Source organism: Bombina bombina, chromosome 12, assembly GCF_027579735.1.
Source record: "Bombina bombina isolate aBomBom1 chromosome 12, aBomBom1.pri, whole genome shotgun sequence".
NCBI classification, from domain to species: domain Eukaryota; kingdom Metazoa; phylum Chordata; class Amphibia; order Anura; family Bombinatoridae; genus Bombina; species Bombina bombina.
Window position 1 is genome coordinate 52,241,782 of NC_069510.1, and position 72,089 is coordinate 52,313,870.

A 72,089-nucleotide genomic window follows, 5' to 3' on the forward strand; every position below is an offset into this window, starting at 1 on the left:
CATTCGAAAATATTTGTTTGAATAATAGAATGTTTAGCTATGTATTTTATATCACATTCAAATTCGAAATAGTATTTCTAGTCTACAACTGTGTTTAATAAATGTAATATTCAAATTCAAAATAGTATTTCTAGTCTACAACTGTTTCATAAAAGTAATATTTGAATTTGAATGCTACATTCAAATTCAAATGTAACATTCAAAGTCGAAACAGTATTTATAATCTAATACTGTGTTTTATAAATGTAACATTCGAAGTCGAAATAGTATTTCTAGTCTACAACTGTGATATATAAATGTAATATGTATTCAAATTTGAATGCTTCATTCAAATGTGACATTCAAATTCTAAATAGTATTTCTAGTCTACAACTTTGTTTTATAAATGTAATATTCAAATTCGAATGTCACATTCAAATTCGAATGTCACATTCGAATTTGAAAGTGACATTTGAATTCGAAAGTGACATTCGAAAACTGTAAATAACATTCGATACTAGAATTTTTAAGAATATTCGTTCTTATCAACATTCTATTATGTAAATCAAATTTCTACAATAAAATTTTCTCTAACATTCGAATTCGAATATAAACACATCCGCCCATCCCTAGACATAATACTCATATGCTAAATCACTTGAAAGATGATGCAGCAAAACTGTAAAAAGTTGACAAGAAAATATCACCTTAACATCTCTATGTAAAAAGGGAAGATATTTTACCTCACAATTCTTTATCTCACCAGAGTAAGTGCTCTGGTAACAGTTATACTTCAGCTGCTGGTCAGCTGCAAGTTGAAAAAACTGGAAAAAAGTTTCATAGTAAACTTCCTTAAACTGAATAAGAAAATATCATGACACATGCCATTTGCACACTCCCTTATAAGTCATGGGACTAGCATTCTGACTGGCTGCTTAAATTCTCTTTACATGGGGTGTGAATATATTTTCTACACAGAAATGTTCAGGTGATATTTTCTAGTTAGCTTTTTACAGTTATGCTGCATCACTTTCAAGTGCTTCAAAATTTGGGTAATATGTCCCTTTAATTCAATAATTAAAATATTTATTTGGAGGAGGTAAAAACAAGAATACGTATTTATAAATTATTTCATTTTATTTATGATTTAGCCTTAGTGGCACATAATTTTGAACGGTACAATTGGGTGATGGTAGTGAAATCAGTTCTGGATTGGTTATTTACTTCTATTATCAAATTTACATTATTCTCTGGGTGTCCTTTGTTGAAAAGCATACCTAAGTAGGCTCAGGAGCAGCAATACACTACTGGGTTGCTAGCTGGTGATCGAGGGCTATGCACATATGCTCTTGTATTTGGGTTATTAGATGTGTTTAGAAGCATTGCTGCTCTAGAACCAATTTTAACTATGTGTATAACCCATTTGCAGCCTGATCATCAAAAACTCGTGGTCATGGATGTTTCCCTTTCTAAAATTCTTTTAAAGGGACACTGAACCCAAATTTGTGATTCAGATAGAGCATGCAATTTTAAGCAACTTTCTAATTTACTCCTATTAGCAAATGGTCTTCATTCTCTTGGTATCTTTATTTGAAAAGCAAGAATGTAAGTTAATTACAATTACAAAAATGGGCCGGCATTAATGTAATGCCGGCTCATTTTTGGTGAACAACCTGGGTTGTTCTTGCTGATTGGTGGATAAATTAATCCACCAATAAACAAGTGCTGTCCAGTGTACTTGACTTTCTTTTTCAAATAAAGATAGCAAGAGAATGAAGAAAAAATTATAATAGGAGTAAAATAGAAAGTTGCTTAAAAATGCATGCTCTATCTGAATCACAAAAGAAAAAAAATGGGTTCAGTGTCCCTTTAAGTCACTTAAAACACATAAGAACATTTTATTTTTGCCCCTTTCGTCCCTTGAAAATAGGAGAATCTTTTAGATATCACATGATGAATGCAAAAAAAGAATGCAATTCCTTAACCCATTATATACCAGCTTTGGGGCAATAAAATACGAAGGGCCCCATAAAAATCTTGATGAGTTGACTTGTTTATATGTGTAGAGTTAATGGTTAAAGCTAGAAGAAATCCAATTCATCTGGACTCTAACCTTCATTATGGTCACAGTAACTCGTTTTTAGTCTGCTTGTTGTATAAGATAAAGCTGCACGTATACAACCATTATCTCACTGATCCACCTCTAATAGTGCAGCTGGGTGTATTACATAGTTTTGAATAACTTGTTTTGCTATTTTTAAGCATTTATTTTCTAAAAAAAATATACTTCATGTTGTGCAAAGAATGGTAAAGTCTGAAATGCCTCTAAGGGAAGTGGCAACGCTTGTTTTTTTATGTTTATGTGTATTGAGTCAGTCACTCTTAGAAAACAAATAATTGCATTGCATATAGGGTCGCCACCTCAGCCATGTTTTGCTGGACACTTATAAGTTACACATGCTGCAGGGAGGAATATGAATAGTGCTGTTCAGAAACACAATACATGTTCCTCCCTGCTTACCTTGCAGCATGAGTAACTCATAAGTGTCTAAGAAAACATGACTGAGGTGGCAACCCTAATTGCATATCATAAAGGCCAATAGCCTCTATCAGTGTCTCGATGCCTCATAAACATTGTGCAATGTTAAATACCGACAGCGCATGCTGTTGGCATTCAGCGATGTCTGACGGACATGATACGCTACAGCGTATCATGTCCGCCAGAAATTGATAAATCGGCCCCTTGGTGTCTATAAAATAATGGTAGCGGCCATGTTGTAACTTAGGTTAACTTCTCTGCTAGGGACAGTTATAAATAGATCACCAATTTACACTACAGGACCACCAACTCAGAACCAAACTTAACTAAGAAAGAGTATCAGGCAGTCAAGTTGTTAACGAGTAACAACACCATAGTTTTACGTCAGTCTGATAAAGGTGGGAGTGTAGCTGTCATGAATCGTCTTGACTATATAAATGAGGCCCATCGCCAAGTAACTGACAGTATTGAGTAGGAATCCAGGAAGGTTATTTTATACTAAACTCAGATCATTAGTGGATGATGGAGTATGTTTGGGAATCATACATAGAAACACAGCCAAGTTTCTTTTGGTAGAGAACCCTGTGATCCCCATATTCCATCACCTACCGAAGGTTCACAAGAGTTTAGACTGTGTTAAGGGAAGGCCAACAGTTTCTGGAATTGGGTCTTTATTTGGCCCTCTGTCCGAATGGTTGGATTCTATTCTACAAAAGATTGTATTAAAATTGTACAGCTACACAATAGACACTACACACATTTTGAGTCTCTTAAAGATTTTCAGTGGCAGAAAGGACATAGCTGGCTAACCATAGATGTGGTCTCCCTATATTCCAGCATACCACATCATAAAGGGTTGCAGGCCATTGAGTACTTTCTTGATTTCGATAATGATCTGGAGATGTCAGAGAAGCATTATATTTTGCAAGTTACAAGTTTTTTGCTTGAACATAATTATTTTCTTTTTGAGGGCACATATTATTTACAGCTAAAAGGAACTATGATGGGGGCAAAATTTGCCCCATCGTACGCAAAAAAAAATTATGGGTTGGCTCGAGCATACCTATATTTACTCTGATACGAACCCCTTTAAGAGATTTATTATGTTTTTCCATCGCTTCATTGATGATCTCCTTTTCATATGGGATTCATATAGAGACAATGCTGATAAATTGGTTACCTGAATGAACAAGTTACGGGAGTAAAATTCACATATGAATGAAATAAGTCAAGTATTTGTTTCCTTGATATAACTCTGACAGGAAACCAAGATTCAAAACAGGTAAAGACCGATTTATATCGCAAAAAGATATCAGGGAATGCGCTTCTCCATGCTAATAGTGCACATATTTAACGGTATAGTCAAAAGCCAATTTTTTTGAAGTAAAAGAATCCGCTCAGATGCAATTGATAATCATAAACAGAGCACTGATCTAAAGAGACGTTTCAAAGATAGAGGCTATAATACTAATATGGTCAATAAAATCTCAGATGAGGTGAATACTGTTGTCAGGGAGGACACATTGCAAATAAAGCCCAAGAAACAGAATACTAAACAGCCACTTTTTATCACCAAGTATTCTTCTGAATATCCTGAAATCTGTAAGATTATCAAGAAATATTTTCCAATTTTATATGGAGACAAGAAATTGAAGAAAGTGGTAGAAAATGGCTGTAAATTTGTTTTTTCAAGAAATGTAACACTTGGTAACCTGTTGGCTCCTAGTTATATCAGTACTACTAACAGAGATAGTTCATGGCTAACCACCAACGGTAGTTATAGATGTGGTAACTCACGTTGTAAGTCCTGTGAATATCTCATAATGGGTAAGGAATTCTATTCATGTGTTATGGGACATAGGGGCCTATTTATGAAATGTCTGACGGACCTGATCCGACAGTGCGGATCAGGTCCGACAGACACCACTGAATGCGGAGAGCAATACGCTCTCCGTATTCAGCATTGCACCAGCAGCTCACAAGAGTTTCTGGTGCAACGCCGCCCCCTGCAGACTCACGGCCAATGGGCCACCAGCGGGGAGGTGCCAATCAATCCGATCGTACTCGATCGGGTTGATTTCCGGCGATTCCTGTCCGCCTCACCAGAGCAGGCAGACAGGGTTATGGAGCAGCCAGCTATTGAGCACATTAAAAATCCCATCAGAGGTGGAAAAAGAGACAAGCTTCTATCTAAACAAGAAATCTTTTGGATTTTTAAATTAGCTACACAGGTACCTAATGGGTTTAATTTCGAGTTTGACATAATACATTTTTGGGAATAGACAATAGTTGTTTCATGAATATGAGCCACTATGAGATTCCTTGTGTATCCATATTGTACATTTATTCCATTTATTATAGTGTTAGTATATTAGTTCTTGTTCACCTTTTTTCCTTGCATTCACTTTTACAGTGATAGACTATATACCTTCCATATTTACCTTTTAGGTAGTGGAACATCTAAATCAACTAAGTTTATATAGCGTCTTACTTTTTCATTCTTACTACCATTATATAATCCACTTAGTGTAGTACTAATTCTAAGGTATTGTATTTATTATTGGTTCCAAATATATTTTGAATTGATACGATATCTGTATTATACATTTCCTATGTATACATTGTATAAGTAACAAATATTCTCCTAATCTATTATCTAATAATCTAGCAGTTTTTTGTAAATACCCCTTCAAATCGATTGTACATTTACTCTGAGCATATACAAAATTGTCACACTGTTAACATGTACTGTGTAACTTTAATGAATTTAAATATTGCTAATTGCTTGACTAATAGCTACTCAGCAGTTGCCTTTTAAATAGGTTAGACATAGCAGATAGTTAGGACTATGATTACGGCTCCATGCCGAAACGCGTTAGACCAGTCCTCCTGTCTTACTCGTTCTGTTTTTAACCCCATGGAAGAATAAAAGTTTATGTTTTATACAATATTTGGATTGGATTCTGGACTTTTTTTTCATATGGTCATCTCCTTCCATAAGGGACTGCGGGGAGTTCCCTTAAACAACGGATCCTAACCAGTTTTGTATCCAAGATTTGATACACCCGGACACTGCCTTTACCTTTACCCAGGCTATAACGATACACTGTGGATACACCCCCTTTTGAGACTAAGTTTGACACATCTTGATTTGGATTAGCTTCTGACAAGTTGGACGTCATCGACTCAACCATTGATTGGGTCTTAGATCGGTGGGGGCGTGGTCATACACGCACCGCTGTCAGAGGGGATCTGAAGAACGTTGAAGTAAACACCAGCATGGAGCAATGAGCGATGTCTCATATTGAGTGACTCACTTCAGAGAGCCTGGCTATATGGTTGATAGAAGTACATTAGCATTTTACTTGGTCTCAACTTCAGGGTGAGTGTAATTATACCAGTGTTTATCCATATGGGTATTATTTGTGCAGTGGGTCTACATTACATTTAACAAAACTCACCAGATTCCAGGAACTCTTTGTTTTTTGTTTTAATTATAAAGAGATCACTAAAGTGTGCAGCCAACGGCAGTGTTCTGCACTTCCATTTCTATATATATATATAATTTATAATTTTATATTACCATCTCAAAGTGTTTAATGACCCTTTAAATAGTTTTTTTCCTGCATAATTTCTATAAGAATTTTAATGCAATTTAACAGAACTATTTTTTTGTTGTGTCTTTTTATTTCAGTATTGAATGTATTCATTTTATTTCATTTTTAAAGTATGTTTTTTTTGGTGAGCCATCTCCTTCACATGTTAACGCGACACAATGTTTTCAAGGTAAAAACTGCCCTTAGAGAATTCTACCAAGGGCATCACAGTGCTGAATCTCACAAGCCCAGAGACTATTAGTTAATCATCACTTTGTCTACAACATAATGAGGGCGAACAGTAAATATACATTATCAGAAATCATAAATATGTGAATTTTATACATTATTTAGATTTTTTTCATCCCTAAAAGCAGATAAAAGCAGCGGTGCTTCCATTCGGCTGCCAGATAGAATATTTTGTATTTGTGTCATAAAAAGCTGCCACTGAGCATCCAAAGCCTTAGACAATGCAGGTACGTGCCTCACGACACCGTGCGTATTCAGTGCACGCATATACTCCTCGGGAATGAGGACTAACAGGTCTTTTAAAATGAGCAGAATTGTACCCGATTTAATTGTATTTATGTATTCTGCTGTGACATTCTCACATCTAGAGCTCAGTACCTGGAAATCACAGGGTACACCACAAATGTCTGGCATAGATTTATTCTACTGTAAAATGTTTTATTTTTATCACCTTTTGAAATTCACAAACAAAATGCTATATTTGTGGGTATACATTTTACCCAAGATTCCATTCTACTCAAAGGTGTCCCCTGGAATCTTTTCATAGAGAACAAAATATTAAAATGTAGCAACTGTAAAATTATCTATCCTAAGATTTCTAATCACAATCGGCTAGATTACGAGTCTTGCGTTAGCCTTAAAAAGCAGCGTTGAGAGGTCCTTAAGCTGCTTTTTAACGCCCGCTGGTATTACGAGTCTTGTAGGCACAGGTGTACCGCTCACTTTTTGGCGCAACTCGAAAATACCGCAAATCCACTTACGTCAATTGCGCATCCTATATTTTCAATGGGATTTGCCTAACGCCAGTATTATGAGTCTTCCAAAAAGTGAGCGGTACAGCCACTCCTGTCAAGACTCGTACCGCATTTAAAAGTCAGTAGTTAAGAGTTTTATGGGCTAACGCTGTAACATAAGACTCTTAACAAAAGTGCTAAAAAGTACACTAACACCCATAAACTACCTATTAACCCCTAAACCGAGGCCCCCCCACATCGCAAACACTATAATACATTTTTTAACCCCTAATCTGCCGAACCGGAGATCGCCGCCACTATAATAAATATATTAACCCCTAAACCACCGTACTCCCGCATCGCAAACACTAGTTAAATTTTATTAACCCCTAATCTGCCATCCCTAACATCGCCGACACCTACCTACATTTATTAACCCCTAATCTGCCGCCCCCAACGTCGCCGCAACTATATTAAATGTATTAACCCCTAAATCTAAGTCTAATCCTAACCCTAACACCCTCTAACTTAAATATAATTTAAATAAATCAAAATAAAATTACTACAATTAACTAAATTATTCCTATTTAAAACTAAATACTTACCTATAAAATAAACCCTAATATAGCTACAAAGTAACTAATAGTTACATTGTAGCTAGCTTAGGGTTTATTTTAATTTTACAGGCAACTTTGTATTTATTTTAACTAGGTACAAAAGTTACTAAATAGTTATTAACTATTTAATAACTACCTAGTTAGAATAAATACAAAAGTACCTGTAAAATAAAACCTAACCTAAGTTACAATTAAACCTAACACTACACTATAATTAAATAAATTAAATAAACTAACTACAATTAAATACAATTATCTAAAGTACGAACCCCCCCCCCACTAAATTACAGAAAATAATAAAATAATTAGTTTTTTTAAACTAATTACACCTAATCTAATCCCCCTAATAAAATAAAAAAGCCCCCCAAAATAATAAAAAGCCCTACCCTATACTAAATTACAAATAGCCCTTAAAAGGGCCTTTTGCGTTGCATTGCCCCAAAGTAATCAGCTCTTTTACCTGTAAAAAAAAGTACAATACCCCCCCAACATTAAAACCCACCGCCCACACACCCAACCCTACTCTAAAACCCACCCAATACCCCCTTAAAAAAAACTAACACTAACCCCCTGAAGATCACCCTACCTTGAGAAGTCTTCACCCAACCGGGCCAAAGTCCTCAACGAAGCCAATAGAATGCCAGCTCAATCCTATTGGCTGATTGGATCAGCCAATAGGATTGAACTTCAATCCTATTGGCTGATTGCATCAGCCAATAGGATTTTTTCTACCTTAATTCCGATTGGCTGATAGAATTCTATCAGCCAATCGGAATTCAAGGGACACCATCTTGGATGACGTCATTTAAAGGAACCTTCATTCTTCAGTTGGACGTCGATGGAAGAGGATGCTCTGCGTCGGATGTCTTGAAGATGGACCCGCTCCGCGCCAGGTGGATGAAGATAGAAGATGCCGCCTGGATGAAGACTTCTGCCCGTCTGGAGGACCCCTTCGCCCGGCTTCGTTGAGGACTTCGGCCCGGTTGGGTGAAGACTTCTCAAGGTAGGGTGATCTTCAGGGAGTTAGTGTTGTTGTTTTTTAAGGGGGTATTGGGTGGGTTTTAGAGTAGGGTTGGGTGTGTGGGTGGTGGGTTTTAATGTTGGGGGGTATTGTACTTTTTTTACAGGTAAAAGAGCTGATTACTTTGGGGCAATGCCCCGCAAAAGGCCCTTATAATGGGCTATTTGTAATGTAGTATAGGGTAGGGCTTTTTATTATTTTGGGGGGCTTTTTTATTTTATTAGGGGGATTAGATTAGGTGTAATTAGTTTAAAAAAACTTGTAATTATTTTATTATTTTCTGTAATTTAATGGGTTTTTTTTTCCGTACTTTAGATAATTGTATTTAATTGTATTTAATTGTAGTTAGTTTATTTAATTTATTAAATTATAGTGTAGTGTTAGGTATAATTGTAACTTAGGTTAGGTTTTATTTTACAGATAAATTTGTCTTTATTTTAACTAGGTAGCTATTAAATAGTTAATAACATTTATTAACTATTGTACCTAGTTAAAATAAATACAAACTTGCCTGTAAAATAAAAATAAACCCTAAGATAGATACAATGTAACTATTAGTTATATTGTAGCTATTTTAGGGTTTATTTTATAGGTAAGTATATAGTTTTAAATAGGAATAATTTAGTTAATTGTAGTAATTGTATCTAGATTTATGTAAATTATATTTAAGTTAGGGGGTTAGGGTTAATAACTTTAATATAGTGGTGGCGACGTTGGGGCGGCAGATTAGGGGTTAATAATTGTAGTTAGGTTGAAGTGACATTGGGGGCGGTAGATTAGGGGTTAATAAATATAATGTAGGTGTCAGCGATGTTGGGGGCAGCAGATTAAGGGTTCATAAATACAATGTAGGTGGCGGCGGTGTCCGGAGTGGCAGATTAGGGGTTAATAATATAATGCAGGTGTCGGCGATGTCAGGGGCGGCGGATTTGGGGTTAATAAGTGTAAGATTAGGGGTGTTTAGACTCAGGGTTCATGTTAGGGTGTTAGGTGTAGACATAACTTTTTATTTCCCCATAGGAATCAATGGGGCTGCGTTAAGAGCTGAACGCTGCTTTTTTGCATGTGTTAGTTTTTTTTTTTCAGCCAGCTCTGCCCCATTGATTCCTATGGGGAAATCGTGCACAAGCACGTTTAGCCAGATCACCGCTACCGTAAGCAGCGCTGGTATTGAGGTGACATGTGGAGCTAAATTTTGCTCTCCACTCACTTTTCTGCGGCTAACGCCGGGTTTGTAAAAACTCGTAATACCAGCGTTGTCTGTAGGTGAGCGGTGAGCATAAACTGCTCGTTAGCACCGCACAGCCTTACCGACAAAAACTCTAATCTAGCCGAATGTTTTTATTAAAAATGTCAACTCATTAAAGGGTCATAAACCCTCAAATTTTTCTTTCGTGATTGAGACAGAACATACAATTAACAGGAGAAATTTTTTTTCCATTTAATTTACTTCTACTAGCAAAGTGCTGCAGACAAAGGCACACATCTGACATTACCTCCATGCTTTTCAACTAATGAAATTTAAATACTCCTGCTCTATCCTCCGCTCCCTTAAAAAGTAAATTTTTCTGTGAGCTAATGGTTTGAATTGTTCTCCAATCAGCGCTCTCCCCATATGGCCCCTTTGTTGTAGCTAGACTGCTAATTGGAGAACAATTCAAACATTTAGCTCACAGAAAAAATTGACTTTTGAAGTGGGTGGCGGAGCATGGGGGTATTTAAATTTATATATTAAAACGTAAGTTATAATGCAATTTCATTACAACTGATTTATTAAACTTCATCTAAAATACCACTAACATTCCTGATCTGTTTTTAAAATGGGAGAGTTTACCAGCACTTTAAAGGGACATAAGAACGCAAAATAAAAATGATCTAATGTGCTAGAGCAGTTTATGTTTGCACTATTGCTTGCTTATAACTATGTGATTAAAACCTGCAAATGAGTCAAATATATGGGGGCCGATTTATCAAACCCCATATGGGCCCCAATGCCTCTGTTTCCGCGCGAGCCTTCAGGCTCGCCAGAAACAGGAATTACGAAGCAGCGGTCTTAACTACTCCTTAACTTGTCCGCCACCTCTGAGGCGCTGGACAGCAATCAGCTCGATCACATACGATCAGGTTGATTGACACCCCCTGCTAGTGGCCGATTGGCTGCGAATGTGCAGGGGGCGGCCCTGAACAAGCATTTCTAGTGAAATGCTTGTGAAATGATAAAATGCTTGTGCAATGATAAATGCCGACAGCGTATGCTGTCGGCATTTATCGATGTGTGGCGGACATTGATAATTCGACCCCATGGCCTCTTCAGTACCAGGAATTTTAGAGAAAAACTTGTTTAAAGTACTGGAATTTTTTTAGCATTTTTGTTATTACTCCATTGAAATAGAAATATATCCTTGGTTTTTTATTTTTTATTTTTTTTATTTACCTATCAAAACTATAGCCTCAATTTATCAAAGTCTGGCAAACCTGATCCGACAGTGCGGATCAGGTCCGCCAGACCTCGCTGAATACGGAGAGCAATACGCTCGCCATATTCAGCATTGCACCAGCAGCTCACAAGAGCTGCTGGTGCAACGCCGCCCCCTGCAGACTCGTGGCCAATAGGCCGCCAGCAGGGTAGAGTCAATCAACCCGATCGTACTCGATCTGGTTGATTTCCGGTGATGTCTGTCCGACTGCTCAGAGCAAGAGGATAGGGTTATGGAGCAGCGGTCTTTGTGACCGCTGCTTCATAACTGCTGTTTCTGGCGAGCCTGCAGGCTCGCCAGAAACACGGGGCATCAAGCTCCATTCGGAGCTTGATAGATAGGCCCCTATATATTTATTTTAAGTAGACAACCCAAGGTATTGATAAAGGCCCATTTTGGTTTATTTTATGCCACCATTTTGCCGCCAAATGCAATCATATAAATAAAATAAAAAAAATGGTTAACTTTTTGATTACCACATTTAAATGGATTTTAGTTCTTATTAACATTTGATTGTACAAAACGAATGTCCACATTCGCCCATCCCTCTCCATTACCATATGAAGACAGACGTCTTAAGCCCATCAATAGCAAGTTTCGGTTGTCACTTAAGACTGTGTGGACTGCGTGAAGGTCGGACGTAGAACTACATTATACAGTACGATGGGCTATGTACCGCATAACGTAGATCTACGTCCGATTAGCTTAAGGGGTAAATTCAGCTCTAGAATAGCATTTCACTACTCAGAGCTAGTTGAACACATCTGGTGAGTCAGTGACAATAGACACATGTGTGTAGCCACCAGCTAGCTCCCACTAGTGCATTTCAGCTCCTGAGCCTACCTAGGTTTACTCTGTAATAAATGATGCAAAGACAAGAATCAAATTTGATAATATAAGTAAATTGGGAAGTACATTTATAATTGTATGCTCATTCTCTGTTCTAAGGGACAGTCTAGTCAAAATTAAACTTTAATGAAATGTCATTTTAAACAACTTTTCAATTTACTTTTATCATCAAATTTGCTTTGTTCTCTCTGTATTCTTTGTTGAAAGCTAAACCTTGTTAGGCTCATATGCTAATTTCAAAGCCCTTGAAGGCCGCCTCTTATCTCAATGCATGTTGACAGTTTTTCCCCAATTAGACAGTCCTAGTTCATGTGTGTCAAATAGGTAACATTGTGCTCATTCCAGTGGAGTTATTTATGAGTCAGCACCGATTGGCTAAAATGCATGTCTGTCAAAAGCAATGAGATGCGGGGCAGTGTGCAGAGGCTTAAATACAAGGTAACCAGTGGTAAAAAATATATTAATATAACTCTGTTGGTTAAGCAATAATAAATTTGGTGTAGACTGTCCCTTTAAGCATGTTGCATTAGTATGTTTGGTCCTAGTGGGAACCTGTTAATACACTTTAGTCCTAGCAAGGACAAATTAATTAAGCTTTAATATCTCCCGCACTAGGGACATAGTTAAAGGGACATTCTACTTGAAAATGTTTATTGCTTAAAAAGATAGATAATCCCTTTATTACCCATTCCCCAGTTTCTCATAAACAACACTGTTGTATTCATTTACTTTTTACCTCTGTGCTAACCTTGTAATCTAAGCGTCTGCAGACTGCCCCCTTATTTCAGTTCTTTTGACAGACTTGCATTTTAGCCAATCAGTGCTGACTCATAAATAACTCCACGGGAGTGGGCACAATGTTATCTATCTGGCACACATGAACTAGCCGTGTCTAACTGTGAAAAACTGGCAAAATGCACTGAGATAAGGCGCAGATCCTTGAAGAGCTTAGATATTAGTATATAAGTTTACCTTTGTTTAGCTTTCAACAACGAATACCAAGAAAACAAAGCAAATTTTATGATAAAAGTAAATTGGAAAGTTATTTAAAATTGCATGACCTTTCTGAATCATGAAAGTTTAATTTGACTAGACTCTTCCTTTTAAGGAATAACGTCACCTTCTTTCATAGCAAAATAGATCAGGATCTGATAACTTGAAATGCTTCAAAAAAAGTTACCAGCAGAGGCCAAATGTAAGTCAGAAAAACCTGCAAATAAATATGTATAAGTACCATGCAAATAGCATTCAGTGCACACATGGACTGTATTTGTGTAGTAACCCTGTCACCTGATTAAGCTCATACTATGTGAATGCCGCTTCTAGACCCTTATAACTAATAGATAACTTACAGCTCATTCTCGCTTCACATGCTACTTATTGCCAGATAGGATAATGTGCTAGTGGGTGTGTACAACATTTTAGGTTGTTTGTTTTTTAAAGGGACATTAAAGGTTTGAGATTGTAAAATAAAATATTTAAAGGGACAGTCAAGTCCCCAAAAAAACTTTCATGATTTAAATAGGGAATGTAATTTGAAACAACTTTCCAATTTACTTTTATCACCAATTTTGCTTTGTTCTCTTGGTATTCTTAGTTAAAAGCTAAATCTTGGAGGTTCCTATGCTAATTTCTTAGACCTTGAAGACTATCTCTAATCTCAATGCATTTTGACCCCTAGAGGGCATTAGTTCATGTGTTTCATATAGATAACATTGGACTTATGCACGTGAAGTTACCCTGGAGTGGGGAGTGAGCACGCACTGATTGGCTAAAATGCAAGTCTGTCAAAAGAACTGAAATAAGGGGTCAGTCTGCAGATGCTTAGATACAAGGTAATCACAGAGATAAAAAGTATATTAATATAACTGTTGGTTTTACAAAACTTGGGAATGGGTAATAAAGGAATTATCTTTCTTTTTAAACAACAGAAATTCTGGTGTTGACTGTCCCTTTAATTATGTAGAGTATAAAAACCATTTATTATTAATGTATTTTTTTATTTTGTTTTATTTTTCTAATTTCTACTGAGTTTCTATAAAGTAATGGAAGCTGCCATATTGGAACTTAGTTTTTCCCCTTATGCATTTCTGCTGCTGAAAGAACAGATACAGATAAAAAAAGTGACAATATTATTAATAGTTTATTACTAGATTGTGATGCATCCTGCATGTAATATTGTGCGTTTGGTCGCGAGACACGGATGGATCTGATGCCCCATCTTTGCCATCAAGAAAAGAACTATCAAATGTGCTATGCAAACCAAACTGTCAGAAAGGAAGAATAAAAAGAACTTATCATGTTGGATAATTAAGAACAATTGTGACACATATCCTAAACAAATGTATCAGAATATAACTGAGGCAACTGCTTTTTTTGTGAATAGATTTTACATTTAAGTGTTGCTTATATCAATGCAAAAACCTGTGAATTTCTTATGTGAAAAAGATAAATAAAAATATTTTTTTTTAGTTTATTACAGGGGGAAAAAAAGCAAAGACAAAATATTTTAGTACGTTTTTAAAGTGTCTAACAATCTTATGTCTATATGGTTATTGCGCGCGGCCTTGTGCGCATGCACTTTGAATACTGTTCAAGAATCTGATGGGTTGTGATGTTCAGGCATTAGAATGTGACTACGCTGTGCAGTACGTATTTCTTATCAGACAGCTGACAGAACGTCCCTTCTGTTTGCTGATCTGATATGTTTGCTTTTCTGACAGAACACGGAACCAAAAATGAGCCGGCAACTATGCTTATATTCCTGCTTTTTCAAATAAAGATAGCAAGAGAACGAAGAAAAATTTAGAATAGGAGTAAATTAGAAAGTTGTTTAAAATTATATGCTCTATCGGAATCATGAAACAAAAAAATGGGTTTGTGTCCCTTTAATGGAACGAGGTATCAATGAAATATAAAACACATTAAAAGATTATTGGGACAATACTTTTGGGGGAATAAATATAAAATGAGCAAGGACATACAGGTTACCATATATTAAAAAACAAGAACAAGCAAAATATGTTACTCAGCAGTAAAGCAATAGTCAGTTCTATAGATAGAGCTGTATACAAAACAGAGGAAATGTACATAGATATTTTACAATTGGCTGTAAAAGAATATAACACAACATGATACAATGTACCATGCAAATCTGAAATTATAATGCTCTCTGCCAGTCAAGGACAAACTAAAGGGGGTGTATATAAATATATTGTGTTCTCAAAAACACATTCCCAAGGGATTAAAGGGACATGAAACCCAAAAATGTTCTTTCCTGATTCAAATAGAGCATATGGTTTTAAACAGCTTTCCAATTTGCTTATATTATCACTTTTGCTTCATTCTCTTTGTATCCTTTATTGAAAGAGCAGCAACGCACTGCTGGGAACTATCTGAACACATTATTAAGCCAATGGCAAGAGGCATATTTGCAGTCACCAATCAGCAGCTAGGTATTCTTTTCAATAAAGAATACCAAGAGAACGAAACAAATTAGATAATAGAAGTCATTTGGAAAGTTGTTTTAAACTGTATGCTCTATCTGAGTCATGAAAGAAAATGTTGGTGTTTTGTGTTCCTTTAACTCATATTAATCTATGAATATCAATTTTGTACTTATTTCCACTGATTTTTTTTTGTTTTTGCCCCCTACGCAATGTCTGCAGATGCCCATATTGTAGACAATGGGTCTTTCAGACTGAATCTGAATCTGAACCAGGAAATGTTAAATATGTAAAGAAATCCCACTTAACTATAACACTTGTATGCCATTATATAGTACCAGGAAGAATATTCTTTATAAAATCAATCAGGTTCTCTACATAGCGTGAGTACTATATAGACCGGGGTGGGGGAGCAGTAAAATACAATTTAAAGGGACCTTCCAGGAAAAATTGGAATCCGCATGGATGTATTTCACGTTTAAATAGAAGCATTTTTATAATATACAACATGTATTAGCAAAAACGCTAATAAAAGCTATAGCTGTTTCAAACGTGTATTTAAGTATGCACCGTGCACCAGCATTTTAAACACAGTACTTGATCAAAGAGCTAAAGGTGCTTGTACCATCTGGTAATTACTCAATTTGTTAATTGCTGACATGATACTAGCCCCACTGGCGTTCTGAGCAGCTGCAGTATTTAAAATGCTTGGTGCACTGAGAATATCTAGCTGTGCTTCACATGCACGTGCAGAGAAAAATGTTAACACTTAAAACAGTGATAACTTTTACTAGAAGCATTTTTGCCAGCACATGTATATTGCAAATATGTTTCTATTTAAAGATGTTATTCATCTATGTGCATTTACATTTTTACCGGAATGTCCCTTTAAAAAAGAAGGTAGAGAGCGTTTTATGAGAACAAAGGTATGTTCTCCCCATTCTATCAGCTTATCCACTCTCAGTTACACATTAACTTTCATTTCCTACCTTAGCTTTCTTTATGCCTGACAAGAATTATAATTAGCTGCAAATTAAGCTAATAAAACAGAATACATTAACCCTTTCTTCTGAGCAAAACATATATTTTCCCTTTTTTGATTTAGCATTTTTGGGACAGTTACATTTATTTATTGAGCAGTATGATCGTCCCTGGTTAGATGTATTTATACATCATATTGATGGCAAACACAATATTATTTGTGAAGGGCATGCGATAAAGACGCGCTCTAGTCAGTGTATATCTTTTGTCCCATCTGTCAATATAGGTTTATTCTGAGACCTAACATACATTGTTCTCACTCAACCAAGAAAGGTTAAAAGCCTGAAAACCTCTATAAATAAGCCTAAATTGCTTAACTAATCCAAACTGTTATTAATTTGCTTGGCAGACTCCATTCAACCCTTAAGCTAACGTGACTCATTGCGATAAGGTCAGGTCAGTGTGGAACTGGAATTAAAGGCACACAAAAGCAAAAGTTAACATTTAACTTTCATGATTCGGATATAGCAAACAATTTTAAAGGGACACAGTTTTTTTCTTTCATGATTTAGATTTACTCCTATAATCAATCTGTCTTTGTTCTCTTGGTATCTTTATTTGAAAAAGCAAAAATTAAAACTTAGGAGCCGGCCCATTTTAGGTTCAGCACCAGGGTACAGCTTGCTGAATGTGGCTAAATGTAGCCACCAATCAGCAAGCGCTATCCATGGTGCTGAACCAAAAATGGGCCTGCTCCTAAGCGTTACATTCTTGCTTTTTCAAATAAAGATACCAAGAGAACAAAGAAACATCGATAATATGAGTAAATTAGAAAGTGGCTTAAAATTGCATGCTCTATCTGAATCATGAAATAAAAAAATTTGGGTTTAGCATCCCTTTAACTTTCATGATTCAAACATAGGAGCCGAATGATGAAAGGGCAGTAGTGAATCATGTCCGCCCGACATCGCTAAATGCCGACTGCATATGCTGTCGGCATTTAACATTGCACAAGCAGTTCTGGTGAACTACTTGTGCAATGCCGCCCCCTGCAGATTTGCGGCGAAACGGCCGCTAGCAGGGGGTGTCAATCAACCCGATCGTATTCGATCGGGCTGATTGATGCACGCCGCCTCAGAGGCGGATGAGTTAAGGAGCAGTGGTCTTAAGACTTCTTAACTCCTGTTTCTGGTGAGCCTGAAAGCTTGCGCGGAAACAGGGATATTCAGGGCCATTCGGCCCTTGATAATTCGGCCCCATAGTATGCAATTTTAAGAGACTTATTTCAATTTACTTCCAATATCAAATTGACTTTTTTTTCTCTGTTTGTTGAGGAGCCTACCTAGGTAGGTTCAGGCTCGCTTCCATTCAGCTGCAATTGGATTTTCGCAAGGTTGTAAAACTAAAAAACTGCTGTTGGAAGCCATTACGCTTATTGACAGTTTTCGATGGTGCATTTTCCATCATTACCGACATCCAGGCTCTGGCTGCCGAAAAAGAATTATGCGACCCATAGAAAGTAATAGAAGCCGAAAAGCTCAAATTCACACTTGGTTTCCATTGAAAGCGCAAACATCTAGAACACTGTCGGAAGCTGTCGATAAGGTCTTAAACATTACAACATGCTCAACTAGGTGTAAAAAAGGAAAAAATAAGCTTAACTCCTTCACTGCTGGGCATAATACAAGTGTGGTCCGCAGTGGCATTTAGTGGCCTACTAATTACCAAAAAGCAATGCCAAAGCCATATATGTTTGCTATTTCTGAACAAAGGGGATCACAGAAGCATTTACAACCATTTGTGCCATGAATGCACAAGCAGTATGTAAATAATTTCATTAAAAAATCTGAAATTGTGAAAAAGTTAATGATTTTTTTATTTGATCGCATTTGGCGGTGAAATGGTGGCATGAAATATACCAAAATGGGCCTAAATCAATACTTTGGGTTGTCTACTAAAAAAAAATATATAGTTTTGATAGGTACATAAAAAGGCTCTATTTCTGTTTAAATGTAGTGATGTCAAAAATTCTAAAAATGCTCTGGTCTTTTGGGGAAGTTTTTGTCTGAAATGCCCGGTCCTTAAGGGGTTAACTATAGGTTTAACATTTATATGCAAGCAATGGGAAAATAATAAAATGCTCTGACGCAATAGAGCATTTTCTTTTGCACTTTTATGTCCTTTAGTTACCCTTATTTACCTACGGCTGGATTACAAGTTTTGCGTTATGAGCTGTGCGTTGGTAACGTGCACGTTATTGTCACCGCTCACTTTCCTACAGTGCTGGTATTACAGGTTTTTACAAACCCGGCGTTAAAAGGTAAGAAGTGAGTTTAGAGCAAAATTGTGCTACATACCGCACTCCAATACCAGCGCTGCTTAAGTCAGAGGTGAGCTGTTTGTACATGCTTGTGCACGATTTCCCCATAGACATCAATGGGGAGAGCCGGCTGAAAAAAAGCCTAACACCTGCAATAAAGCAGCGTAAAGCTCCGTAACGCAGCCCCATTGATTCCTATGGGGAAATACATTTTATGTTTACACCTAACAACCTAACATGAACCCCGAGTCTAAACACCCCTAATCTTACACTTATTAACCCCTAATCTGCCGCCCCCGACATCGCCGCCACCTACATTATACTTATTAACCCCTAATCTGCCGCTCCGTACATCGCCGACACCTACATTATACTTATTAACGCCTAATCTGCCGCTCCGGACATTGCCGCCACTATAATAAACATATTAACCCCTAAACTGCCGCACTCCTGCATCACAAACACTAGTTAAATATTATTAACCCCTAATCTGCTGCCCCCAACGTCGCCGCCACTATACTAAATTTATTAACCCCTAAACCTAAGTCTAACCCTAACCCTAACACCCCCTAACTTAAATATAATTAAAATAAATCTAAATAAAACTTACTATTAATAACTAAATAATTCATATTTAAAACTAAATACCTATAAAATAAACCCTAAGCTAGCTACAATATAACTAATAGTTACATTGTATCTAGCTTAGGGTTTATTTTTATTTTACAGGCATGTTTGTATTTATTTTAACTAGGTAGAATAGTTACTAAATAGTTATTAACTATTTAATAACTACCTAGCTAAAATAAATACAAATTGACCTGTAAAATAAAACCTAACCTGTCTTACACTAACACCTAACCTAATCCTACAATTAAATACATTCCCTAAATGAAATACAATTAACTAAATTCAATACAATTAGCTAAGTTACAGAAAAAAACAAACACTAAATTACAGAAAATAAAAAACAAATTACAAGATCTTTAAACTAATTACACCTAATCTAATAGCTCTATTGCAGCCCAAACCCCTAATCTAAAAATAAAACCCACCCAATACTCCTCAACGAAGCCGGGAGAAGTCTTCATCCAAGATGGCAGAAGTGGTACTCCAGACGGGCAGAAGTCTCCACCCAGACGGCATCTCCTATCTTCATCCATCCGACGCGGAGTGGCTCCATCTTCAAGACATCCGGCGCGGAGCATCCTCTTCTATCGACGGCTTCTTCTACAATGAAGGTTCCTTTAAATGACGTCATCCAAGATGGCGTCCCTTAGATTCCGATTGGCTGATAGAATACTATCAGCCAATCGGAATTAAGGTTGAAAAAATCTATTGGCTGATCCAATCAGCCAATAGGATTGAGCTTGCATTCTATTGGCTGATTGGAACACCCAATAGAATGCGAGCTCAATCCTATTGGCTGATTGGATCAGCCAATAGGATTGAAGTTCAATCCTATTGGCTGATTGCATCAGCCAATAGGATTTTTTAACCTTAATTCCGATTGGCTGATAGAATTCTATCAGCCAATCGGAATCTAAGGGACGCCATCTTGGATAACGTCACTTAAAGAGACATTCATTCTGGAAGAAGACTTTGTTGGAAGAGGATGCTCCGCGCCGGATGTCTTGAAGATGGACCCGCTCTGCGCCGGATGGATGAAGATTGAAGATGCCGTCTGGATGAAGACTTCTGCCCGTCTGGAGGACCACTTCTCCCAGCTTGGATGAAGACTTCTCCTGGCTTCGTTGAGGATTTCTTGCCACTTCGAAGAGGACTTCTCCCGGCTTCGTTGAGGATGGATGTCGGATCTTCAAAACTGTAAGTGGATCTTCAGGGGTTAGTGTTAGGTTTTTTAAGGGTTTATTGGGTGGGTTTTTTTTTAGGTTAGGGTTTGGGCTGCAATAGAGCTAAATGCCCTTTTAGGGGCAATGCTCATCCAAATGCCCTTTTCAGGGCAATGGGGAGCTTAGGTTTTTTTAGTTAGGCTTTTATTTGGGGGTTTGACTGTGTGGGTGGTGGGTTTTACTGTTGGGGGGGTTGTTTGTATTTTTTTTTTCAGGTAAAAGAACTGATTTCTTTGGGGCAATGCCCCACAAAAGGCCCGTTTAAGGGCTATTGGTAGTTTAGTTTAGGCTAGGGTTTTTTATTATTTTGGGGGGCTTTTTTTATTTTGATAGGGCTATTAGATTAGGTGTAATTAGTTTAAAGATCTTGTAATTTGTTTTTATTTTCTGTAATTTAGTGTTTTTTTTTTTCTGTAATTTAGCTAATTGTATTGAATTTAGTTAAATGTATTTAATTTAGGGAATTTTTTTAATTGTCGGGTTAGGGTAGGTGTTAGTTTAAGACAGGTTAGGTTTTATTTTACAGGTCAATTTGTATTTATTTTAGCTAGGTAGTTAGTAAATAGTTAATAACTATTTAGTTGAAAGATATAAGGAACACACAGCGCCCACCAATTCAAGGTAATATAAAAACACTTTTAATAACAATTTAATTTAAGCATACATTGCACTTACAGGATAAAAGTTGTTCACAGGCATATCACTTAGGTAGCAAGAGTCCTCGTAGCTGGCCAGACCGGATACTTATTCACTGTGGAGTACAGAATTTCAGCGTTCTAGATGTTAAGTCCCAAACAGTATCTTTCTGAAGAATTTCACTTGAACGCCGTTAAACCATCAGCAAAGATCCATAAAGGTCTGGGTATGCTTGCAACAACTTGCAACAAATTGCTAATGAATTAACCCTTAACTAATGATGTCGCGAACTGTTCGCCGGAGAACAGTTCCCGGCGAACATAGCTTGTTCGCGTTTGCTGCTGCGGGCGAACATATGCAATGTTCGATCCGCCCCCTATGTGTCATCATTGAGGAAACTTTGACCCTGTATCTCACAGCCTTCTGACACATTTGAGCCAATCAGCAGCAGACACTCCCTCACAGACCCTCCCAGCTCCTTGGCAGCAGCCATTTTAGATTCATTAAGATCTTGCTTTCTTAGTGAGAGGAGCTTTAGTGTTGCTGCTGCTGACATTATAGGGAAATAGATAGCTAGGCTAGTGTATTTAGTGTCCACTACAGTCCTGAAGGACTCATCTGATCTCTGATTTTTTTTTTATTATTTGTAATTTTATTTGCATTTGCCTGGCTTTCAGCCTGTGTGTGAGGCTCACAGCATATACTGTGATTAGTGCCACCACTGATATCTGCTTAACATTAGTGTAAATTTAACCAATAAAACTTTTAAATCATTTTGCTAGTGTAATCTAATTTCATTTTCTATCAGGCCTGTGTGTCAGGCTTACACAGCATATACTGTGGTTAATTGCTGTGCCAGCCACCACTCATATCTGCTTAACATTATTGTAAATTTAAAAAAACAACAACTTTTAAATCATTTTGCTAGTGTAATCTAATTTCATTTTCCATCAGGCCTGTGTGTCAGGCCCACATCATATAGTGTGATTAATAGCTCTTTTTTCCACCACTTATATCCTGTGTAACAACATTAGTGTAAATTTTTTTAAAAATTTTTTTTTACATCTGTCCTCTTCTAGTGTTATTTAATTTTAGTTGCCAGGCCAGCCTGGCTGCCATTAGTGCCCGCCTGTGTGTCAGGCTGCCAGCATATACTGTGCCTACTTCCATCCTCAGTGCCAGTCCACCACTCCTATCTGGTGTAACATTAGTTTAAATTTTGTAAAAAAAAACTTTTACATCAGTCTTCTAGTGTTATTTAATTTTAGTTGCCAGGCCAGCCTGCCACTACTAGTGCCAGCCTGTGTGTCAGGCTGCCAGCATATACTGTGCCTACTTCCATCCTCAGTGCCACCACTCATATCTGTTGTAACATTAGTGTAACTTTTTTTAAAAAAACTTTTACATCAGTCTGCTATTGTTATTTAATTGCAGTTGCCTGTCAGCGTGTGTGCCAGAACCACTTATCAACTAGTGCCACAAATCATATTTGTTATAACAGTAGTGTAAATATTTTAAATAAATACATTTTTGACTGTGAAACATCAGTCTGCTAGTGCAATTGAATTGCAGTTGCCTGCCTGCCAGCGTGTGTGCCAGGCCCACTTGCCGACTAGTGCCACCAATCATATTTGTTATAACAGTATTGTAAATATTTAAAATAAAAACTTTTTTGACTGAGAAACATCAGTCAGCTAGTTTAATCTAATTGCAGTTGCCTTCCTCCCAGCGTGTGTGCCAGGCCCACTTGCCAACTAGAGCCACCAATCATATTTGTTATAACAGTAGTGTAAATATTTTTAAAAAATATTTTTTGACTGTGAAACATCAGTCTGCAAGTGTAATATAATTGAAGTTGCCTTCAATGTATCTATCTATCTATCAAATCTATCTATCTCGTGGTTGTGCAAATGGACTGTTTGTGGTTGTTTGCGGTGCGTTACACGGGGAGTTTGGTCTGTCACTGTGAAGCGGGAGTAACCCTTACACTACCTAATCGATACAACATCATACCTGATGTTTTAAAGCATGTTATTCCAAACAATTTAGGAATGTTAGGTGATTTAGGCCCTTTATGGGTTAAAACCAGACTCTGCATCAACTATGTAATTTTCCGTGGGAGTTTTGCCATGGATCCCCCTCCGGCATGCCACAGTCCAGGTGTTAGTCCCCTTGAAACAACTTTTCCATCACTATTGTGGCCAGAAAGAGTCCTTGTGGGTTTTAAAGTTTGCCTGCCTATTGAAGTCAATGGCGGTTCGCCCGGTTCGCGAACATTTGCGGAAGTTCGAGTCCGCCGTTCGTGAACCTAAATTTTTAGGTTTGCGACATCACTACCCTTAACCCTTAATTCATTAGCAATTTGTTGCAAGTTGTTGCAAGCATACCCAGACCTTTATGGATCTTTACTGATGGTGTAACGGCGTTCGAGTGAAGTTCTTCAGAAAGATACTGTTTGGGACTTAAAGGGACATGAAACCCAAAAATTTTCTTTCATGATTCAGATAGAGAAAATAATTTTAAACAACTTTCCAATTTACTTCTATTATTTAAATTGCTTCCTTCTCTTGTTATTCTTTGCTGAAAAATGTATCTATAAAAGCTCAGGAGCAGCAAAGAACCTAGGGTCTAGCTGCTGATTGGTGACTGCATAAATATACTGATTGTCATTGGCTCACCCCATTTGTTCAGCTAGAAACCAGTAGTGCATTGCTGCTCCTTCAACAAATGATACCAAGAGAATGAAAGAAATTAGATAATACAAGTAAATTAGAAAGTTGTTTAAAATTGTATTCTCTACCTGAATCATGAAAGAAAATTTTTGGGTTTAGTATCCCTTTAACATCTAGAACGCTGAAAATCTGTACTCCACAGAGGTCAGAGAATAAGTATCCGATCTGGCCAGCTACGAGGATTCTTGTTACCTAAGTGATATGCCTGTGAACAACGCTTATCCTGTAAGTGCAATGTATGCTTAAATTGCACTGTTATTAAAAGTGTTTTTATACTACCTTGAATCGGTGGGCGCTGTGTGTTCCTTATATCTTTCAGCAGCTACTCCTTGTCGGGACCAGGATACCCGGATTACACACTAAGCTGCAACTGACGAAAAGGAGAATACATACATATATTTTCTCTGAACTTTTCACTAAGTATTTATATTTTAATTCAATAAGTATTTGCTATTTATAGTTAATTTGATGCACACATTTTTACTGAGTATATGACTTGTACATTATTTATTTAATCCTTTTTATTACTTATTCTATTCGATACTTGATTTTGATCCAGTGTGCGCTGATATTTGATTTTTTTAAATAACTATTTAGAAACTATTCTACCTAGTTAAAATAAATACAAAGTTGCCTGTAAAATAAAAATAAAACCTAAGCTAGCTACAATGTAACTATTAGTTATATTATAGCTAGCTTAGGGTTTATTTTACAGGTAAGTATTTAGTTTTAAATAGGAATTATTTAGTTATTAATAGTAAGTTTTATTTAGATTTATTTTAATTATATTTAAGTTTGGGGGTGTTAGGGTTAGACTTAGACTTAGGTTTAGGGGTTAATAAATTTATTATAGTGGCGGCGACGTTGGCGGCGGCAGATTAGGGGTTAATAAATGTAGGTAGGTGGCGGCAATGTTAGGGACAGCAGATTAGGGGTTAATAATATTTAACTAGTGTTTGCGATGCGGGAGTGCGGCGGTTTAGGGGTTAATATGTTTATTATAATGGCGGCGATGTCCGGAGCGGCAGATTAGGGGTTAATATTTTTATTTTAGTGTTTGCGATGCAGAAGGGCCTCGGTTTAGGGGTTAATAGGTAGTTTATGGGTGTTAGGTGTTAGTGTACTTTTTAGCACTTTAGTTATGAGTTTTATGTTACAGTGTTGTAGTGTAAAACTCATAACTACTGACTTTAGAATGCGTTACGAATCTTGACGGTATAGGGTGTACCGCTCACTTTTTGGCCTCCCAGGACAAGCTCGTAATACCGGCGCTATGGAAGTCCCATAGAAAAAAAGACTATACGCAAATTGCGTAAGTTGATTTGCGGTAAGGCCAAAAAAGTGTGCGGTGCCCCTAAATCTGGAAGACTCATAAATAATACAAGCGGTAGTAAAAAAGCAGCGTTATGAGGCTTAACGCTGCTTTTTTACTCATAACGTAAGACTCATAATCTAGCCGCTAGTTCTTTAACTTCTTGACATTTTTATATTTGCTGACAACAAAACTGAATCTGAATTTCCATTAAAAAAAAAAATCTTTCTTATGTATTGTTAGTATAAAATGCTCTATATCATTACATCATTTGTAAAGAAGTTAAAAACATAGTTAAAGTCCCACACACAGCAAATCAGGCAAAGCCGACAATCACAAGCTGTGTGTTTTTCTCAGGATAGTTAGATTACTTGGTGAATAAGATTGCATTGACACAGTGAAACATTATTTCCCTTAGTTGGACATAATGCTGACATGAAAATATCACCTGAGCATCTCTATGTAAAAAGAAAGAAATTTTAGCCTGTAATTTATTCAGCTCACCAGAGTAAGCGCTGTGTAAACAGTTATTCTTCAGCTGCTGTCCAGCTGCAAGTTAAAAAACAAAAACAAAACACAACAGCCAATCAGAATTAGTAGTGTTGAGGTAATGTTTTGCCTTTGCTGTGATCTCGTGAGATTTCACTGAAATCTCCTGATATTTCCCAGAACTTACTTAAACTGAATAGGAAAATAACATGACTGTGCCTGCACATGACAGATGCACACTCCTTAGCAAGTCCTGGGATTAGTATCCTGATTGGCTGCTTAAAGTCTCTTTACAGTGGGGTGTGAATACTTAGGAAATATTGAGGTAAAATATCTTTCTTTTTTATATAGAGATGTTCAGGTGATATTTTCAGCTTTTTACAACTATGCTGCATCATTTTCATGTGATTCAACATTTGGGTATCATGTCCCTTTAAAAATAAAATGTTATGTCCCTATAACATAAAGTAAGAATACCTTGCTAGTCTATGATCCAGTGACTGTCCTGTTTTATTTAAAGAGACAGTAAAGTGAAGATGAAACTCAAATTGATTGGACAGAACACAACATTTCCATTTTACTTCTATGATCAATTTTACTTAGTTATCTTGGTTTTCTTGTTAAATAGTAACCCAGGGTTAGCTCAGGAGTGTGCACGAGCCATCTGGCAGCAGTGTTTGCAACAATGTTTATAGCAAGGCTATACAATGTTGCAAATACTGCTGCCATAGACTGCTAAAGACACATGCGTGCTCCTAAGCTCCAATCATCCTGCCTAACTTCAACAAAGGATAACAAGAGGACAAAGCAAATTTGATAATAGAAGTAAACTTGAAAGTTGTTTAGATTGCACGCTCCGCAGCTGAATCATACAAGTTACATGCGCCTGTGTCTCCCCCAATAATTCATTTTATTAATTTATAATGAAATATTATAATGAAATGGACGTAACACACAAAACTAATGTCCCCATAAAGTGTTACATTTATTTTTTTTAAATTAATTTAAAAAATGCAACTATCTACCTATCATCAATCTATGTTTCTATCTATATATCAATCTATCTATCTATCTATCTATCTATCTATTTATCTATCTACCTATCTATCTATCTATCTATCTATCTGTCTGTCTATCTATCTGTATGTCTGCCTGTATATCTATCTTTCTATCTATCTATATATCTATCTATCATCTATCTGTCTGTCTCTCTGCCTGTCTGTCTGTCTGTCTGTCTATCTATCTATCTATCTATCTATCTATCTATCTATCTATCTATCTGTATGTCTGCCTGTATATCTATCTATCATCAATCTATCTATCTACCTATCCTCTATCCATGTTTCTATCTATCTATCTATCTATCTATCTATCTGTATGTCTGCCTGTATATCTATATCTATCTATCTATCTATCTATCTATCTGTCTATCTATAGGTCTGACTGCATATCTATCTATCTATCTATCTATCTATCTATCTATCTATCTATCTATCTATCATCAATCTATCTATATACCTATCATCTATCTATGCTTCTATCTATCTATCTATCTATCTATCATCTATCTGTATGTCTGCCTGTATATCTATCTATCTATCTATCTATCATCTATCTGTATGTCTGCCTGTATATCTATCTATCTATCTATCTATCTATCTATCTAGTGCTCTAGATCTTCAAAACCATTGCAAAGGGCACTAATAAAATCACAGCGCTAAGTACTTTTAAACCTGTATTTTGAATGCAGGTCTTTGTAACACAATCCTTGATAGCAGTTATATCCCAAGCTGTGCATGAGCTTGGTAGATATGATAATATATCTTGCAGTGTGTCACTGAGACAATACCGCAATCTGCAGACAACAATAAAGCCACTGGCATTGTGGTCACAACATCCTTTATGTCACGTGCTATTCCTGCTGTCAGGGACAGGATTTGTAACCACAATGTTACCTGTAGCATTATGTCACCAGCAGTCATATGTAAGTGGGTGATACTGAAGACAAAGTGAGCTGCCAGCATCTATAGTACTGATCTTCTTTCAGAAAAAAGATACTAAAAAGGACATTGTACACTAGATTTTCCATTGATATAGCCCATCTGGGAGTGTTTTTGTTACAATGTATAGTTTTGCTTATTTTTTAATAACATTGTGCTGATTTTCAGACTCCTATCCAAGCCCCAAAGTTTTAGCACTATACTGATGTATGTAGACTTCAGATTGTTTTTTTGTATAATGGGTCTTTTCATATGCAGGGGAGGGGGGTCTGCTCTCAGCCCATTTCAGTGGGTGTCCCAGCCTAACCTAATCAACAGTGCTAAATTGAGAGCTTCTAAGTACGTTTTTAAAAGGTTTTATACTGGATTTTTATATCAGTATCAGTGAATATTCTTCTTTATATTAGTGTCTATTACATGCAGTTATATGAAAATTGATGTACAATAAATGGACAGTAAATACCTTGTAATTACAAAACATTTCTGTTGTCTCGCTACATAATAAAACATTTTAAAGAATTTGACATGTTGTTTGCTGCAATTGTTTTTTTAACCCTTTGAGTGCTAATGATGGCTCTGAGCCGAGTTTGCAGCTGACAAGGCTAGCTACAACAAACATGATAAAGTGCTTTGTTTTGTAGTTATTCTCTGCAGAAGCCATTTAGGGAAAGATAAATAACAAGGATTGCCTTGAGAATTAGAAAAGCTGTGATTCTAAGAGCTAAAATTTACGTGAAAAGAGATCAAATAAATAATGAATATAAATTGCAAAGGTTTTTTTACTGTGCATGTTTTTTTTTACTATGCATGGTTTTTTTACTATGCATGGTTTTTTTACTATGCATATTTTAAAGAATTTGACATGTTGTTTGCTGCAATTGTTTTTTTAACCCTTTGAGTGCTAATGACGGCTCTGAGCCATCACTAGCACTCTCCCAACTTGAGGGAGATCTGGGGGGTGCCAACCGGTCCTACCCCGGCGATCATGCCTGTAGAGTGGCAGGCATCGCCGGGGGCCCGGGGCATCACGTTTTGTGCGGTGACATCACGCGCAATGACGTGATGACGTCACCACGCAACTTTATTAACAATTTGTCAATACAAAGTATAGGGAAAGGGTTACTGTCCCTTTAAAGGGACATGAACCCCAAAATGTTTATTTCATGATTAAGATAGAGAATACAATTTTAAACAACTTTCCAATTTACTTCTGTTATCAAATTTGCTTCATTCTCTTGTTATCCTTTGCTGAAAGGTTTATCTAGGTAATTTCAGGAGCAGCAAAGAGCCTAGGTTCTAGCTGCTGATTGGTGGCTGCATTTATATACCAATTGTCATTGGCTCACCCATGTCTTCAGTTAGAAACCAGTAGTGCATTGCTGCTCCTTCAACAAAGGATGCAAAGAGAACAAAATAAATTAGATAATAGAAGTAAAGTTGTTTAAAATCAAATGTTCTATCTAAATCATGAAAGAAAATATTTGGGTTTTATGTCCCTTTAAGAAACACAATAGATTCAGTTTATTTTAAAACATCAAAGGGTGAGAGGTGCTAAGGGGATTTCACCACAGGAAAACAAACAGGGGGGCACAATTATATTTTTATCAACGCAGAGAGCTGTAATTTTCTCCATAAGGGCCTTGTGAATTGCTTCAGGCTTTCTCTTAAACAGGATAAGGTCTCCTGGCTATTCTCCCATAACCCATTAAACCCCTGCCTGAAACTTACACAGTCCCATAGACTGTCCCCATACATAGAGCTATATATGGGTTGGATTCATGGAAGCTTGTTAGGCCACAGGGAGGGCCTTGTTGTTAAAGGCAAACTTTCATGGGTCAGATAGAGCATGTCATTTTAAAGGGATACTAAACCCAATTTTTTTATTTTGTGATTCAGATAGAGCATGTCAATTTAAAGGGACAGTCTACACCAGAATTTTTATTGTTTTAAAAGATAGATAATGCCTTTTTAACCCATTCCCCAATTTTGCATAACCAACAGTTATATTAATATACTTTTAACCTCTGTGATTATCTTGTATCTAAGCCTCTGCAAACTGCCCCCTTATTTCAGTTCTTTTGACAGACTTGCAGTTTAGCAAATCAGTGCCTGCTCCCAGATAACTTCACGTGCACGAGCACAGTGTTATCTATAAGAAATACATGAACTAACACCCTCTAGTGGTGAAAAACTGTTAAAATGCATTCTGAAAAGAGGTGGTCTTCAAGGTCTAAGAAATTAGCATATGAACCTCCTAGGTTAAGCTTTCAACTAGAGAACAAAGCAAAATTGGTGATAAAAGTAAATTGGAAAATTGTTTAAAATTACATGCTCTATCTGAATCATGAAAGTTTTTTTTTTGGCCTAGACTGTCCCTTTAAGCAACTTTCTAATTTACTCCTATTATCAATTATTCTTTGTTCTCTTGCTATCTTTATTTGAAAAATCAGGAATGTAAGCATAGGTGCCAGCCCATTTTTGGTTCAGCACCTGGGTAGCGTTTGTTGATTGGTGGCTGCATTTAGACACCAATTGGCAAGCGCTATCCAGGTGCTGAACCAAAAATGGGCAGACTCATAAGCTTACATTCGTGCTTTTTCAAATAAAGATAGCAAGAGAAAGAAGAAAAAATTATAATAGGAGTAAATTAGAAAGATGCTTAACCCCTTAAGGACCACAGCACTTTTCCATTTTCTGTCCGTTTGGGACCAAGGCTATTTTTACATTTCTGCAGTGTTTGTGTAATTTTCCTCTTACTCATTTACTGTACCCACACATATTATATACTGTTTTTCTCGCCATTAAATGGACTTTCTAAACATACCATTATTTTCATCATATCTTATAATTTACTATAAAAAAAATTATAAAATATGAGGAAAAAATGGAAAAAACACACTTTTTCTAACTTTGACCCCCAAAATCTGTTACACATCTAACCCAACCAAAAAAATCCCATGCTAAATAGTTTCTAAATTTTGTCCTGAGTTTAGAAATACCCAATGTTTACATGTGCTTTGCTTTTTTTGCAAGTTATAGGGAAATAAATACAAGTAGCACTTTGCTTTTTCCAAACCACTTTTTTTTTTAAAATTAGCGCTAGTTACATTGGGACACTGATATCTGTCAGGAATCCCTGAATATCCCTTGACATGTATATATTTTTTTTTAGAAGACATCCCAAAGTATTGATCTAGGCCCATTTTGGTATATTTCATGCTACCATTTCACTACCAAATGCGATCAAATAAAAAAATTTGTTCACTTTTTCACAAATTGTTTCACAAACTTTAGGTTTCTCACTGAAATTATTTACAAACAACTTGTGCAATTATGGCACAAATGGTTGTAAATGCTTCTCTGGGATCCCCTTTGTTCAGAAATTGCAGACATATATGGCTTTGGCATTGCTTTTTGGTATTTAGAAGGCCGCAAAATGCCACTGCGCACCACACATGTATTATGCCCAGCACTGAAGGGGTTAATTAGGAAGCTTGTAGGGAGCTTTTAGGGTTAATTTTAGCTTTAGTAGAATGTAGTAGACAACCCAAAGTATTGATCTAGGCCCATTTTGGTATATTTCATGCCACCATTTCACCGCCAAATGCTAACAAATAAAAATAAAGCGTTAAATTTTTCACAATTTTAGGTTTCTCACTGAAATTATTTACAAACAGCTTGTGCAATTATGGCATAAATGGTTGTAAAAGCTTCTCTGGGATCCCCTTTGTTCAGAAATAGCAGATATGTATGGCTTTGGCTTTGCTTTTTGGTAATTAGAAGGCAGCTAAATGCCGTTGCGCACTACACGTGTATAATGCCCAGCATTGAAGGGGTTAATTAGGGAGCTTGTAGGGAGCTTGCAGGGTTAATTTTAGCTTTAGTGTAGGTATCAACCTCTCACATGACACATCACACCCCCTGATCCCTCCCAAACAGCTCTCTTCCCTCCCCCACCCCACAATTGTCCCTGCCATCTTAAGTACTGGCAGTAAGTCTGCCAGTACTAAAATAAGAGTTTTTTGGGGATTTAAAAAAAAAAAAAGATAATTCTGCTCTGTAGGATCCCCCCTTAGCCCCCAACTTCCCTGATCCCCCCCCCAAACAGCTCTCTAACCCCCCTCTCGGCCTTATTATGCGCCATATTGGGTACTGGCAGCTGTCTGCCAGTACCCAGTTTGAAATAAAAAATGTTTTTTAGAACATTTTATTATTATGTTATTTTAAAAATAGTATTTTCTGTAGTGTAGCTGCCCCCCCTCAACCCCCAACCTGCCACCCTCCCAGATTGTTAATATTTGTAAAACATTTGCCCCCCCCTCAACCCCCTCTCTCCCACCTTACAGTGTTTCATAGTGTAGGGTTCCCACCCGCGCGCGCGCACCCGCTCCCGTGCACGCGTGCGCCCCCGCTCCCGTGCACGCGCGCACAGCCGCGCACGCGCACGCACTCGATCCCGCCCCCCTTCCCCACCGATGGCCACCCACCCGCCTCCCACGATCAGCTCCCACCCACCAACGAACAGGGCCATTGATGGCCGATGCAGAGAGGGCCACAGGGTGGCTCTCTCTTCATTGGACGGCTTAAAAATGTTATAGCAGGATGCCTCAATATCGAGGCATCACTGCTATAACATGAAAGCAGTTGGAAGTGATCAGGATCGCTTCCACTGCTTTCAAAGACCAACGACGTACGGGGTACGTCCTTGGTCATAAACTGCATTTTTTTGCAGGACGTACCCCATACGTCGTTGGTCGTTAAGGGGTTAAAGGGACAGTCTAGGCAAAAAAAAAAAAGTTCATGATTCAGATAGAGCATGTAATTTTAAACAATTTTCCAATTTACTTTTATCACCAATTTTGCTTTGTTCTCTTGGTATTCTTAGTTGAAAGCTTAACCTAGGAGGTTCATATGCTAATTTCTTAGACCTTGAAGACCACCTCTTTTCAGAATGCATTTTAACAGTTTTTCACCACTAGAGGGTGTTAGTTCATGTATTTCATATAGATAACACTGTGCTCGTGCACGTGAAGTTATCTGGGAGCAGGCACTGATTTACTAAACTGCAAGTCTGTCAAAAGAACTGAAATAAGGGGGCAGTTTGCAGAGGCTTAGATACAAGGTAATCACAGAGGTTAAAAGTATATTAATATAACTGTGTTGGTTATGCAAAGCTGGGGAATGGGTAAAAAAGGGATTATCTATCTTTTAAAACAATAACAATTCTGGTGTAGACTGCTCCTTTAAAATTACATGCTCTATCTGAATCATTAAATAAAAAAATGTGGGTTTAGTATCCCTTTAAAGAGTAATCTTAGGTGAGCTTATAGCCATCTGGCAGCAGTTTTTATTGCAGGGTTATACAATGTTGCAAATAGTCTGCCAAAGACACATGCACACTCATAAGCTCTTATCAGCCTACCTAGGTTTACTCTTCAACAAAGATAACAAGAGAACATAGACAATGTGATTATAACAGTACATTAGAAAGTTATATAAAATTGTAAGCTCTATATGAATCATGAATGATTATTTTTTACATCACTGTCCTTTTAATAAACTTCTTGAGTGTGTATGTATATTATTTTTATTGTGTGATAAAGTTCTAGAATTTTGATGATACATTAAACATGTTTTCCAATAAATAGTTATGCTTAGTAGTAGTTATGCTATATTATACAAACTCCTAAACACTATATTGTGCAGACTCCTATACTCTATATTGTGCAGACTCCTATACTTTATATTGTGCAGACTCCAATACTCTATATTGTGCAGACTCCCATACTCTATATTGTGCAGACTCCTATACTCTATATTGTGCAGACTCCTATACATTAAACATGTTTTCCAATAAATAGTTATGCTTTGCTTTGCCAGAACATTTTATTTATGAGAAACCCAGGAGTCAAGTGATGGGTACTTGCAAATCTAACAAGTGTAAATGTAGTTTCACATCCTGTGATAATTCACCCCCTCAGGTTATTTGGTCAGCTTTAAGAGAATGGGTCAGTATCTATCAGCCTTCTTACCCCCAAGCATACATCCTGGGTGCTTAGAGAAGGGACTGATCAGACTAATTTAATATCTACACTTATACAGAGAGACTTTTGGAAGCACCAGTAAGGAAAAAACCTAAGGATATCTGAAGAAAAGGTATCACAAAGATTTCTATATTTGCAGAGGTCCATAACACTGGTAACTATAGAGTTATATTGCTCTGGCCACTCACATTATTATTGTCTTTTCAATTGTGACATATTTATCCAGTAACATAGTAGCCTTTGTGACTGTGTAACTGTATAATTGTCTTGTTGTTGTATACATTACCATTCTGTTTCTATTTCTTATTAGAAGGGTGGTACTGCAGTATTTATCTGTACATAATATACAATTTTACTGTAGTATGTATCTGTACATAATATACAGTGTTACTGTAGTATGTATCTGTACATTATATACAGTGGTACTGCAGTATGTATCTGTACATTATATACAGTGGTACTGTAGTATTTATCTGTACATAATATACAGTGTTACTGTAGTATGTATCTGTACATAATATACAGTGTTACTGTAGTATGTATCTGTACATTATATACAGTGGTACTGCAGTATGTATCTGTACATAATATACATTGGTACTGTAGTATTTATCTGTACATAATATACAGTGTTACTGTAGTATGTATCTGTACATAATATACAGTGTTACTGTAGTATGTATCTGTACATAATATACAGTGGTACGGTAGTATTTATATGTACATAATATACAGTGTTACTGTAGTATGTATCTGTACATAATATACAATGTTACTGTAGTATGTATCTGTACATAATATACAGTGTTACTGTAGTATGTATCTGTACATAATATACAGTGGTACGGTAGTATTTATATGTACATATTATACAGTGGTACTGTAGTATGTATCTGTACATAATATACAGTGTTACTGTAGTATGTATCTGTACATAATATACAGTGGTACTGTAGTATGTATCTGTACATAATATACAGTGTTACTGTAGTATTTATCTGTACATAATATACAGTGGTACTGTAGTATTTATCTGTACATAATATACAGTGTTACTAAAGTATGTATCTGTACATAATATACAGTGGTACTGTAGTATGTATCTGTACATAATATACAGTGGTACTGTAGTATGTATCTGTACATAATATACAGTGTTACTGTAGTATTTATCTGTACATAATATACAGTGGTACTGTAGTATTTATCTGTACATAATATACAGTGTTACTGTAGTATGTATCTGTACATTATATACAGTGGTACTGCAGTATGTATCTGTACATAATATACATTAGTACTGTAGTATTTATCTGTACATAATATACAGTGTTACTGTAGTATGTATCTGTACATAATATACAGTGTTACTGTAGTATGTATCTGTACATAATATACAGTGTTACTAAAGTATGTATCTGTACATAATATACAGTGTTACTGTAGTATGTATCTGTACATAATATACAGTGGTACTGTAGTATTTATCTGTACATAATATACAGTTTTACTGTAGTATGTATCTGTACATAATATACAGTGTTACTGTAGTATGTATCTGTACATTATATACAGTGGTACTGCAGTATGTATCTGTACATAATATACATTAGTACTGTAGTATTTATCTGTACATAATATACAGTGTTACTGTAGTATGTATCTGTACATAATATACAGTGTTACTGTAGTATGTATCTGTACATAATATACAGTGTTACTAAAGTATGTATCTGTACATAATATACAGTGTTACTGTAGTATGTATCTGTACATAATATACAGTGGTACTGTAGTATGTATCTGTATATAATATACAGTGTTACTGCAGTATGTATCTGTACATAATATACATTAGTACTGTAGTATTTATCTGTACATAATATACAGTGGTACTGTAGTATGTATCTGTACATAATATACAGTGGTACTGCAGTATGTATCTGTACATAATATACATTAGTACTGTAGTATTTATCTGTACATAATATACAGTGGTACTGTAGTATTTATCTGTACATAATATACAGTGGTACTGTAGTATTTATCTGTACATAATATACAGTGGTACTGTAGTAGTTATCTGTACATAATATACAGTGGTACTGTAGTATTTATCTGTACATAATATACAGTTTTACTGTAGTATGTATCTGTACATAATATACAGTGTTACTGTAGTATGTATCTGTACATTATATACAGTGGTACTGCAGTATGTATCTGTACATAATATACATTAGTACTGTAGTATTTATCTGTACATAATATACAGTGTTACTGTAGTATGTATCTGTACATAATATACAGTGTTACTGTAGTATGTATCTGTACATAATATACAGTGTTACTAAAGTATGTATCTGTACATAATATACAGTGTTACTGTAGTATGTATCTGTACATAATATACAGTGGTACTGTAGTATGTATCTGTACATAATATACAGTGTTACTGCAGTATGTATCTGTACATAATATACATTAGTACTGTAGTATTTATCTGTACATAATATACAGTGGTACTGTAGTATGTATCTGTACATAATATACAGTGGTACTGCAGTATGTATCTGTACATAATATACATTAGTACTGTAGTATTTATCTGTACATAATATACAGTGGTACTGTAGTATTTATCTGTACATAATATACAGTGGTACTGTAGTATTTATCTATACATAATATACAGTGGTACTGTAGTAGCTATCTGTACATAATATACAGTGGTACTGTAGTATTTATCTGTACATAATATACAGTGTTACTAAAGTATGTATCTGTACATAATATACAGTGTTACTGTAGTATGTATCTGTACATAATATACAGTGGTACTGTAGTATTTATCTGTACATAATATACAGTGGTACTGTAGTATTTATCTGTACATAATATACAGTGGTACTGTAGTAGTTATCTGTACATAATATACAGTGGTACTGTAGTATATATCTGTACATAATATACAGTGTTACTAAAGTATGTATCTGTACATAATATACAGTGTTACTGTAGTATGTATCTGTACATAATATACATTAGTACTGTAGTATTTATCTGTACATAATATACAGTGTTACTGTAGTATTTATCTGTACATAATATACAGTGGTACTGTAGTATTTATCTGTACATAATATACAGTGTTACTGTAGTATGTATCTGTACATTATACACAGTGGTACTGCAGTATGTATCGGTACATAATATACAGTGTTACTGTAGTATGCATCTGATTCTGTACATTATATACAGTGGTACTGAAGTATATATCTGTACATAATATACATTGGTACTGTATTATTTATCTGTACATGATAAACAGTGGTACTGCAGTATATATCTGTACATACTATACATTGGTACTGTATTATTTTTCTGTAAACGATATACAGTGTTACTGTAGTATGTATCTGTACATAATATACAGTGGTACTGTAGTATTTATCTGTACATACTATATAGTAGTACTGTAGTATTTATCTGTATATAATAAACAGTGGTACTGTAGTATTTTTCTGTACATAATATACAGTGGTACTGTAGTATTTATCTGTACATACTATATAGTAGTACTGTAGTATTTATCTGTATATAATATACAGTGGTACTGTAGTATTTATCTGTACATAATATACAGTGGTACTGTAGTATTTATCTGTACATACTATATAGTAGTACTGTAGTATTTATCTGTATATAATATACATTAGTACTGTAGTATTTATCTGTACATAATATTCAGTGTTATTTATCTGTACATAATATATAGTGGTATTGTATTATTTATCTGTACATAATATACAGTGGTACTGTAGTATTTATCTGTACATAATTTACAGTGGTACTGTAGTATTTATCTGTACATAATATACAGTGGTACTGTAGTATTTATCTGTACAAAATATACAGTGGTACTGTAGTATTTATCTGTACATAATATACAGTGGTACTGTAGTAGCTATCTGTACATAATATACAGTGGTACTGTAGTATTTATCTGTACATAATATACAGTGTTACTAAAGTATGTATCTGTACATAATATACAGTGTTACTGTAGTATGTATCTGTACATAATATACAGTGGTACTGTAGTATTTATCTGTACATAATATACAGTGGTACTGTAGTATTTATCTGTACATAATATACAGTGGTACTGTAGTAGTTATCTGTACATAATATAAAGTGGTACTGTAGTATATATCTGTACATAATATACAGTGTTACTAAAGTATGTATCTGTACATAATATACAGTGTTACTGTAGTATGTATCTGTACATAATATACAGTGGTACTGTAGTATGTATCTGTACATAATATACAGTGTTACTGTAGTATTTATCTGTACATAATATACAGTGGTACTGTAGTATTTATCTGTACATAATATACAGTGTTACTGTAGTATGTATCTGTACATTATATACAGTGGTACTGCAGTATGTATCTGTACATAATATACAGTGTTACTGTAGTATGCATCTGATTCTGTACATTATATACAGTGGTACTGAAGTATATATCTGTACATAATATACATTGGTACTGTATTATTTATCTGTACATGATAAACAGTGGTACTGCAGTATATATCTGTACATACTATACATTGGTACTGTATTATTTTTCTGTAAACGATATACAGTGTTACTGTAGTATGTATCTGTACATAATATACAGTAGTACTGTAGTATTTATCTGTACATACTATATAGTAGTACTGTAGTATTTATCTGTATATAATATACAGTGGTACTGTAGTATTTATCTGTACATAATATACAGTGGTACTGTAGCATTTATCTGTACATACTATATAGTAGTACTGTAGTATTTATCTGTATATAATATACAGTGGTACTGTAGTATTTATCTGTACATAATATACAGTGGTACTGTAGTATTTATCTGTACATACTATATAGTAGTACTGTAGTATTTATCTGTATATAATATACATTAGTACTGTAGTATTTATCTGTACATAATATACAGTGTATTTATCTGTACATAATATATAGTGGTATTGTATTATTTATCTGTACATAATATATAGTGGTATTGTATTATTTATCTGTACATAATATACAGTGGTACTGTAGTATTTATCTGTACATAATTTACAGTGGTACTGTAGTATTTATCTGTACATAATATACAGTGGTACTGTATTATTTATCTGTACATAATATACAGTGGTACTGTAGTATTTATCTGTACATAATATACAGTGGTACTGTAGTATTTATCTGTACATACTATATAGTAGTACTGTAGTATTTATCTGTATATAATATACAGTGGTACTGTAGTATGTATCTGTACATAATATACAGTGGTACTGTAGTATTTATCTGTACATAATATACATTAGTACTGTAGTATTTATCTGTACATAATATACAGTGGTACTGTATTATGCATCTGTACATGATATACAGTGGTACTGTAGTATTTATCTGTATATAAGATACAGTAGTACTGTAGTATTTATCTGTATATAATATACAGTGGTACTGTAGTATTTATCTGTACATAATATACAGTGGTACTGTAGTATTTATCTGTACATTCTATATAGTAGTACTGTAGTATTTATCTGTATATAATATACATTAGTACTGTAGTATTTATCTGTACATAATATACAGTGTATTTATCTGTACATAATATACAGTGGTACTGTAGTATTTATCTGTACATACTATATAGTAGTACTGTAGTATTTATCTGTATATAATATACATTAGTACTGTATTATTTATCTGTACATAATATACAGTGGTACTGTAGTATTTATCTGTACATAATTTACAGTGTTACTGTAGTATGTATCTGTACATAATATACAGTGGTACTGTATTATTTATCTGTACATAATATACAGTGGTACTGTAGTATTTATCTGTACATAATATACAGTGGTACTGTAGTATTTATCTGTACATACTATATAGTAGTACTGTAGTATTTATCTGTATATAATATACAGTGGTACTGTAGTATGTATCTGTACATAATATACAGTGGTACTGTAGTATTTATCTGTACATAATATACATTAGTACTGTAGTATTTATCTGTACATAATATACAGTGTTACTGTATTATGCATCTGTACATGATATACAGTGGTACTGTAGTATTTATCTGTATATAATATACAGTGGTACTGTAGTATTTATCTGTACATAATATACAGTGGTACTGTAGTATTTATCTGTACATAATTTACAGTGGTACTGTAGTATTTATCTGTACATAATATACAGTGGTACTGTATTATTTATCTGTACATGATATACAGTGGTACTGTAGTATTTATCTGTACATAATATACAGTGGTACTGTAGTATTTATCTGTACATAATATTCAGTGGTACTGTAGTATTTATCTGTACATTATATACAGTGGTACTGTAGTATTTATCAGTCCATAATATATAGTGGTACTGTAGTATTTATCTGTACATAATATACAGTGGTACTGTAGCATTTATCTGTACATAATATACAGTGGTACGGTAGTATTTATATGTACATAATATACAGTGGTACTGTAGTATGTATCTGTACATAATATACAGTGTTACTGTAGTATGTATCTGTACATAATATACAGTGGTACTGCAGTATATATCTGTACATAATATACATTGGTACTGTATTATTAATCTGTACATGATATGCAGTGGTACTGTAGTATTTATCTGTATATAATTTAGTGTAGTATTTATTTGTACATAATATATAGTGCTACTGTATTATTTATCTGTACATAATATACAGTGGTACTGTATTATTTATCTGTACATGATATACAGTGGTACTGTAGTATTTATCTGTACATAATATACAGTGGTACTGTAGTATTTATATGTACATACTATAAAGTGGTACTGTAGTATTTTTCTGTACATAATATACAGTGGTACTGTAGTATTTTTCTGTACATAATATACAGTGTTGTATTTATCTGTACATAATATACAGTGCCAGTGGTACTGTAGTACAGTGGTGTAGCGTGGGGGGGGGGGGGGGGGGGGGGGGGGGGCTACAGGGGCGGTTGCCCCGTGTCGCATAATTCTTAGGGACACAAAATGCCTGGTGCGGCTAGTGCCACATGAGGGAATATTTTTTTAATGCCGCTGTCTGCCTTTAGTAGTGGTGCATATACAGCGCCTAGCTGCAACTTTAAATTTAGCTATATGAGAGGGTGTGGGGCTTTGCTTAAGTTGCGCTCAGCCTATCTGTGCAGGAATAGTGTGACAGTGTCTGTGGAGGCGGAGCCTGCTGCCTGAGCGGGATATCTGGAGGTAGATGCTGTGGTCACGTGACTGAATGAATAGAGGAAAATGAACTACACATGCCCACCGTCCCAGACTGCAGCAAATATATACAGGGATCCCTGAACTATGTGCAAGGCACCGTGATTGGGAAATTACCAGCACAGCAGTTGTACAAATTATTTGCTTGCGTATACAAATGGAGTATGAGCTGCATGTAGGAATAACAGCAATGTTAATGTTAGAATTAAAAGATGACTAAAGAGTCCTACAACTTGCCTGTACCTCAACAAAACCTAGGAATGTTGTTCTCTCCCTGATAATCTGTGACATATCCTGAAGATTTTATTATTAATAGATTGCATTGACTCCCAAACGCTATATTGTGCAGACTCCCAAACTCTATATTGTACAGACTTTCAAACTTAATATTGTGCAGACTCCTAAACTCTATATTGTGCAGACTCCAAAACTCTATATTGTACAGACTCCTATACTCTATATTGCGCAGACTCCTATACTTTATATTGTGCAGACTCCAAAACTCTATATTGTACAGACTCCTATACTCTATATTGTGCAGACTCCTATTCTTTATATTGTGCAGACTCCCATACTCTATATTATGCAGACTCCCAAACGTTATATTGTGCAGACTCTCAAACTCTACATTGTGCAGACTCCCATACTCTATATTGTGCAGACTCCCATACTCTATATTGTGCAGACTCCCGTACTTTATATTGTGCAGACCCCCATACTTTATATTGTGCAGACTCCCCTACTTTATATTGTGCAGACTCCCATACTTTATATTGTGCAGACTCACATACTCTATATTGTGCAGACTCCCATACTCTATATGGGCAGATTCCCATACTCTATATTGTGCAGACTCCCATACTCTATATTGTGCAGACTCCCATACTTTATAGCTTTAAGATGGTAATATATATTTATACGTGCAAGGTTCATCTTGTCTTCTTTATTTATATGTGTATTTTTTTTCTAACATACTTTTTGTGATACCATTTTCAACTAGTTCATAATCAGAGCACTGAGGAATTCTGAATTGGGGGGCTGTGGGGTACAATAGTGAGGTGGTACAGTGAGGTACAATACAGAAGTGGTACAGTGAGGTACTATAGTGAGGTGGTACAGTGAGGTTCCATAGTCAATCCCTACTGTACTGGTGGAAGAGACTCAGTCAGTGCTAATGGGTTAGGGGGCGCAATACTTGCCTTGCCCTGGGCGCTGACAACCCACGCTACGCCACTGCTGTAGTATTTATCTGTACATAATATACAGTAATATATGCATTTTTTACAATCTGCAATATGCTTTTGCACATCAATATGATGGGGATTAGGCAGATACGTTTAAAGGGTCATAAGTGAGGCCTTACCTATATTGGCACTAGTGACTGCAATGCAGAGATCTATATTTTGTTCCTGTATAATGTAAAAAGAAAACAGCTGGAAGGGTCTCTCCACTTTATTGGCATGGGCTATGCAGCCTCTAATTGGCTTTATATTTGGATTGCAGAAATTGATTATCATTTTAATTGTAAGTATACATTACTGCATTCAAATTCATAGATAACTTCTAAAACCATATTTAAAACATAATCCCTGTCTTTCAGTTACCTATAGCAATGTTTTTATGTATTAATTTGAAAACATATTTTAAATGGAGCTAATATGTTGTTCTGGCAACACTGAGATAAATAAATACATCAGTATAAAATGTTTAAAGGGACATAAAACCCCAAATTTTTTCTTTCATAATTTAGATAGAACATGCAATTTTAATTAACTTTCTAATTTACTTCTATGGTGGCTTCACATAGATGCCTCTGTGTGATTGGCTTACCCGTGTGCATGGTTATTTCTTCAACAAAGGATATCTAAAGAATGAAGCAAACTAGATAATATCAATAATATCAACCCAAAATAATTTGGGTTTCATGTCCCTTTAATTTGCAGATAGATAGAAATGTAGTTCAGATTTCATTTTCTCATTTGGTTAGACTTGTAATTGTGTACAACCACTCTGCAGCACCGGTTAGTAAAAACTTAGATGCCAGTGATTATTGTACCTGCGGTGTTCTCCACAGAAAATGTTTACAGCCGGATGGCATTATGAAGTAGCCGGGTGGCATTATGAAGTAGCAGGTGGCATAGTAAAGTACCCGGTGGCATTATGAAGTAGCCAGGTAGCATTATGAAGTAGCTGGGTGGCATTATGAAGTAGCAGGTGGCATAATAAAGTACCCAGGTGGCATTATGAAGTAGCGGGTGGCATTATGAAGTAGCCAGGTAGCATTATGAAGTAGCCGGGTGGCATTATGAAGTAGCAGGTGGCATAATAAAGTACCCGGGTGGCATTATGAAGTAGCCATGTGGCATTATGAAGTAGCAGGTGGCATAATAAAGTACCCGGGTGGCATTATGAAGTAGCCATGTGGCATTATGAAGTAGCAGGTGGCATAATAAAGTACCCGGGTGGCATTATGAAGTAGCGGGTGGCATTATGAAGTAGCCAGGTAGCATTATGAAGTAGCTGGTTGGCATTATGAAGTAACCAGATGGCATTATAAAGTACCCAGGTAGCATTATGAAGTAGCCGGGTGGCATTATGAAGTAACCAGATGGCATTATAAAGTAACCGGGTGGCATTATGAAGTAGTCGGGCGGCATTATGAATTAACCGGGTGGCATTATGAAGTAGTCCAGCGGCATTATGAAGTAAACGGGTGGCATTATGAAGTAAACGGGTGGCATTATGAAGTAGCCAGGTAGCATTATGAAGTAGCCGGGTGGCATTATGAAGTAACCAGATGGCATTATAAAGTAACCGGGTGGCATTATAAAGTAGTCGGGCGGCATTATGAAGTAACCGGGTGGCATTATGAAGTAGTCCAGCGGCATTATGAAGTAAACGGGTGGCATTATGAAGTAAACGGGTGGCATTATGAAGTAGCCAGGTGGCATTTGAAGTAAATAGGTGGCATTATGACGTAACTGGGTAGCATTTTAAATTAACCGTGTGGCATTATGAAGTAGCCAGGTGGCATTATGCATTAGGCGGATGGCGTTATGAAGTAACCAGGTAGCATAAAGTAGCTGGGTGGCATTATAAAGTAGCTGTGTGGCATTATGAAGTAGCTGGGTGGCATTATGAATTAGGCAGATGGCATTATGAAGTAACCAGGTAGCATAAAGTAGCTGGGTGGCATTATAAAGTAGCTGGGTGGCATTATGAATTAGGCAGATGACATTATGAAGTAACCAGGTAGCATAAAGTAGCTGGGTGGCATTATAAAGTAGCTGTGTGGCATTATGAAGTAGCTGGGTGGCATTATGAATTAGGCAGATGGCATTATGAAGTAACCAGGTAGCATAAAGTAGCTGGGTGGCATTATGAATTAGGCAGATGGCATTATGAAGTAACCAGGTAGCATAAAGTAGCTGGGTGGCATTATAAAGTAGCTGTGTGGCATTATGAAGTAGCTGGGTGGCATTATGAATTAGGCAGATGGCATTATGAAGTAACCAGGTAGCATGAAGTAGCTGGGTGGCATTATAAAGTAGCTGGGTGGCATTATGAATTAGGCAGATGGCATTATGAAGTAGCCAGGTTGCATTATGAATTAAGCAGATGGCATTATGAAGTAACCAGGTGGCATAAAGTAACCGGGTGGCATTATGAAGTAGCTGGGTGGCATTATAAAGTAGCTGGGTGGCATTATGAAGTAACCGGGTGGCATTATGAAGTCGCTGGGTGGCATTATAAAGTAGCTGGGTGGCATTATGAATTAGGCAGATGGCATTATGATGTAGCCAGGTTGCATTATGAAGTAACAAGGTGGCATAAAGTAACCGGGTGGCATTATGAAGTAGCTGGGTGGCATTATAAAGTAGCTGGGTGGCATTATAAAGTAGCTGGGTGGCATTATGAATTAGGCAGATGGCATTATGAAGTAACCAGGTAGCATAAAGTAGCTGGGTGGCATTATAAAGTAGCTGGGTGGCATTATGAATTAGGCAGATGGCATTATGAAGTAGCCAGGTTGCATTATGAATTAAGCAGATGGCATTATGAAGTAACCAGGTGGCATAAAGTAACCGGGTGGCATTATGAAGTAGCTGGGTGGCATTATAAAGTAGCTGGGTGGCATTATGAAGTAGCTGGGTGGCATTATAAAGTAGCTGGGTGGCATTATAAAGTAGCTGGGTGGCATTATGAAGTAACCGGGTGGCATTATGAAGTAGCTGGGTGGCATTATGAAGTAGCTGGGTGGCATTATAAAGTAGCTGGGTGGCATTATGAAGTAACCGGGTGGCATTATGAAGTAGCTGGGTGGCATTATGAAGTAGCTGGGTGGCATTATAAAGTAGCTGGGTGGCATTATGAAGTAGCTGGGTGGCATTATAAAGTAGCTGGGTGGCATTATGAAGTAACCGGGTGGAATTATGAAGTAACCGGGTGGCATTATGAAGTCGCTGGGTGGCATTATAAAGTAGCTGGGTGGCATTATGAATTAGGCAGATGGCATTATGATGTAGCTGGGTGGCATTATAAAGTAGCTGGGTGGCATTATGAAGTAACCGGGTGGCATTATGAAGTAACCGGGTGGCATTATGAAGTCGCTGGGTGGCATTATAAAGTAGCTGGGTGGCATTATGAATTAGGCAGATGGCATTATGATGTAGCCAGGTTGCATTATGAATTAAGCAGATGGCATAAAGTAACCGGGTGGCATTATGAAGTAACTGGGTGGAGGCAGTGTAATATTTTCTAATATTATATCATTTTCTGTTCTGCTATGTATAAAATAATTGAACCATTTAACATAAATGTGTTTAATGAGAATTTGTGCTAATATTAGCTCATTATAGATTATTATTGGCTATAATTTTAGCCAGGTGGTCAATAAAATCACCTGGGTGATGCACACGCTAAAAAGGTCCTGGGGAGAACACTGACCTGAAATTATGAAAACCATACCTAGGTATTTTCAGTAGCAGCAATGCACTAATTGGAACTAGTTGGGGATTGGTGGATACACATATATGCCTCTTGTCAGTCGCTCACCATATGCAGATAGGTTCCAGCAGTGCATGATGCTCTGAAGCGGACTTTAAAGGGTACACATGTAATTTTAAACAACTTTCCAATTTACGTCTTTTATCAAATTTGTTTCATTTTCCTGGTATCCTTGGATGAAGGAGCAGAAATGGACTACCGGGAGATAAATAAACACATCGGGTGCACCAATGGCAACAGGTATATATATCAGCAGCTAACTCACAGTAGTGTGATGCTGTTCCTAAGCCTAGGTATGCTTTTCAACAAATGATACCAAGAGAATGAAGAAAATGTGTTGCTAGAAACAAATTGGAAATTTGATTAAATTGCATGCTCTATCTGAATCCTGAAAGCTTTATACTGACTTTACTGTCCCTTTAAGTATTTATCAGACTAAAGACTTCTCAAATGCACAGAACTGTTATTTGCAATAACAGGGGAATTCTGAATATGGAACATAAACAATATAAATAGATTCCAGTACAAATCTTGGAGATGTCACGAGTCAGATAAACTGTGTTCTCTTATCAGACATTAGGTTTCTTGTTTGCTTCCTTATGACTAAGGTTAAAGGGACAGTATACACTCATTTTCATATAACTGCATGTAATAGACACTACTATAAAGAATAAGATGCACAGACACTGATATAAAAATCCAGTATAAAACTGTTTAAAAACTTACTTAGAAGCTTTCAGTTTAGCTCTGTTGAAAAGGTAGCTGGAAAGGCCACTACAAGTGGGAAATAAGACACTCCCCCCTCCCCTTTCTCTTGCATATGAAAAGACCCTTTACACAAACAGGAGCAAGCTGGCGGTATTCTCCTAAAACTTTGGGGCTTGGTTAGGAGTCTGAAAATCAGAGCAATGTTATTTAAAAATAAGCAAAACTATACATTTAAAAAAAAAAAACAACAACAACTTTATGGGCTATATAAATAGATATACAAAACATTTATGCAAAGAATAAAATAGTGTGTAATGTCCCTTTAAGCTTGATTCATAGAGGTCATCAATGTGAGATTGTAATTTAACATGTCTATCTATGTTTATCTAACCACGTTGTAATAGACTTTAATTAGTTATTCCCCCCACATTTCCTGTAATTTAATTCTGAAAATGTGTGGGTTTTCCAATTCTAAGAATTTGAAGTGCACATGACAGCCTTCCCTACCACGTTTACTCAAGTGCGCTAACCCAACTTCCAATATGAATTTTACACTCTAGTGTTCTTCACATAGCAGAATATGTTCTATTTATCCATAAATAAATATTTATATATAAATTGGATATAGTATATATATAAATCACCATAGAACAGGCTAACAATGGTATTGAGCTGGTTGTTCGTTCCTCTGAGTGCACTTCTCTCTCTCTCTCTCTCTCTCCTGTATATATACTGTATGTATATATATATATATATATATATATATATATATATATATAGTATAGGAATATCTGTTTAAAAATACTTAGAACATATTCCCCTATGTGAAGAACATTGGAATGTAAAACATTTACAGTAAATACTTTATTAACCCTTTCCGATCCTATAAATTTTCACTTACTGTGCCAGCAGGTCTTATTTAATTTTCGAGGGAAAACCGCGCATACTTTTAATGAAGTACAACATTTTCACAAGTTATTTTGTTTTTTAATTACGTTAAAAATACTATAACTGCTGATATGCAATATCCATTTTAACAGTAGGCACATAGGGTTATGTTATGTATTGAAACTGTTGTACTTAGGGATACATATACATCTCATGTACAGTTGTCAGAGCTGGCAGCTATGTATCATCATCAGATGATCTGATCCCAGAGATGCGTCTACATCTGTATTTATGCAGATGACGCTCTCACCTTGTCCTATTTGAGCCTGCCTGCCACTGCCTGATCGAGATCGCTTTGCGCTGCCTTCGCTGCTGCTCTCACACTCGGCTGGGCTGATGTCGCTGCTGCTCTGCACCTATACGGGAGGGTGAAAAGTCCAAAACCTGAAGGAAATCTTCTTCCGTGTCTCCCCGGTGGAAAAGTCATGTCGGAATATATCTGACATTGGACTGCAAGGGGTAAAACCCTTTGTCGGATATATTCCGACATGGGACTGGAAAGGGTTTTTAAATATGAATATTGGATAAATATGATTCTTCATATTTTCAGCTACTTGACTGCAAAGGGCTCCAGTGCATATATATATGTATATATACTGTATCTATTTATGTGTTTATATGTGTATATATGCCTGTAAATACAGATATACACATATAAATATATAAATATATATATACACACATATATATATATATATATATATATATATATATACACATATTTAGACATGTTAAAGCCCTTTGCAGCCTTTTTTTCATACTTGTAACTTTTTAATAGATATGTGCAATTCGTTTCGGATCGATTCAGAAATTCGGAAAATTCGGCAAATTCGAAAATTCGGATCGAACCGAATTTCCGAATTAAAATACTGCCGAATTTACTGAATAAATCCGAATTAGTTCGGATTTATTCGGTAAATTCGGATGGCCATGGATTACACTAGTATTGTACAGTATATTAGGTTATATCACTCTGCTATGGGTTACACCTAATATACAGTACATAATACTAGTCTAATCCCACCTAACACTTACCGAAATTCCAAATTTCCGAACCGAATCAACTGAATACAGCCGAATTTCTTTGAATCCGAATGAATCCGAAACGAATCCGAACCGAATCGAATAAAAAATTTCCGAATTCGAATCGATCCGAACCGAAATTCGAAAAATTCCGAATCGATCCTAACCGAACCGAATATTTTCGCCATGCACATATCTACTTTTTAATTCAATTTTTTCAAATTAATTTTTTACAGATGCTCACCTGTTTGCATTTACTTTCAACTTATAATATGTGCACTACTCCTAATGCGTGCAGATCCGCAAAATACCCCTTATCGCTTGCTCGCCACTCATAATCTAGCCCCTTAAGTGGTGGTGCTACTGGGGAGGTGATGCAGTTATATCATCTATGTTCTGCTATATACGTATTAAGGTCACAAATTTGTCCTTATAAGTTTTATTTCCTAGATCATGTACCATTTTGTTGCCCTCCTTTGAATGGTTTCTAGTGTCTCGTTAAGTCACACTGTGAGACAGAGGGACAAACAGTTTTGAGTGTCTCCTCTAGAAGTCTAGATCACATAATGGATAGTCATTTTCACACTTTGTGAGTCAAAGATGAAATTGGGTTGTAGGTACCTAAATAACTACATTCTGGATTTTTTTTTTTTTTAAAACAAACTAATATAATTCAATTTTATATATATATAAATTGGAAAAGGAGTATCCCAGTAATCCCCTTTAGAAAAATAAGGCATGTGCATTCTACAGACTGAACGGAAAATAGGTCTGGTCTTTTAATTTTTCCAGGGCTGCTTTTTATTCCCAGTCTGGCTCTGACTGTACCTAGCTGAGTCTTCTCCAGAAACAAGTCTGGATTAGCTCCTTCCCTCTGAGGCGGCGTACAGCAATTAGCCCGATCACATACGATCGGGTTGATTGACACCGGCTGCAAATCTGCAGGGGGTGGCATTGCATAAGCAGTTCACCAGTGATGTCAGCCGGACATGATCGCTACAGTGGATCATGTCCGTCCAACTCAATAAATTGCCCCCATTGTGTCATTGAATTGAACAAGAGGCACCTAGAACGAAGGGTGACCAGGAACATAGTGGGGCGTGATCAGGGTTTTGCCTACACCTGAGCCCAGCATGAGGAATTTATTCATTTTGTGGTTGTTTCTTGCTATTTTTCTTTTACTTTTTCAAATGTTGCTTTTGTGTGTATATTAGAATAGACTGTTTTATAGAGAGGGTATTGCTTTCCTATTATTGCTCGTTTGTTATGTGATGCCGGCAAGAAGTGGGCAGCTACAAGACGCAGCTCCATTGACTATATTAGAATTGAACTGGTAATTCACGGTCGTCAGGTACAAATATTTATGAATTCAGCAATTTTCGTGTTCTGATGTGGCGAGTTTTCTCTACAAAGATATTCATTTCACAAACAGGTTTTTATTCAATTGAGGCCATTGGTTTACAGAAAATCTACAGACAATGTAACTATTACGCTTGGTATTATTCCAGTTTAAAGGGATAAGAAAGTCAAAAATAAACCTGCATGATTCAGATAGAGCAGGTCATTTTGAGACACTTTTAAATTCACTTCAATTTTTAAATGTGATTTGTTCTCTTGGTATCCCTTGTTGAAAAAGAATACACACATATCCTACACTAGTAGGAGCTAGCTGCTGATTGGTGCCTGCACGGATTTGTGTCTTGTGATTGGCTAACTAGTTCCACTAGCTGCCAGTAGTGCAATGCTGTTCCTTCAGCAAAGGATAACAAGAGAATGATGCAAATTTGAAAGTAGAAGTGAATTGAAAAGTTGTTTAAAATTGTATGTTCTTTCCGAATACTAAATGAAAATTTTGGGGTTTCCTGTCCCTTTAAGGACTTTTTAATTATACGTTATAACATTTTCGTGACAAAAAATGCAGGTAGTTTGAGCTACAACAGATTATACTGCTAACTAAACAAATATGTAAATACCCCCTACCATTCTTTCACGTAGATGAGTGGAAACTTCCTGTCTTGTTAGTAGACTACCGTGCTATTATAAGACAAAAATAAGCATTAACCATATATGAATGATCTACATATAACAATACCTGGCTGCCCGCGGCCCTAAACCAGAAACTATACAGGGGTGTGAGCACATTATTTGTGCGTCTTGCTTCAGGGAATGAGAGACAAAATTAGCACAGAGCACATGCACAGCACTTTGGGAAAATGGGTACTTACTGTCTTTCCAGTTTTTACCAACCTCTGTAACCCAAATTGCTGCAAACTGCCTTAAAGGGACACTATACCCAAACATTTTCTTTCATGATTAAGGTAGAGAATACCATTTTAAACAGCATTCCAATTTACTTCTATTACCTAATTTGCTTCATTCTTTAGATATCCTTTAATGAAGAAATAGCAATGCACACGGTGAACCAGTCACAGGAGGCATCTATGTGCAGCTACCAATCAGCAGCTACTAAGCATATCTAGATATGTTTTTCAGCAAAGAATATCAAGAGAATGAAGCAAATTAGAAAATAGAAGTAAATTAGAAAGTTATTTTTAATTGTATGCTCTTTCGAAATCATGAAAGAAAAAAAAATGGCTTTCATGCCCCTTTAACCTGAGTTCTGAAACAAGATCAAATGAGTTATTTCAGAAAATTTAAAGACCATCAATCATAGTACTTACAAATGTAGCAGCATTATCTTGCGCTGTTAGATGCACCCTGGGTAATATCAGTGTCCTAGCTCACTGAGGCCTGATATTCATAACCTCACTGATCAGACGAGATATTCTAAGAAGTCTCGTCGGTACGGCGAGGCCCTTAAAAAAAAAATAGAAACACAAATGTTATCTTGAGAAATGTTTATGTTGCTATGTAGTGTTCTTTATGTGAAACAGAGACTCCTACATTACAATACAAGGTCTTAAAAAATCCCAAAGATTTTGTGTGATTTCTATCCATGCTGGCCTCCAGATTGTAAAAAAGTTTTAATTTATCATTTAGAAAAATAATAATAATTATATATATATATATATATATCAGGGTCTGATGAAGGGGACGGTTGGCTCCCCGAAACGTCACTGTACACAATAAACTTTTGTTTTTTGAAAGTTCAGCGAGTGCGGATCTATTACTTGGAATTTGATATTGCTGTTCCTGACACCCTGGCTCGTATGTGTGTATATATATATATATATATATATATATATATATACTGTATATAGGGATGGAAAGGTTAAAATTAAATGTACATAAATGCATTTCAATGTGAAAAAGAAGCATTTTTGCATTATACCACCATTAGCAAAAATACTTCTATTAAAATGTATTTCTGTTTGTTTGGGGCATATGCATATATGCTATGAGGGCCCATCCACCAGTATTCAAACATTATGGGGTAGATTTATCAAGCAGCGGATGCTGCAATCTACCCAGAACTTTCAGGTCCACCTGAAACTTACGTTAAAAAGCAGCGGTCATAAGACGCTGTCGACATTTATCGATGACAGGCGGACATGATCCGCTACAGCAGATCATGTCCGCCCGACATTTGATAAATCTACTACCATGCCAGCTCAGAGAGTCAGCGGTGGCTTATATGACACACATTATATTTTTACAGAAGCAATACAAACCACAATAGCTCTCTGAGCAAGAATGGTGTTTGGATACTGGTGCATGGCCCTCACAGCATATGTGCATATGCCACTGAAAAACAGTAAAAGCGTTTACTAGAAGAATGTTTGCTATTGAAAGCATATTTGCAAAAATGCTTCTTTTTCAAATTGAAATGCACCCAAACACATTTCAGTTTTGACTTTTCTATCCCTTTAAGGGATAAAATTGTTCTTCATAGAATACAAAGCAACGCGTTTCGCAGATTTCATACCACTTCAACCGGCTCTAATTAGCCCCCACTCTTGATCCCACTGTGTATATTTTTCACAACTTATCAGTAATTTTACCCCTTGGGGCCTATTTATGAAAGGCCTGACGGACATGATCCGACATTGCGGATCAGGTCCGACAGACCTCGCTGAATGCAGAGAGCAATACACTCTCCGCATTCAGCATTGCACCAGCAGCTCTTGTGAACTGCTGGTGCAACGCCGCCCCCTGCAGATTCGTGGCCAATCGACCGCTAGCAGGGGGGTGTCAATCAACCCGACCGTATTTGATCTGGCTGAATTGCAGCGATGTCTGTCCGCCTCCTCAGAGCAGATGGACAGGTTATGGAGCAGCGGTCTTTAGACCGCTGCTCCATAACTTGTGTTTCTGGCAAGTGTGAAGGCTCGCCAGAAACACGGGCCCTCAACCTCCATACAGAGCTTGATAGATAGGCCCCCTTGGCTGCACGCAAATAAATAATTTCACCTCTTTGGCTGCCAGAAACACACATAAACAGTAACATTTTGATCGCCTTGACTGCCCCTCAAATAATTCTGTTCTATATTTCTAATGCATTGAGGCATATGAGGCCTTTTACATTTAGCTAACACCCAGTGACTTTAAAAAAACTGGACATTTAAGTGTTCAATAACTTTATGAAGATTCTACTTGCCCGCCTGCTTAATACTGCACTGTCCTGTTGAATACTGGACACCTAGCAACCATAGGTATGCTGGGCCTAGCATCTGCACTTTATTGCAGCTAAGCAAAAAAAAGTGACATGTGGCATAAAAGTATTAAAGAATATTTACATCACAGCTCATTAAACAATGTAATGAGAACTAATAACTGTATTGTAGTTTATTGTATACAGTGAATTGGTTTTAGTGACTATTTATATTTCAGTTTCATAAAAGTCTGCTGCCCTCTATTGGTGAGCAGGTGTACAGCAACATAAAAGTAAACGGACATTACAGAGCTTTTTAAACTTTTCATGTCGGTGACACACTTTTTAGACTGACATCATTTCGCGACACAGTAATTCAGTTGTACTAGCAAACAGGAGGTTAAACTAACTTGTTTTAAGAGATACGGACACATACATAAATGATATAATAACAAAATGTATTTACAAGTAACAGTATGTATGTGCAAGAATTAAAAAAAAAGTTTAATACCAATAGCTACTTAATATTTTAATGGGATGTATGAGGTTGATGGGATGAACACAGTTTCTGAATATTTGGTGGAATATTAGATAAAGACACTCGCATTTCATCATCAAGCAGCTGTACCACTCACTGACTACACACGCAGTCACAAGCCGATTGAGGAAATTACACGTGCAGTCAGGAGCCAATGTGCCATCAAAGCCGCCAATGGGAATAGTTTTAGTTCCCGCTGAGCTGCGCCATTAGGTTAGGATGATCTGTGACCCACTAGGTATCAATCACGTGTCAACCATGTGATATGCGTAGCAGGCAGGCAGAAAGTCATAATCAAAAACATTTAAAGGACCAGTCAACACATTAGATTTGCATAATCAACAAATGCAAGATAACAAGACAATGCAATAGCACTTAGTCTGAACTTCAAATGAGTAGTAGATTTTTTATAACAAATGTCAAAGTTATGTATATTTCCACTCCCCTTGTACCATGTGACAGAAATCAGCCAATCACAAATGCATATACGTATAGTCTGTGAATTCTTGCACATGCTCAGTAGGATCTGGTGACTCAAAAATTGTAAATATGAAAGACTGTGTACATTTTTTTTAATGGAAGTAAATTGGAAAGTTGTTTAAAATTACATGCTGTATCAGAATCATGAAAATTTAATTTAACCTGAGTGTCCCTTTAAAAAAAAAAAGTAAATTAAAAAAAATTTGTGCTGAAACAGCGACACACCTACACACTGCCGCCGACACACTAATGTGTCACAACACACAGTTTGAAAAGCACTGCATTAGTAGAAAAGAAAACTATGTTGTAACACACATATACGGTTGCCAAATGTTTTTAAAAGAAAAAAAAATAAGGATTCAACAAATTTCAAAAAAGGAAATTGACAAATTTTACAGTAGTTCAAAAAACACTTTATTTTACAATTTGATACAGTTTGTTCCAACAAAATTCTCTATGCAAATCATCTTAATACAGTTTAATACACAATGGGATAAAAACATTAAACTGTATGAAACATCAAAATGATTAAAGGGACACTCAGGTTAAATTGAATTTTCATGATTCAGATACAGCATGTAATTTTAAACAAATTTCCAATTTACTTCCATTAAAAAAATGTGCACAATCTTTTATATTTACAATTTTTGAGTCACCAGATCCTACTGAGTATGTGCAAGAATTCACAGACTATACGTATATGCATTTGTGATTGGCTGATTGCTATCACATGGTACAAGGGGAGTGGAAATATACATAACTTTGAAATTTGTTATAAAAAATCTACTACTCATTTGAAGTTCAGACTAAGTGCTATTGCATTGTCTTGTTATCTTGCATTTGTTGATTATGTAAATATAATGTGTTGACTGGTCCTTTAAAGTGACATGAAACCCAAATTTTTTCTTTCATGGGTTAGAAAGAGCATGCAATTTTATATGAAAGAATAAACATAGAGTACGAGATAAAAAGTCTGATAAGATGCAGCAGCAAGGGGACGATCTACATAGTCCAATGTAGTTGTGGACTCCAATACGTCGGACAGACCTCAAGGTGCCTAAAGGACAGAATACGAGAGCATCTGCTACAGATTGAGCATGGCAACACCGATACGGCCCTATACAGACATTTCGCCAACAAACATAGAGGAAACATCAAAGACCTCAGCTTTTATGGGATCCAAACAATAAAACCAAATTGGAGGGGAGGGAACTATGAAAAAAGGCTTTTAATTGCGGAGTCGAGATGGATCTTTGACCTTGATTGTCTCTATCCAAGAGGTCTAAACAACAAGGAAGACTTATCCCATCTCCTTAGCCTGAAGTGAACACATAACCACATCAGTGTGAAACAGACCGCATGACAGCAGAAAGGAAGAAGAAATCAGAAGAAGGACTCTCCCACCACAAAATGTTTATGGGAGTAAACGAAAAACAAAAACCTCACAAAATTCTGTATTTTAACGTAGATACAGAAGGATATGAAAGATGTAGATACGAGTACGAAGAACATGGACCCTAGTATGGGTCACATAAAAGGATGAATACACACCCTTTCAGACAACTTTAGAATGTATTTGACATTAATCATAATCAACAGTTCTCTTTAAAATGTAGAGATCGTACCCAACATGCAGATAGAGAGTATTGTCAAATTAACCACGTCCACCTTCCAAGTTCTGATCACCATTCGCAATGTCCCAGCTCCCATCTGCCATATCACCATAAAGGAATTTATCCCATATTCCACATCCGAATACTCGTTAGCTGACAGGTCTCCTCTTGCTCCAATGCCCCTAATTTTGGGTCACATAAATACACTCTTTTACAAAATGTCCCGTATTCCATTAGGACACCAATAATGAGCGACCAATGACATCCCATTGATGGGAATTCTTTATTATTATTATTCTTATTATTGTTTTTCATCCTTTATTTATTTCTTCTTTTTTGTTTACTTACAATCCATCATCCCTTTGGGCTGTCTAAAGTATGAGAGATAGATAATAGTCCACCACACGGCCACCAATTGATTTAGCGTGGTCTGATTACCCTCTATTACCTTTTATTATATCTCCAAGATTTGCAGATAAATATCTACTTCGCCCAAATAGCTTACACAATAGAACATGCAATACCCATAGAAAACGATACACACCGATAGTAAGACTACCACCTAACCCAATGTCTTCTGCCTTTAACATAGAGCAGGCTAATATAGAGGAGTTCAAGAGAAATAATTCACCCCTTTTTGGGGGATACACCGGTCCACGATATTGTAATTGGAGAAATGGAATACATTTCATTTTTTAAAAAAACTTTTTGAAAAACTTTTTTAAAAAAACTCCTTAAATGTTTTTGAAACTAAAGGAACATGTATTTATTGTTATTTTTCATGCAAAATGAATAGGCACATATTGTAACGATTTAGAAAGACACATACGAATTGACTGTGTATCAAACACAATTAAGCGGCATATCTTGTATCTGAAACATACAAGAACTATGGAATCATGTGTTATAGTCTTGACCAATCTATCTCTTATTACACTCACATGGGATAGATAATCAGGAGAAACCGGAATACGGCTTTCTATTTCCGGCCTTAGAAAAATGTACCGGAAGTGAATTGGCCCACAAATCTTCAGTTTTTTCTCTTTTTTCAGAAACTAAAACAGCCACCTCTGATAACTATAGAACATACTTAAGATAGGCAACAAACATACACTGACAAAAATCAAGTGGGCAAAATGGATCATATCCGCTTATTCGCTTAGCAAACATAATGCAAGTACAACACAAGCATTTAGAAGGAACCGGAAGCTCTCTCATCTTACACTTCCGGCCATAGAGAACCACACCGGAAGTCACATTGCTCGAAACACTTCCGGTCCCTAGAAGCTACGACATCAGACAGACACAGTGATAATAGAAATAGGGGATAAAGATACACTAATGGGAGATATTGTAGAACAATGCATTATCACTGCCCCTAAATAACAATAATGATATCAAATAAGATATAAAGATCCATAAAAACGAAATAAACTTCCGGTGAGATAAACAACCACTTCCGGTTCACCACTTCCGGTTTGGCGGTTTTGGCGCCACCAATATAGAGTTGATTGGTCAAGTAGGGGTATATAAGCTCTAGCTCACCAACACCATTTATTAGTCTTGAGAAAGGCCTCCTTGGCAGGCCGAAACGCGTTGACAGATATATGGTGAGTTTTATTCCTAATAATTCTGAAATACCTAAACAGTATTACACTATGTCAGTATTTTTTTTTTTATTTATAGGTCTTGAGGAATTTCCAGAGTATTCTTATCTTTTTTCACCATTTTTTACTATTTTTATTTTTTCTATATATCGATCACACTTTTACACATTTCGTATATTTTTTATATTTTTACACTTTGGATCTTCAAACATTTTTTAGGACTTCTAATGCTTTTTTAGGACTACAAACAAAGGATCTCCAAAGGACCATTACACTAAATGGACTGAATTCCAGGAACCTCTATACCTCCAACAATGACTTTTTAATCACACCAACTAATTTGAGTACACACCTGTTGTTCACTAAAGTTTTTTTTTTTTTTCATTATTTTTTCAATTTGTTTTGATATACACATATATGTTTTTGGTCTGATATACACATATATGTTTTTGTGGATCACATCGCTATTTTATTCACATGCTAACTATAACTGCTTTGTAGATCTCATTTTTGGAGACTGTTTTTCAATATTTTGAGATATCTTTTGATCACAACGTTTATATTTGTTCATTTTCTTGGCATATTAGCATCATTGCTTTTTTTCTACACGTTTGTTGTGTTTACTTCATTAGGGAGGTCACTTACCAGTACGACTTCACCGCCATACTGTATATGTGAGACTTACAATATTTTACATTCAGACAGCCATATTCATTTTTAGAATATTTTTAGGACACATTTATATGTAATAGGATTTTATCAACATGGATCCATGTACTAAATTATTTTAACTATATAATATTCTGTGAAACGTACACAGTTGTTTTTAATTATATGATATTTTGTGCAAATTGTAATAAATATCCTTTGTTAAATACATCATACCCAATTTCTAAGTCTATCCTTATAACACATGATTTCATATAGGAATTTTTTCTAAACATCCAATATATGCTATCCTAACCCAGGGTCTAGCATCAGAATTATAATTATCAATCACATAAGACCCTGCCTATATATTTTTTGGCGCTCCTATCTATTTATTCTTTCATATTCTATTAACCAAGTGGGCACTTGGGGGACCCATTATAGACAGGAGCAAGAGGTCACCAAACGCAGCGCTGTAAGATACTAATATTTCTAAAGCATGCAATTTTAAACAACTTTCTAATTTACTTCTAATATCTAATTTGCTTCAATCTCTTGAAATAATTTGCTGAAAAGCATATCTAAATCGGCTTAGTAATTCATTCTCTTGATATACGTTGCTGAAAATCATATCTAAATAGGCTCAGTAGCTGCACATAGATGTCTTGTGTGATTGGGTCACCCATGTGCCTTGCTATTTCTTCAACAAAGGATATCTAAAGAATAGAGCAAATGATACAATAGAAGTAAATAGGAATGTTGTTTAAAATTGTATTATCTATCTGAATCATGAAAAAAAAATGTTTTGGGTTAGTGTCCCTTTAACTAAATAAGAGTACAAGAGAAAAAATGTTAAATGGTTTAAAGAACAATTTTACAAGTTGTAAAAAATTAGGGAGAACATTTTTCTAAGAGCAGATAAATAAGGGAGCTGGGAGACTGTAAAAAAGTTTTGACAAGATCCCTGGAAATAAGGATGGGTTGGTACCCTACATACATACATTGGGTTCCATTAATCAGTTGTCAAGCAGACATGATTCCCTGTAAGCGAATTGTGTCTACTGGACATTGCTGCAGGGGGACAGCATATGCTGTCCACATTTAACATTGCACAAGCATTTCACTGGAAATGCTTGTGCAATGTTGCCACTTTCTAACTGACCAATCAGTCGCTAGCAGGAGCTGTCAATCATCCCGTTTGTATTAGATCGGGATGATTTCAATACGACACCTTTAAGGTGACAGACATGTTAAAGGGACATAAAACAGGTTAAGATATGGCCATATCCTAAAAGGGCTAATTAATTAAAAATAGTTTGCATTAAAAAAATGTTTAAAAATTGCTGGAATTGCTGCCAACTCCACCCCTCTTATCAGTGTTTAGACACAGGCATTGTATTTCAACTGAGTTCACAGCTTCTAGGCAGGCTCCAGCTAATAATCCCTATGCACTTCTGCATTCTACCAAAACAACAATAGATATAGATACAGCCATAGAAGGAATTGTGTGGGGGGAGTAAGAGCTTTACAATTCAGAAACTAAAAAGAAAGGGTTAATGGCGATGCACTGCAGTATAAATTTGCAGGTAAATTAATTAAAGTACATATTATTATATGTTGTCTCTATCCCAACTTGTTTTATGTCCCTTTAAGTAGTAGCGGTTGTTAACTTTTGTTTCAGGTGAACCTGAAAGAATGGACCCGAAGTAACAACCACTTCTTGATGAATGGAGCCCATTAGCTTCTGCTGTAACAGACCTCTGACAATTTTGCCTGTTATATTCTGCCCAGAGAGATCTGCATTTATCATACTTAAAGGGACACTGAACCCAAATTTTTTCTTCCGTGATTCAGATAGAGCATGACATTTTAAGCAACTTTCTAATTTACTCCTATTATCAAATTTTCTTCATTCTCTTGGTATCTTTATTTGAAATGCAAGAATGTAAATTTAGATGCCGGCCCATTTTTGGTGAACAACCTGTGTTGTTCTTGCTGAACTTATATCAAATTACACAGGCCAAACATGTTAAGATTCTCAAGTTCCACAAGATATATGTACATATAACAGTTGGAAAAATAACTCGTTGTAGAAGAGGTCTCTCACTGTAAAGTCTCTTAAGTGTCCAAAAGCATAGTGTCTCAAGTAGCTTTACAGAAAGATTTATAACTCAACCATCGAGGACCCATGCCAGCACAAGCTTTGTCATTGTCTGTTTAGCTATTAAATGGGCAATTGGTTTTCAACACATGCTCCCTTAAAGCTTCTTATCTTTTCTTCAGATAGTGATATATTCTCATAAGGGAGCATCTTTATATTGGGGGTAACAATGTTAAACATTTTTGATCACATCAACTGCTATAGCTTAACCATAAACGTTAATTCTACTAATAACCTGGAACATAAAAAAAAAAAAATGAAAAAAAGTAAAAAAAAAAAGAGATAATAAAAAAAAAAAAAAAGGAAATAGTGTTTCATCACTGTACCTTTATCTCCTATGTTATCTCGAGGTATCTTGCTCATCTAGCCTCGTTATTTAATATCCTATTCAAAGCTGTCAATTATTTTTTTACCACCTCTATCTTGGCCTTGTTTGCCCTTCCTTCATCTTGCTGCATTCTCAACTGCTCTAGATCTCCTGTATGTATTACTCTCCATTATCCAATAATACCAGATCTTTTGAAATTGGGTTTCTGTATTCTGTATAAATACAGCTGACTCATACATCAAATATACCGAGTGGATTCTAGCTAACACTTCTGACCACGATGGAGTATCAACCTTCCAATACTTAGCTATGGCTATTCTCGTCGTGGTGCATAAAATTCTAATGAAGGTGTTGATATGTTTGTTAAGTCTCGGTATGTTTTCATGTAGCAGAGCCTGAGCAGAGGTGAGAGAGATTCTTTCATCTAATACCCTACTCAGCAAAGAGGACAACTCGTCCCATACATTCCTAACCTTTGGACACTCCCACCACATGTGGATATATGACCCTCGTATCCCACAGCCTCTATAGCAAAAGTTAGAGCTCACAATTCCCATACGGGCAGTCTTAATAGGAGTCAAGTACCATCTGTAGGATGTTTTAAGCACGTTTTCTCTGAGATCAGCACTAATAAGTCCCTTACTAGCCTGGTGCAGAGTCTGTGTCCATTTATCTAGGTCCAGTTCTTTATCTAAGTCTGTTTCCCACTGTAACATTAACCTAGTTTTGGTGTTGGCTCTCGTTTCTTGGATGGAGATGTAAAGTCTAGAGATCGCTCTTTTGGACCTAGTAGTCGAAGTGCATAGGTGTTCTAACTCAGTTTGCCGATTACAAGCTGTGTGTTGTGAGAGGTATGTCTTTATGGCTGAGGTTATCTGAAGGTATAGAAACCATTGGAGTGGAAGAGGATCTAGTCTCTGCTGTAGCTGGGTGAAAGTCATTAGCCTACCCTGAAGTTGCATGTCAGCCACCCTGTACAACCCCTTGTTCTCCCATTTCTTAATATGATGCCTAAACTCCTCATGTATGATGTTCTTTAAGGGCCTTATCACTGTGTGTGCGGGGAGTAATATCCCTGTGTGACTTAATAGTTTCCACTGGTGTCTAGAATATTGCGTGATCCTGTTCTGATTCAACTTGCGGTCACTATAGGTTTCATCTCGCCAGAGTATGTCATCTGGGTTTTCTTGCCCCGCCAGTTCTGTTTCTAAGGCAGGCCAAAGCACTTCACTTTGCTTTCTACTTAGGATTGAGTCTTGGGCTAACCTTGCTGCTTTATAATAATCTAGTAAGTTTGGGGTCCCCACCCCTCCCAATTGCCTATGTCTGTTTAGAATTTGACGAGGGATTCTCGGATGCTTGTTGGCTCTCAGGAAACTATGAATGTCTCTCTGTAAATTTACTATATCTGGGGTCACAATCTTAATTGGAAGCACCCTGAACAAATAAAGAATCCTGGGTAGAATCGTCATCTTGACCGCGGATAGTCTACCATACCACGAGAAACCTAGCTTGCCCCATTTTCTCAAATCTGATCTTATGGTTTTAAGCATCGGACTATAGTTTGCCTCATATAACTTAGACGAGTGTGTTGTCAGTTTTATACCTAAGTAGTTAAGCCCGTTCGGTACCCATCTGAAGTCAAAATTGGCCTCAATTAGTTTTATAGTGTGTTTTGGTAATGATAACGGGAGTGCCTCACACTTCTCTGCATTAATTTTGTAGCCTGATATCTGAGAAAATGAATGTATTGCTTGGTAAACATGAGGGAGCGATACCAATGGTCTGGAGATAGTGAGCAGCACATCGTCCGCAAATAGAGTGATTTTGTGATTAAAAGTACCTACCTCCAGACCAGTTATATCTGGGCAGTTGCGTATATAGGCCGCCAATGGTTCAATACAGATTGCGAATAATAAGGGTGAAAGTGGGCATCCCTGTCTTGTTCCATTTAGGATGGGTATATTATCTGATTGGTGTCCAATTGCCCTGACATGTGCTGTAGGTGATGAGTATAACCCTTTAATAGCTTGTAGAAATCTATCCTTGAAGCCTAGTTCTGTCAGCAGTGTTATCATATACCTCCAGTCGACCCTATCAAATGCCTTCTCCGCATCCAACGAAAGGATCAGAGAAGGCACTTTGTGATCCCACAGAAAGTCTATAACAGATACCATTCTACGAATATTGTCTGGGGCTTCCCTATCCTTAATAAATCCTACCTGGTCGGGGTGTATTATTCTGGGTAAAATATGTTTCAATCTGTTGGCCAAAATTTTTGTTACTACTTTAAGATCTTGGTTGATTAGGGAGATTGGACGGTAGCTAGAACAAAGAGTAGGGTCCTTCCCTTGTTTTGGAATGACCACTATCTTAGCTTGTAGCAATTCTGGGGGTATCTCTCCTTCCATTATGTGATTCGCAAACACCAATAAGTGGGGGATTAAGATGTCTTTGAACACTTTATAATATTCTCCAGAGAATCCATCAGGCCCCGGAGCCTTACCAGGCTTAAGGTCCTTAATGGCGTTAATCACCTCTGCCTTTGTAATTTTGGAATTCAGAATTGTGTTATCTTCGTCAGTGAGTGGTTGTAAATTTGCTTTTAGTAGGAAAGACCTAAACAGTTCTCTTGTTTCTAACGTCTGTTGCACCTTTGTGCCATCATATAAATCTCTATAAAACTGGGCAAAGTCATTAACAATTTCTTGGGGATGGGAGGTTAATCTGCCAGACATAGTCTGGATACTTGGTATGGAGAGAGTTTGGTAGTTATCCCTGATTTTTTTAGCAAGATATCTATCGGGCTTATTAGCAAAAATAAAGTAGTTAGTTTTCAGTTTCTGTGCTGCCCTAATAGATTGGTCATTAAAAATATTGTATAATTCTTGCTTTTTATTGGTAAGTTTATGTAAGGCTATTTTTGAGTTAGTCGCTTTATGAGTTTGTTCGAGGTGAGCAATCTCAGCATTTAATCTTCTAATTATAGTCTCTTTTTGTTTTCTATATACTGCTTTCTCCTTAATTAGCATCCCCCTGATTACTGCCTTGTGCGCCGCCCAGGGTATAATAGGGTTTACCGTCGAGTCTATATTAATCTGCCAATACTCTTTTAAATTCTGTAATACTTTGTCTTTTATAGGCGGGATTTTAATACAGGTTGGGTCATAGGTCCACGTTTTAATCCTTCTCGGGTCATTTAAGTCACCCAAACAAAGTATAGTCATCAAGTGGTCTGACCATACACAGGGCAGGATATCTACGGAGTGTAGTGCTGGCTGTATAATTTGGCTTGTAAAAACATAGTCAATTTTTGAGTAGCTGCTATGGGCTGCTGAGTAATAAGTGGTTTCTTCCCTCCCCCTATTCAGCAATCTCCAAGTGTCCTGTAGCGTGTGCTGGTTTAGTGAATCTAAGATATTTTTTGCTGTTACGCATTGTCTCTGTTTTTTTTTTGGAATGTAAAGTAAGAGTCTGTTTAGTCAGTGCCTGCAAGTCAATGTTAAAGTCTCCTGCCAATATAATTCTCCTTCTAGACCAACCCGTCAACAAATTAGAGATCGTGCTAAAGAATTTATCTTGCTGTTCATTAGGGGCATATACATTGCACAAAAGCACCTCCTCCCCCCCCAGCTGCCCCAAAACCAACAGGTATCTGCCCTCCTTATCCGATATTGTTTCCTTATGTTTGAATGGAATCGAGGAATGAATTAGGATAGAGACTCCTCTCTTCTTTGCATCTAATGCAGAATGGAACTGCATTGGGTAATCTCTTGCCCAATATTTGGGGATAGTGGTTTTCAAAAAATGGGTTTCCTGAAGATAGATAATGGTGGCCCTCAACTTTCTATAGTTTGACATCGCTGTTCGCCTTTTTATATCAGTGTTTAAACCTCTCGCGTTATGCGAGAGTAAAACTATTTTAGGTAACGACATAACAGCGAATTATCTGTAAGTGCGTGTTTATCCTAGCGCTATGTGTATGGAGGTCAAGTGAGTGAGTCATGCCGCCCCAGGGAACTCTTGTACCTGTATATGTGAGATACTCCCACCTCTGCTCAGAGAACCTCCTCGACCCTTCAGGGTTCCAATCCCTTTGTAAGACAGCTTTAGTAGATGAGACTATAACCATTGTACAGTGATTCGTGCATCTATTTGAGAAAAAAATAAAACATAACATGAAGAACAGTAACTTATAAAAACAAACATTTCGATTGAACATATATCCAACCAGGAGTTAGGTATACCTTAAATGCTATCCTAACACAAATTGCTAACATTACTTTACTCCTAAGGAGTGAGGGAACTCATGGTAGGTCCCCAGATCTTGTCCCCCGTCAACCTCTCAGGTTTCAGCCTATCCGAGAGGGACAGGGAACAACTTGAAGTGAGTCTAACCCAGCGTTATCTATTTAAGACAGGTTTCTACATTCTAATGACTTCAGGTTTTAGCCTTCTTCTTGGCTACTTTCTGCCATTTAGATCTCTGGGATTTTGCACGGGATTGGGGAAGACCAGATGTGTGTGGTGGGGATTCTTCTGACAGGTGCTCCGGAGGTTCTAGGTTCAGAATTTTGCAAAGATCTGGTATTTCCTCCACTGTTTTGATTGTAGATGTTTTACCATTTCGCAACACATGCAGTGCAAAGGGGAAGCCCCATCTGTAGGGTATACTATTTTTTCTTAGCAAGAGGGTAAGGGGTCTAAGTGCAAAGCGTCTCTGTAGTGTTTTAATACACAGGTCCTGGAAGAACTGGACTATATTGCCTTGGAATTTGAACGTGGGGTTTTGTCTTGCAGCTGATAGAATTTTTTCCCTGTCAGGAAACCTCAGTAGCTTGATGATGACATCTCTTGGGGGTTGGTCCGGCTTAGGCTTAGCTCGAAGAGCTCTGTGTGCTCTTTCTATGGGATATTCAGAGTCCGCCGACTCCCCCAGAATGGCATGGAAAAGCTGTTGTAGATAGTTAGGCAGATCGTCAGCTCCCACTGTTTCGGGTATTCCTTTTAGTCTGATGTTTGACCGCCTGCTTCTATTCTCCATATCCTCTATCTTTTCCTCGAGTTCCATTATGGTTTGGTTCTGAGAGGTCAGGGACTGTGACACCATTGTAACTTCTTCACCCAATTCCTCAGTAGTTGATTCCAGCGAGTCTACTCGGCCTCCTAGTTCCAGAATCTCAGCTTTGATGTCTGTTAGACTGTTAGTAACCATGGTCTGGAAGCTATCCATTTTCCCCCACAACTTTTCAAAGTTGGAGGATATGTCTTGTTTAGACACCAGGGTTTGCAAATCTGCTTTAGTTGCAGGGGTGAAATCCGCAGAGTTCTCCTCATTTTCTGAGTCCATTTCCTCTTCAGTTTCAGCCAAGATCTGTTCTTGTGATTTGGGCGTTTTCGTGGCTTTAAAAAATGTGTCCACAGACAAGGGTTTTCCCCCTTTGTCTCCCTTAGACCCTTTTCTGGCTGCCATAATGCGTGTTGTAATAGATGATTAACTCTTGCAATAATCTTAGTTAATGAGTATTAAATTAACAAAGCAGTTCCAATATCTCAAATTTATCTTTTTAAAAGACCCAAGTCCTGCAGGACCCCTGATCAGGAGCTAAGTGAGGCCTTCCCCTGCCACCAACACACTATCTTCTTATGCTCATCTGGGTTCCTCACTCCTCTTTAATTATCTGCCCATTTGGAGATCTTGTCAGGCTTCTGCCTTAGCATATGTATTAGTCATAATAAACAAATAAAGCCATTTACATTTGTGTTAACAGTCAGAGATTTTATGGGCTCTTTACAAAGCAATCATGTCAGGCTGCATAGGTAAACCTCCTCAAGTTATCACTTCATGATTTGTATCAGTTGCCTGACTTTATCTGAGCATATACAGCTAGTCACCAAAGAACTATCATTGTGAGGGTTTTCACAGCATGTATGTTCCTTTAAGCTGCTACCTGCATCCTCCTAGTCCTGCCCACAGAGTCTATAAAACACCTCCTCACCCAAAGACAGGTGCTTAGTATTTGTTACTTTTGACTGAGTAACTCCTGCTCATACTGAGCTCCCAATTTTCCTGCAAAGAAGATTGCTTATTCCAACAACACGTGGATTACTAAAATCTTTATCTGGACCACTTGACATTTCACCTATTCAACTTAAAAGACTTTTGTACCTGCTTATGGTTTATTCCTCTCAATAGTTGCACGGCTCTCGCCGCTTCATGACCGGACTTATTTGAGTGCTACCACACCTTCCTGCTTGGAGTCTGGCTTTTCCCATACTAACCGCTATCTCTAAGGCACAGTTGATATTTTTCCTGCTGTTTAAAACCAAGCGTTTCTTACCGCAATTGTGTTACACGGAGTCTGATCGTGTCAGCGTTCTTAGCTGTCAATCAAACAGCGTGTCAGTCAGCGACTCCTCCCCTGCTTTCCACGCTACTCCACAGAACGCTGCGAGCAGCAACAGCAGTGAGAAGTAAGAAACCGTCAGCATTATAAGGAGAAATTAACATCAGAGAACTCCTGTATCATAATTTATGTTAGTCTGCCAGTGTCTCAGAATCACAAGCCTACCCTTAAACTGTAAAGCTGTTTTGGACGCTTATTACAGTTATACTTATATATATAAAATCACTCTCTACCTTAACTGATATCACTCTCTGCTATAGTGATATTATATCAAGAGGGTGAAACATTCAAACATTAAATTATCTGTTCTGCAGTTGAGTTCCACAAGATACTAAGTTTACTCGATCATTACAGAATACTAAGCCGCAAAGGATTATGGAACCAGCAGAACTTCCTCAAGTGGTTTATAACTTATCCCAGAAAGTTGATCAAATAGCTCACGCTGTGAGAGAACTACAGATGGAGAATAAGACTTTAAAAGATTTATTTAAGGACTCTATAGCAGCTAGATCAGCTCATGATACTGCACCGGAACCTCAGATATCTCTTCCTGAGACTTTCAGCGGGAATAGACGCAATTACAAACAATTTAAAAACTCATGTCACTTACTTTTCACTCTGCGTCCTAAAACCTATACTACAGAGAGGATAAGAGTGTTAACAGTCATCACATTCCTCAGAGGCGAACCCAGGGTTTGGGCAGACAATTTATGTGAACATGAAGATTCTGCCCTTGCCACTCTAGAATCTTTTTTTAGTCTGATGGACGATTTATATTCAGACAAAGACACTCAATTAACAGCAGAGGCAAATATGAGGGAACTCAAACAGGGTAAGAGACCCGTAGAAGAATATATTGCAGAGTTCAAACTTTATGCATCTGACTCCCTCTGGAGCCCTATAGCGCTTCGTAACCAATTCTGTCTAGGATTGGCAGAGAATCTGAAGGATGAATTGGCAAGGATAGAATTACCTGCTACCTTAGAAGCATTGATGAAGATCTCCTCTCAAATTGATAGAAGACTCAGAGAGAGACGTGGAGAAAAACTACATACTGATCTCTATCACAAGCATTCACCTCCCAGAACCCATACCAAACCCACACTACCTACTTCCGTTCCCATGGAGATTGGGGTGGTTAGAGGACCTCTATCAAATGAAGAGAGGATGAGGCGTAAGACTAGAAACCTCTGCATGTATTGTGGTGATCCAACCCATTCTGTACATGAATGTCCTATTCTTCAGAAGAATAAGAAAAGTAAGTCCACCATTATTTGTTCCTCCCATGTGGTACATAAACAATCCACTTACTGTAACCTCTCTCTGTTCTTACAGTGGGATCAGAAAAGGGTACCAACTGAAGCCATCATAGATTCTGGCGCCTTTGGGAACTTCATCGACTCCCAGCTTGTAAAATTAAATAAAATCCCACTTGAGCTGAAAGAAATACCACTTGTACTTCGTGTTATTGATGGGTCCACTATACGTAACGGCCCTATTACACATCATACTGTTCCTCTGAGAGTTGTTACTGAAAACGGCCATACCGAATTCATCTCTTTTGATGTGTTGCCTTCTCCTCATTTCCCTGTAGTTTTAGGTATCACATGGTTGAAGTTACATGAGCCTTCCATAGTATGGACCTCCTCAAAGATGTCCTTCAACTCCTCATACTGTCAAAACACTTGCTTCCCACAGCATCACCTTCTCCATACTCTTCCTGACTCACAAATACTACCCGATTACTACAAAGATTTTGCTGACGTATTCAGCAAATCTGAAGCTGACACACTTCCACCCCATCGACCGTATGATTGCCCTATCCAACTACAACCGGGGGCAAGCATACCATTTGGGCACATTTATCCATTAAATGAAACTGAATTGGCACATCTTAAAAACTACCTCGAGGAGAACCTAAAAAAAGGTTTCATAAGACCTTCTACCTCTCCCGCAGGAGCAGGCATGTTCTTTGTGAGGAATAAGGATGATTCACTTAGGCCCATCATCGACTACCGCGAGCTTAACAAAAGGACCATAAAGAATCGCTATCCGTTACCCTTGATTCCAGAGATGATTGAACGCCTATCGGATGCTACCATCTTTTCCAAACTCGATCTCAGAGGTGCATACAATCTGGTACGGATACAGGAAGGTCATGAGTGGCTCACGGCGTTCCGCACTAGATATGGGCTGTATGAGTACTTGGTGATGCCTTTTGGATTGTGCAACGCTCCGGCGACTTTCCAAGATTTTATAAATGACATTTTTAGAGATCTACTAGATGTCTGCATGGTCGTGTATCTCGACGACATTCTAATATATTCTAAAACCTTAAAGGATCACATTAAACACCTCCGCTGGGTACTCTCAAGACTTCGTACTCACAAGCTCTATGCCAAGGCAGAAAAGTGTCAATTTCATTGCAAAGAGATTTCATTCCTAGGGTATGATATCTCCCCTAACGGTATAAAGATGCAACATAAGAAGGTAGATACTGTTTTAGACTGGCCTCAACCAGCCAATAGAAAGGATCTACAATGCTTCCTTGGTTTCTCCAACTACTATCGAAAATTTATCAAGGGATTCTCCAAGATAGTAAAACCGTTAACCCAACTTACAACCCAGTCCAAACCCTTCATCTGGACCAAGGAAGCATCTACTGCTTTTGACTTCCTCAAGAATAGTTTCTCTACAGCACCTATACTCCGATTCCCTGACTCCTCATTACCATACATCCTTGAAGTTGATTCATCTGACTACGCCCTAGGGGCTGTACTCTCTCAACGCAAGTCTATGTCAGAACCCTTACATCCAGTTTCCTTCTTTTCCAAGACCATGTCCCCTGCAGAAATGAATTACACAATTGGAGACAAAGAACTCCTCGCCATTCGCAGAGCCTTAGAGAACTGGAGACATCTTTTGGAGGGAGCTAAATTTCCTGTCACCATCTACACAGATCATAGAAACCTCCAATTCCTCCAGAATAATAAAACTTTATCAGCTAGGCAGGTCCGTTGGAGCCTTTATTTCTCCAGGTTTGATTTTATCATCCAATATAGACCCGCCAACAAGAACGGGAAGGCTGATGCTCTCTCTAGAAGAGAAGTTAGACCTTCAATTACACAAGAGATCCAGTCAGTGATTCCCCAAGAACGCTTCATTGGAATTACTACACCATTCCTAGCTGAAATTAAGAAACATCAAAGAATAGATGAAGAAAAAACCCACTACCAAGTAGAGAACAAGGATGGCTTACTCTACCACAAGGATAAGCTTTATGTACCTCAAGTTTTAAGAAGTCAGGTTTTAAAATATCATCATGACATACCAACCTCAGGACATCCTGGTGTTAGGCGTACATTGGATTTATTGAACCGTTACTATTGGTGGCCCAAACTAAAGCAATCGGTTAAAGAATATGTTGGTACCTGTCCTACCTGCATTACCTCTAAGAACGAAAGGTCAAAACCTTATGGCCTATTGATGTCTCTACCTATACCCAGCCGCCCCTGGGAACAAATTAGTATGGACTTCATTGTTGATCTACCCTTATCTCATAAGCAGAACACCATACTTGTAGTAATAGACATGTTCACTAAAATGGGGCACTTCATTCCCTACCATAAGGTTCCTTCATCCTCCGAGACTGCTAGGCTCTTCCTAGACAATATTGTAAAATTGCATGGGGTTCCCGCTAGAGTGATAACTGACAGAGGAACACAATTTACCTCGAGATTTTGGGCTACATTGTCTAAACTCCTTCAAGTTGATCACAGATTCACAACAGCATACCATCCCCAAACCAACGGACAGACGGAACGGTTGAATCAATGGCTTGAGGAATACCTCAGATGTTTTTGTTCCTATCAGCAAGACCAATGGATTTCCTATCTACCCATGGCTGAATATGCCTACAACAACTTAACCAGCTCATCTACAAACTGTTCACCTTTTTTTGCAAATTATGGTTTTCACCCCACACTTTTTCTTAATACTACCTGCAGCACTGATTCCCCCAAATTGGATGACTTCACTATTAGGATTATAGACAATTTTGATTTCATCAAAAGAAACATACAGAATGCTCAAGCTACGCAGAAAAGACATTACGACCTCAGAAGGAGAACTCCCCCTAACTACTCCATTGGTGACCGGGTTTGGCTTTCCACGAAGAACTTGAAACTACAAGTTCCCAGTAAGAAACTTGCTACGAAGTTTATTGGACCCTATGAGATATCTCGGGTAGTCAACCCTAACGCTGTCACCTTACATCTGCCAGTCGGAATGAAAGTACATCCAACTTTCCACGTTTCTCTTCTGAAACCTTATACTGGATCTAGACAACAAGATACCAACAGTACTGACTCCTCTGTTATAACTGATACTCAAGTATATGAAGTACATTCCATTCTGGATTCCCGTTACAAGGGTTCAACATTGCAATATCTTATCCACTGGAAGGGTTATCCTTCCGATGACGACTCTTGGGAAGAAGCCTCAGCGATTAATGCTCCAAGACTCATCTCTGCCTTCCACAGTCGCTTCCCGGATAAACCTAGACCTCAAGCTGTGGGACAGCTTTCTTGAGGTGGGGATGATGTGAGGGTTTTCACAGCATGTATGTTCCTTTAAGCTGCTACCTGCATCCTCCTAGTCCTGCCCACAGAGTCTATAAAACACCTCCTCACCCAAAGACAGGTGCTTAGTATTTGTTACTTTTGACTGAGTAACTCCTGCTCATACTGAGCTCCCAATTTTCCTGCAAAGAAGATTGCTTATTCCAACAACACGTGGATTACTAAAATCTTTATCTGGACCACTTGACATTTCGCCTATTCAACTTAAAAGAC